This window comes from Bubalus bubalis, chromosome 5 (genome assembly GCF_019923935.1).
Source record: "Bubalus bubalis isolate 160015118507 breed Murrah chromosome 5, NDDB_SH_1, whole genome shotgun sequence".
Taxonomy (NCBI): Eukaryota; Metazoa; Chordata; class Mammalia; order Artiodactyla; family Bovidae; genus Bubalus; species Bubalus bubalis.
This window is the reverse complement of record NC_059161.1, coordinates 42,965,958-43,038,046: the sequence shown is the minus strand read 5'-3', so window position 1 is coordinate 43,038,046 and position 72,089 is coordinate 42,965,958. Positions and strand designations below refer to the sequence as shown.

The 72,089-nt window shown below is 38.4% G+C and overlaps 1 protein-coding gene across 1 annotated transcript; it reads left to right on the top strand.

Annotated features, from left to right (window-relative positions):
- Window positions 1-40,089: 40,089 nt before the first annotated feature.
- Window positions 40,090-63,587, top strand: GORAB (golgin, RAB6 interacting). Its single transcript, XM_006060372.3, has 5 exons — window positions 40,090-40,432; window positions 48,260-48,608; window positions 50,800-50,901; window positions 53,452-53,592; window positions 61,220-63,587. Exons 1-5 carry the CDS (start codon window positions 40,297-40,299, stop codon window positions 61,677-61,679), a joined length of 1,188 nt encoding a protein of 395 aa, XP_006060434.1. The 5' UTR covers window positions 40,090-40,296; the 3' UTR covers window positions 61,680-63,587.
- The last annotated feature ends 8,502 nt before the right edge of the window (window positions 63,588-72,089 follow it).

Sequence of the window (72,089 nt, the reverse complement as noted above, 5' to 3'; positions counted from 1 at the left end):
TATCCTCACAAAAACACACATTTAAGTGTGCTCAGGGGGTAAATTTCTACAATTAAACATGTGAAAACAAAGGCTATATACCCTTATAATTTTGATAGCTATCATTATATTTGACCTCCAGAGAGATTTAGCAATGCACATGTTTACTAATTATGTATGAATGCCTGTTTCACTCATCCTCACCAACACACTATGATGTCAAACTTTATGATTTTTGCCAATATGATAGGTGAAAAGATGTAGCTTAATACTATGGTTTGTAGGTTTCTTGAATGCATCAGGTTAAGCATCTTCTATCAGTTTAAAAGAGATCTGATTTTTTTTTTTTCATTTCAACTCTTCCAAGACACCTATTTTAGGCATAATTTTTATATAAAACATAGAGTTTATATTTTATTATGATCAAAAATGACTTTTTAATAAAAGAGTTACCCACATATATTTATGGAGGCCAGTCTTCTTTGGTCTAAATTCTGTCATTTTTGTCATGCTTTTTGTTTTTATTATTTCTATTGTAAAATATCATAAAATATTATTTCTAGTATAGAAAATTTTACACTACATGATCTATTTTCTTTCCTTTGTTCTCTATTTACATTTTCTTAATTTTTAAAATTCTTAATAACTTGGAATGATAATCATAGTTTATAATGCAAAGACATTACATCTCAATCATCATCTGATTTAATAGGGTATTTCTGCCACATCTTTAAAAAATTGATCCTTTCAATGATATTTAAATTGTTCCAGAGAAAACTTTCTACTGAAGTCATGGGTGAACCATAAATGTTTACTACCACTACCTTCATTGAACATTGTCCTGGAAGTACTGTGTGTGTGTGGGTGTGTGTGTGCACTCAGTTATGTCCAACTCTTTGCAACCCCATGGACTGTAACCTGCCAGTCTCCTCTGTCATGGAATTTTCCGGGCAAGAATACTGAAGTGGGTTGCCATTTCCTAATTCAGGGGTCTTCCGGACTCAGGAATGGAACCCTCATTCTTTCATCTCCTGCATTGGCACGCAGATCCTTTTTATCATTGCCCACCACCTAGGAAGCCCTCCTGGAGGTAACAGCCAACACAATTTAGAAAGAAAAATAAATCAATTTTAAGAAGTGTTATATCAATAAGAGAACTTTATAAGGGAGTTGGGTAAAATGTTAATGTATAATGTCAGTCCAATATCTAGCTAGATGATCTACAGTAGAAGATTTACAAAAGCACTAACAACAACAGATCTAGGAATACAGATGAGTAGACAGACAAGCCTATGAAAGAGACAAGAACATCCAGAAATAGATCCAAATACATATGTATATGCATGCTAAGTCATTTCAGTCATATCTGACTCTTTGCGACCCTATGGACTATAGCCCTCCAGGCTCTTCTGTCCATGGGATTCTCCAGGCAAAAGAATACTAGAGTGGGTTGCCATTCCCTCCTCCAGCTGATCTTCCTGACCTGGGGATTGAACCTGTATTTTTGTGTCTCCTGCATTGGTAGGTGTATTTTTTACCACTAGTGCCACCTGGGAAGCCCTCCAAATACATATAGTTAAATAGCAAAGTGGGTTTCCCTGGTGACTTAGCAGTAAGGAATCTGCCTGCAATTCAGGAGACAGCCTTCAATGTAGGCAATGAAGTTTCAATCCCTGGATTGGAAAGATCCCCTTGAGGAGGAAACAGCAACCCACTCCAGTATTCTTGCCTGGAAAAATCCCATGGACAGAGGAGTCAGGTGGGCTGCAGTCCGTGGGGTCACAAGAGTTAGACATGACTTAGCAACTAAACCACCACCATAAAGTAAAGCACAGGAAAAATTTCAAAATGGGATTGGAAATATGAATTATATAATAATTTGTGCTGAGAAAGCTAGGTAGCCACCTGGGAAGAAATAAATTTGGGTTTATATCTCTTTCCAAAATAAATTTGAAACTGATCAAAGATTTAAGTGTAGAAAATGAAATCATAAATGTAACTGATGAACCCATGAAAAAATTATTCTCTCAAGTAAGAAAAGTTTTTCTAAGTATAAACAAAATCCAGAAGCCATAAAAAATGGATAAACTTCATCATATAAAAATGTTTTAAACACTGCAAGGTAAGAATAAAAATAATCAAAATCAAGCAAAAAATTGAGAGAAAATGTTTGCATAAGAAACAAAAAGCTGATTTCTCTAATATATTGACATAAGGAATTTCTACTAATCAATAAGGAAAATCCCAATAATCCAGCAACCTACTGAGTGGAGACTGTGAACAGATAGATCACGAAAAGTAGATACAGACAACTCTTAAAAGAAGAAGAAATGCTACTTTGAAGTACATTAAAATAGCATTTGTTTAACCTAGAAGACTGGCCAAATTTCAAAAGTATGATATCTCTGTATCAACTAGAGCTCAGGGAAACAGTCTCAAACACAGACTATATACATTGAAATCAATAAAATCTGTTTCCAGGGTATCTGATCATAGTTAACAGAGTTAAAAATACAGCAGATCCGCATTTAGGACTCTATCCTACAGATCTGCTTACACATGTGGTAAAGTGATGTATATAGAAGATAATTCACTGCAACCTTGTTTAGAAAAGCAAAATATGATAACCACCTAAATATGCATCACTAGAGTACTGTTTATATCAATTCTGGTATATACATATAATGGTACATTATAAATAGTAAATAAAGAAAAAGAAGGAGTTTTATGTATACATAGGATGATCTCCAAAGAATGCTTTTAAAAGAAAAAAAAGAGACTATTGTGTGCAACATACGAACATGTGAGTAAAAATGGATTAATAGGTCAAGAGATAGAAACATAAAATAGATATCTTAATCCTGGCCCCTAGAGTCTATATTTCAATAGCATCAGAGACTTCTTCTCCACAGACACCTTTCAGTTAGAGCCAAGATACTTTTGATTACATTCTTCACTGGGTAGGATGTACCTTATTTTTGCTTGTCAAAATTCAACTCATCTTTAGATCCTCCTGTAAATTAGTCTTTATCTTCTTTTTCCTTCAACATTACCATCTGAACCTGGGTTTTTTCTTTTTTAATAAATGGTAGTAAAATCTGTTAAGTCTACATAATGCTGGAAGAAGGGAAAGAAGGGAAAAGAAACAGCTACTAAATATGAGTCTTCCAGGCACTCTCATGCCCTGTGTCACTTAATTGTATAACAACCGTATAACTCAGATACTATTCCAGTTACAAATGTTGAAACTAGATTGAGGAGATTAGAGAATGTTCCCAGTGTCACACATCTAACAATTGAACATACAGGGGTTTGGACTTGGGTATGCAAGATCCCCCAACTTCCCTTTTTCCACCATACAGCCTTATACCTATGGAATTTCTGCCACTTTTCTTTAGAACCCAAACAAATGTGAGATCATCTAGTTCAACACTCTTGATTTACAAATGAGGACCCAAAAAAAAAAAAAAGCTGCAGAGGTTAAGTGCTTTGTAAACTAGTTTGTTAGTGTTGTTGGAGAGGGATAGAGGGTCCATAAAAACACATGTATGTAATTAGGACAAGGGATGTAAGGTCAACCTGGTACTTTACACTTTTATAGTAGAATTTAGAATTAGCAGGATAATTGATAGTCTTTAAAATTAAAATGTGGTCACATACCATGATCTGGGGAGGTTCAGGAATGAAAAGCATAAACATCTGAGAATGAATATCCTTCTGTGGAAATTAATGTCCAGCCATGACATTTATAAGAATGCTTTAGTGTAATTAATTCTTTGCCAAGCATCTTTCTGGGCTAAAGACAAAATGAGTTCTTGACATTCTGATACAAAGTCCATGTGCCTGATGATAAAATCCCGAGCTCTCCAGTGCTTACAAGCCTCCTCCCTCCAATATCTGGCTCCCATCCACAGCCTCTACCACTCTGGCTCAGGAAGTAGGCAATTTCCTGCCCTGACTGAGCCGGATATTAAGACCTCTTTGTTCCTTATCTCTGAGAAATAACACCTCTCTGTAATACTTCAAATGGCTGACTGACTTGTGGTCATACCTATCTAAAGGACTCTCTGCTGTTCTTTAACATTAGTGTTGACTGAGGCAGAGCGATTTGCTCACATTCTAATTGCAAAATGTGGTGGGGTGAAATGGAGCACGTTGGATCACTCTACAATTTGTAGACTGTCTATTAGGATAAAGAAGGTTTTTAAAAGAACTATAAAGATAGAGAATCTTTCTGTGCCTCCCCTGCCCCTCAACTCATCTACAAACAAACCAACCCACTATTTTATGTCAATTTGCATTTATGGACTACAGCCCACCAGTCTCTTCTGTCCATGCGATTTTCCAGGCAAGAATACTGGAGTGGGTTGCCGTTTCCTTCTCCAGGCACTTATGGAAGCATCCTTTCTCCGATGAGACATTTTAAATGAATTCATTCATATCGGTGCAGACAAAACTAGAACTTCTAGGCTGTGTAACATGGCAGTTTGACTCTTCTCCTTGGAGGCAATACATACATAGATAACAACTGCTGACAACTTCTTGGTACATCCCAATGTATAAAGACACAGGACATATCGATCCATATACATCGGCTGTGTTCTCTACTTGACTGATGGTTAGTAATAACCATCTGCACATCCACAGCTTGTCCAGTTTCCAGGCTTCTTCCATTTGGTGGAATGTTCTTACTACAATATTCCTATTCAACACTTCAAAGCCCTTTCAAAACATTTCACTTTTCATGTAACGCATGCCCTACATTCCTGCTTCTCCTGTTTGGAGCTCTGATACCAGGAATAGCTAAAAACAGTTCATCATGGTAACCAAGCACAGAAAAGAAAATTTAGAAGTAAAAATGTAGAAAGCACATTCTGCCCTCCTCCTTCATTAGCAGGGTTAAAGGAATCAAAATGTTTTTAGGGCTCATTTAGTCTCACCAGCTTATCTTATAATACTGGACACTGGGCAGGATAATTAACAGTATTTTTAGTAGTGAGATGGAAAAGTTTCCAGGTAAAGGAAACTCCATGTCCACAGACACAGGGGTGCTCACTGGGCTACCAGGAGAAGACCCTGACTAAATGACTAAATGGGTCGATCAGGAAGAAACAGAACACAAGATTAAATAAGTAGGATTGCACAAATTTACAAAGGACCTTGAAACTTCCATGTGCAATTTGTGGATCAACTTTCTACTTTTCTGGAAATTTTAACACTGAATCATGTAGCTTACATTTGGAAAGAAACTCAGTATCTCAGCTTTTATTTCTGCCTTCATTACACTTACTTTATTTAGTTATACATTTTTATTTATTTAATTCAAAAATTTTTGTCATCCACTAGATTGCCATCTTTATAGTATCTGGCCCAGATGGCAGGCACACAGTAAGTACTGAAAACCTATCTGCTGAATGAGGTAATCCGAACCAACCTTCTACTCAGAGGTAATAAGGCTTCCCTGGTAGCTCAGATGATAAAGAATCCACGAGAAATGTAGGAAACACAGGAGACGCGAGTTCAGTCCTTGGGTCAGGAAGATTCCCTGGAGAAGGGAATGGCTACCCACTCCAATATTCTTGCCTGGAGAATTCCATGAACTACAGTCCATGGGGTTGCAAAGAGTCAGACATGACTGAGCGACTAACAGTTTTTCATAGAGGTAGTATCTTTTCTATAAATAGTTTCCCTGAATACTTGACTCCTTAGCCACAGTCTCTATGAACATCCTTAATGAAGTCTGGCCATCACCATGCTCTTGTCAGGCTGCCATTATTGAGAAAGAGCAAACTTCTTTGGAAGAAGAGGGATGTACTTTAGTTTACCAGGATATTCTAGGTCAAACAACGTGAGAATATTGAATGATGCTTATGTTGCTGGTAGGCACTAGGCTTTAGGTAAGATACAAGGAAAGGAAATATGCTTTTTTAAAAGCCTTATGGAATTAGACATCACCATATCTATTTTCCATATAAAGTAACTGAGGTTAAGCTATGGGTACTTAATTCAAGACAGCAAACAACATAATACTGAAAGTATTTTGAAATCAAATCTGGCTTAGAAATTTAGATTCTTCCTCACTTTCTACACTGCCTGTATTAAAAAATATAAAACAAAACTGCTACCCTCAAATAAGTCACAATATAGTTGAACAGACAGATTTGTAAATGCCCACTATCATGTTTATTGCAAGTGTGTAAAGTGCACTAAACACAGAGAAACCAATTAGTTTGGCCTGAAGTTTGGAAATGTCAGGGAATGTTTCATCAATGCATTGGCTTCTGACCTGGGTCATGAAGATGACTATCAAGTGGAATCAACATGACTCATCAGAATGAGTCTCCCAAAAGGAGACTAAGAGCTCAGTGCAGCCATTCTCATGGGGGCACATAGTATGTTCTGGCCAGGCTGGGAACACATCCAAGTCAATATGTGTTATCTTCGGTGGGATCCTTACAAGATTTTGTTTGCTTGATACATAGTTGTTATTGTTTAGTTACTCAGTCCTGGTGTCCTAACTTTTTGCAACCCTATGAACTGCAGCCCACCAGTCTCCCTTTGCCCATGGAATTTCCCAAGCAAGAATACAGGAATGGGTTGCCATTTCCTTCTCTAGAGAATCTTTCCTACCCAGGGATTGAACTCACATCTCCTGCAAGTCTCTTGCATTGCAGCTGGATTCTTTACCACTGAGCCAGTGGGGAAGCCCACTTGATACATAAGTACCCCTTTAAATCTCTCCACCTATGTGTGTATGTGGGCATGTGTGAATATGCACACACACACACATACATATACACACAAACACACACCACCTGCTACCATCATCATCATAAACACTGCATTGTCATATCTGAACAAGATGTTTTAGTGCCCTTTCTACTATTCTCACTGCCTCTGAGCATTAATAAACAAGGCACTCAGTTTATGTGATTATAAGAGTACAACCAAAGGAATTTTAAATGCTGGGCATGGTTAATTTAACTGACTTGAATTCTATGAACACTTGTATAACACCAAAATTTAGCATCAAGAATAAATACAGACTGGGCAGCAGTTGAGACGTTTCCTGAACCCCTCAGTTTCATAACAGAAATTGGTGAATGCCCTTTACAACTTGCTTTTAATGTGGATGGAACCAGTCTCTCATGGAAACAGAAAGCTTCCTCTATGTTTATTGCACATTAAAAAAAAAAAAAAGACTGGCTTTAAGGCAACCACACAGACCACCTCACTTTTTTCCTTAGAGGAGACTGAATAAAGAATTTAAAATTCAAACTCCAGCTTGCTCATCACAAAGAAAACTACCCAATACTAATGGGCTAAAAGCAAATTAAATTTGCTGGTATTCTGTTATTCAAACAAAACAACAGGGGTTATTTGAGATATTCAGTAAGTGGTTGATTTGTGATTATTGCTTAGCTGTTAGTAGGTATTCTGAGAACAATGACCTTTCAAAGAAAACACTGCTGTTTCTGAACAATGCCCCTGGTCACTCAATAAACTTTGAGCCTTTGGCAGTAAATCTTAAGTTTCTTCTACTCAATATATATTTGTGTAGCATTCAATGAAGCAAGAAATAATTGTGTATCCAAGATGGACTGAAGGTAACCCCATTTCATAGTTCATCCATGATACTGAGGCTGGCGGGTAGGACATGTATCTGGGATTTGGGCACAATTCTACCAACAGGTTAAGAAAAATATTAAAAAATGATGGTGGGCAGTGATATGAACAGTGTGTGGAAAGAAGTCTAATTTGAGAGTAGACCTGATTTCCTTAGTCTTGAATTTGATATGCCTCAGATTCCCAACCCTGCATGGTTTGTCCCACTGGATAGTCTTAAAGAGGTCATGGAAGATGATGTGCAAGTGATATTAACTCCTTACAATGAGTCCTTAGAGAGCAAGTGCTGCTGCTGCTGAGAATTCAGAGTTTTCTAGTGCAAAAAGCTTTAATATGTTAAAAAGAGACTTCTGAAAAAGAGGTCCTAGAAATGGGAACCACAGCAGTGAGCTGTTAAAGAAGATGCTGAAAGCACTCACCTACAGTGAAGTGAATAAGTAAGAAAGGAGAAAAGAGACATTTTAGAAAAACTCAGTTCTATCTGGATTCACAGAAAGAAGCAAAGGACTATCAACCTAGGCAGAGGAAGTTGAGGAAACTATGCCTCTAACAGCATGGTCTTTCTTCCACGTTGTCACATTATCTTTTTGGGGGAAAATAATCTTGGAACTTTAGAACTAGAAGGACCACTAGAGGTCACCTACTCCAACTCCATTATTATACAGCTGGCAAGACTGAGGGCCCAGAGGTGGTAACTGACCCCAGGCTGCACAGCCAGTAATTGGCCAACCAGGACTACAGTTTGTCTTTCAGACTTCTGATGTTCCCTGATTTCAGGACCAGAAGACTCAAGGTCTAGCATTTGTTCTTCTACCAACTAACTATTTAAGAGATTCTGCAAGCTCCCTGTGCTCAGCTTTTTCATCTACCCTGTTCCACGCAATTATTAGATGAAAATGAAAATCTGGCATATTGCTTTCATTGTAAAAATCAAATGTGTGTGTGTGTGTTGTTTCCGTCATGTCTGACTCTTTGAGACCCTATGGACCTGTGGCCCACCAGCCTCTTCTGCCCATGTGAGTCTCCAGGCAAGAATACTGGAGTGGGTTTCCATGTGCTCCTGCAGAGGAGCTTCCCAACCCAGGGACTGAACCCACTTCTCTTATGTCTCATGCATTGGCAGGCGGGTTCTTTACCACTAGTACCACCTGAGAAGCCCAAAATGAAAATAATATTATTCAAAAGTAAAGGACCCCTACCAGATGGTATCTCGTTGAAAGTAAGGGATGAAAATTAACTTTGTATCTTTCTTAGGGTTTAGCACAGACATTACATGAATAACAATGAAATGAACTTTCATTTTATGTTATTATTTATTTTTTATTTGAGTATAATTGCTTCACAATGCTGTGTTAATTTCTGCTGTTCAACACGCACCTTCTCCACAGGACATTCACAGAGCACATAAAAGTGACAGCCTTTCTCTCATTTTGGAAGTGGTTGAATTTCAGTGGGTTTATTTTGTAAAATTAAACTAGCTTCTTGTTGGCACTGTCAGGGAAAGAATGGTCCAAATTGCCATACTTGATTTTATATCTCAGCTCTAGAGAATAGCAATGTTAGTTATCGTCACCATCAGAAAGTTCTAGGACCAAATTTTACCAGGTGAAACAGTGTTGCTGCTAAGGAAATAAGATATCTAAGAGAAATAAAGTTGATCCTCAAAGTTGGTTTCCCCCACCAAGAGATTTCCAGAGGGTGTATTTTAACTTACAGAGCCTTTGTTGCCATCAAGACCCTCTTGGGTTCTTAACTTTTTGTCAACGAACATCTAAAGTGCTCCCAGAGACAAGGGCATCATCCTCATATCTTGTGATAGCAAAGCCATGGAAAATCCCTACACATTTTGGTGTTTCAAAATGTACTCTTGGGTGTACTTTGCTAACTCACAATATATTTTAATGTCCATTCACAACTTCCTGAATCGTTAAGTTTAGGAAAAACTTATCCCTATTTCACTTACAGGAGAAGTTCTACAAGGGAAAAAAAATTACTCTATAGGATAAGATAAGATATACATATAATTTGAAGCAAACTAAAATAACTTGGACTTAATTAGAAGCGGTCTCTGGATCAGAGTGATGAGGAAACCAGAAAAAAAAGGGGAGCATCAACCTATGAACTCTATATTGTGCAAGGTGGTATACGGTGGTATTGTCCAAGGTATGAACTTTTTTTTATGAAAAGTCCAGACAAGACAGCTCAAGTAAAATAACTTCAGAAGGAGTTTGGTGAAGATCCACAGAATGCTGTCAGGGACAACTATTACTTGTGAAGGCTATATGGGGTCACACTGCAGACCATAGGCTTCAGCGTTAGGCAGATTTGAGTTTGAATTTTAGTTTCACCACTTACTAGCTGATTGACTTTCAAAAACCACTTGATCTCTTCAAACCTCAATCTCTTCATCTGGAAAGTGGAGATAAAGCTGACTGCTTCCATGGGCTGCTATGAAGTTAGGTGGGACCTGAGTGTGAAGCTTTACACAGTACCTGGCATATACCAAGAAACTTTTAAAAAATGGCTACTCCAGGGGATCGGAGATGTTACCCAAAGGTTATGAGGACTAAGCAGAGAGGAGCAGTGGCTTATCATTGCAAGTGAGAAAGCATGACAAGTCCAGAAATCCCATTTAAATCTTCTGATTTTCTAAGTGAAATGGTTGATTATTAGCTGGCTTAAAGCTCAACATTCAAAAAACTAAGATCATGGCATCTGGTCCCATCAGTTCAGTTCAGTCCAGTCAATCCGTCATGTCCGACTCTTTGTGACCCAGCACACCAGGCCTCCCTGTCCATCACCAACTCCCAGAGTTTACCCAAACTCATGTCCATTTAGTCAGTGATGCCATCCATCCATCTCATCCTCTGTTGTCCCCTTCTCCTCCTTCCCTCAATCTTTCCCAGCATCAGTCTTTTCAAATAAATCAGTTCTTCACATCAGGTGGCCAAAGTATTGGCATTTCAGCTTCAACATCAGTCCTTCCAATGAACACTCAGGACTGATCTCCTTTCGGATGGACTGGTTAGATCTCCTTGCAGTCCAGGGGAATCTCAAAAGTCTTCTCCAACACCATAGTTAAAAAGCATCAATTCTTCAGCGCTCAGCTTTCTTTATAGTCCAACTCTCACATGCATGCATGACTACTGGAAAAACCATAGCCTTGACTAGATGGACCTGTGTTGACAAGGTAATGTCTCTGCTTTTTAATATGCTGTCTAGATTGGTCATAACTTTCCTTCCAAGGAGTAAGCGTCTTTTAATTTCATCACTTCATGGCAAATAGATGGGGAAATGATAGAAACAGTGACAGAATTTATTTTCTTGGGCTCCAAAATCACTGCAGATGGTGATTGCAGCTATGAAATTAAAAGACACTTGCTCCTTGGAAGAAAAGCTATGACCAACCTAGACAGCCTATTAAAAAGCAAGAGACATTACTTTGCCGACAAAGGTCCATCTAGTCAAAGCTATGGTTCCAGTAGTCGCATATAGATGTGAGAGTTGGACCATAAAGAAAGCTGAGCTGTCTTTTCACCATGCTTACAGTTTCCTTCATTGCGCAAAAGCTTTTAAGTTTAATTGGGTCCCATTTGTTTATTTTTTATTTTATTTCCATTACTCTGGGAGGGGGGTCATAGAGAATCTTGCTTGATTTATGTCAGAGAGTGTTCTGCCTATGTTTTCTTCTAAGAGTTTTATAGTTTCTGGTCTTACATTTATATCTTTAATCCATTTTAAGTTTATTTTTGTGTGTGGTGTTAGAAAGTGTTCTAGTTTCATTCTTTCACAGGTGGTTGACCAGTTTTCCCAGCACCAATTGTTAAAGAAACTGTCTTTTCTCAATTGTATATTTTTGCCTTCTTTGTCAAAGATAAGGTGTTCATATGTGCATAAATTTATCTCTGGGCTTTCTATTTTGTTCCATTGATCTATATTTCTGTCTTTGTGCCAGTACCGTACTGTCTTGATGACTGTAGCTTTGTAGTATAGGCTGAAGTCAGGAAGGTTGATTCCTCCAGTTCCATTCTTCTTTCTCAAGATTACTTTGGCTATTCAAGGTTTTATTGTGTTTACACACAAATTGTGAAATTATTTGTTCCAGTTCTGTGGTGAAAAATACCACTGGTAGCTTGATAGGGATTGCATTGAACCCATAGATGGGTTTTGGGAGGATGTTCATTTTCACTTAAAAGCTTTTGCACAAGGAAGGAAACTATAAGCAAGGTGAAAAGGCAGCCTTCAGAATGTGAGAAAATTATAGCAAATGAAATGACTGACAAAGAATTAATCTATAAAATATACAAGCAGCTCATGCAGCTCAGAAAAATAAATGACCCAATACAAAAATGAGCCAAAGAATTAAACAGACATTTCTCCAAAGATATACAGGTGGCTAATAAACATGTGCAAAGATGCTCAACATTACTTATTACCAGAGAAATGCAAATCAAAACCACAATGAGGTACCATCTCATGCTGGTCAGAATGGCTATCATCAAAAAGTCTACAAACAATAATTGCAGGAGAGGGTATGGAGAAAAGGGAACCTTCCTACACTGTTGATGGGAATGCAGTCTAGGTCACTATGGAGAACAGTGTGGAGAATCCTTAAAAAACTGGAAATAGAACTGCCATAAAACCTAGTAATCCCACTGCTGGGCATACACACTGAGGAAACCAGAGTTGAAAGAGACACGTGTACCCCAATGTTCATTGCAGCCCTGTTTAACAATAGCTAGGACATGGAAACAACCTAGATGTCCATCAGCAGACAAATGGATAAGGAAGCTGTGGTACATATACATGATGGAATATTACTCAGCTATAAAAAAGGACACATTTGAGTCAGTTCTAATGAGGTGGATGAAACTGGAACCTGTTACATACAGTGAAGTAAGTCAGAAAGAGAAACACCAATACAGTATATTAGTGCATATATATGGAATTTAGACAGACAGTGATGATGACCCTATATGCAAGACAGCAAAAGAGATACAGATGTGAGGAACAGACTTTTGGACTATGTGGGAGAAGGCAAGGGTGGGATGATATGAGAGAATAGCACTGAAACATATATATTACCATATGTAAAATAGATGACCATTGCAAATTTGATGTATGAGGCAGGACACTCAAAGCTGGTACTCTGAGACAACCCAGAGGGATGGGGTGGGGAGGGAGGTGGGTGAGAGTTTCAGGATGGGGGGGACACCTGTACACCCTCAGCTTATTCATGTTGATATATGGCAAAAACCACGACAATATTGTAATTAGCCTCCAATTAAAATAAATTAATTAATTAAAAAAAAAAAAAAAGCTGAGCACCAAAGAATCGATGCTCTTGAATGTGGTGTTGGAGAAGATGCTTAAGAGTCCCTTGGACTGCAAGATCAAACCAGTCAATCTTAAAGGAAATCAACCCTGAATATTCATTGGAAGGACTGATGCTGAAGCTAAAACTCCAATACTTTGGCCACCTGATGCAAAGAGCCGACTCATTGGAAAAGACCCTTATGCTGGAAAAGATTGAAGGCAAGAGGAGAAGGGGATAACAGAGGATGAGACGGTTGGATGGCATCATTAACTCAATGGACATGAGTTTGAGCAAGCTCTGGGAGATAGTGAAAGACAGGGAAGCCTGGCATGCTACAGTCCATGGGGTCACAAAGAGTCGAACATGACTTACCGACTGAACTGAACTGATGTAAAACACATACACAACTAGAATGAAAAGATTTCACTAATAATTAGAGATAATTTGAAGGACTATAAAGGTTCAACAGTACCTGAACCTTGAACTTACAGATGTTCAAGCTAGTTTTAGGAAAGGCAAAGAAACCAGAGATCAAATTGCCAACATCTGCTGGATCACTGAAAAAGCAAAAGAGTTCCGGAAAAACATCTATTTCTGCTTTATTGACTACACCAAAGAGTTTGACTGTGGATCACCACAAACTGTGAAAAATTCTTCAAGAGATAGGAATACCAGGCCACCTGACCTGCCGCTTGAGAAATCTCTATGCAGGTCAGGAAGCAACAGTTAGAACTGGACATGGAACAACAGACTGGTTCCAAATAGGGAAAGAAGTACATCAAGGCTGTATATTGTCACTCTGCTTATTTAACTTATACGCAGAGTACATCATGAGAAATGCTGGGCTGGATGAAGCACAAGCTGGAATCAAGATTGCTGGGAGAAATGTCAATAATTTCAGATATGCAGATGACACCACACTTAAGGCAGAAAGTGAAGAAGAATTAAAGAGCCTCTCGATGAAAGTGAAAGATGAGAGTAAAAAAGTTGGCTTAAAACTCAACATTCAGAAAACTAAGATGATGGCATCTGGTCCCATCACTTCATGGCAAAGAGATGGGGAAAGAGTAGAAACAGTAACAGACTTTATTTTTGGGGGCTCCAAAATCGCTGCAGATGGTGACTGCAGCCATGAAGTTAAAAGACACTTACTCCTTGGAAGAAAAGTTATGACCAACCTAGATAGCATATTAAAAAGCAGAGACATTACTTTGCCAGCAAAGGTCTGTCTAGTCAAGGCTATGGTTTTTCCAGTAGTCATGTATGGATGTGAGAGTTGGACTAGAAAGAAAGTTGAGCACAGAAGAATTGATGCTTTTAAACTGCGGTGTTGAAGAAGACTCTTGAGAGTCCGTCCCTTGGACAGCAAAGAGATCCAACCAGTCCATCCCAAAGGAAATCAGCCCTGAACATTCATTGGAAGGACTTATGTTGAAGCTGAAACTCCAATACTTTGGCCACCTGATGCAAAGAGGTGACTCCTTTGAAAAGACCCTGATGCTGGGAAAGATTGAAGGCAAGAGGAGAAGGGGATGATAGAGGATGAGATGGTTGGATGGCATCACCGACTTAATGGATATGAATTTGGGTAAACTTCGGGAATTGGTGATGGACAGGGAAGCCTGTTGTGCTGCAGTCCATGGGGTTGCAAAGAGTTGGACACAACTGAGCAACTGAACTGATAAGAGTAAAGGATATTCTAGATATAGTATCATCAGAAAATAGAAAAGGATATTCTAGATATAGTATCATCAGACAATAGAAAAGTACACCAACTAAAGAAAACAAATAGAGCTGAAAGCACAATGGTCATCAGAATATTACTTGCTGGTGATCACTCATAGTTTCGAGATACCCCCTAGGAATTCCTTCATTTGGCTGGATAAGTGGAAAATGATACAGTAGAGTTTTCATTTACTCTAAATGAAATAGGCATTGTTGCCCATCTTGACTTCAAATCATTTGTTTCACTGTTTAAAAGCTAGTTTTAATTTTGGGGTATACATAAGCCAAATTCATATTTTTTATCCCTAAAGAGGTTAAAAACATATCTTTTGCTCTGAAATTTAGCTTATTTTTAACATTTGAGAAACAGTGTTGTTTCCATTTGTCAGAACAAGTTGCTCTTGTCTTCCGTATCAAGAAGGGGGTAAAAGAACCAAATGGTGGAAGGTACATAGCTTGAATCAAACATGTTCAATATAATATTTTTAATATAAAAACAAGTAAACAATAAAAGATTTTTCAAAAACCACAGGAAAAAAAAACCTTGATATAATCTTCTTGGCTCATGAAGCAACTCAAAAAAAAAACAAAACAAAACAGAAAATAAATGGAGCAATTGTCCCTCCTCTTCTCCTCACTCAACTTGGTCTTCCCCCTTTTGCAGGTGGGGGGTAACATAATTTGCAGAGAAACATGAGATTTTTCTTTATCAAAGAGGGGCAGAGGTTATATAAAGGTTGAGAAACACCTTCAGAAACCCACCAGCTGGAGAACTATTTAAACATCACTAGGGACAACATATTTCCCCCATGAGGCATGCTGCAGGAAAGAGAGGAACTGAAGCCTTTAATCTCTTCTGTGGTAAATGGAGTTTCCCCAAATCAGATTATAAACATTGGAATACTAGCTGGAGTGATCCCACCAAAGATTTTATTGCAGTGACTGTGTCAGACCTTTGCTGTTATCAGCTCTCTTAGGAATAGCCAAAGGAACAAGATCCCTGAGTAAGGATTCCCTTCTTTACACAATGCTAATCCTATACTCATCTTAAAAGAAAAATGAAAAAATAAATATTAATCTTATAAATGCCAGCATTTAATGCAAATTACTCTTTTAAAAATGACCTTTCACTTAAATGAGGTTTGCACTGATACAGACAAGTTTTCTATAAGAACTATGAATTTTTTGCTTCTCCTGAGAGTCTGCCTTCTGCTGTGAAGTGTTGATATATGACTTCAGTACCTTCCATTAGATTTTTATTTCTTTGCCTCATTAAGATTTCTGCTCAAAGTGTTTTCAACCCCCCCCCCTTTTTTAAATGTGTTTTCTCACAAAGATTAGATTTTTGAGTTGAAATAATATTTCACACACACACAAAATTGGTCTCTTTGGGCAATAATGACCAATTTAAGATGATCTGTACAACGCTTAAGATCTATGGATATAACAAGTTCTGACTTTTCACCTGCTGCTGAATTTCTGAATGTTTCGGAAAAGTTTGTGTTATTGATAGCAGTTCATGGTTTTAAGCACAGATTTATATGCCAGAATCACCAGCTGACACTTAAGCTTACATTGATAGAATCACTGCAATGTTTACCTTATAAAGGGAATAGACATGCTAGAAACAATTGAATTGCATCAGTACTAGGCTGTACACGATGGTTAAGTGGGTTGTGACAACCTCAAGTCTTGCTCAAGGCTTGGTTGATAATGCAGTTAGAAAACGAATGGGCTCAAGCCCAAAAGGATGTTAAGAGCTCAGAATAGCAAACAATAGTAGAGGTTGTTTCTAGAGTTGTTTCTAGAGCTGCCTACACTGCTCAGAGAACATGTTATATCTCCTTCCATGAAGGATACTTTAAAACACTGTTTGGGGATTCCCTGGTGGTTCAGTGGCAAAGAATCTGCCTGCCAATGCAGGAGACACAAGTTCTATCCCTGATCCTGGAAGGTCCCACATGCCTCAGAGCAACTAGGCCCATGTGCCACAACTACTGAGCCCATGTGCTCTAGAGCCCAGGAGCTGCTACTACTGAGGCCACATGCTCTAGAGCCTGCACACTGCAACTGGAGAGTAGCCCCAGCTTGCCACAACTAGAGAAAAGCCTGAGCAGCAACAAAGATCCAGCACAGCCAAAAATAAATAAAATGAATAAAATTATATATATATATGCATATATATAAACCACTGCTTACTTCCATTGATAAAGCCTCATTGTATATGTGGCAAGGCTGGGACTGGCTAAAACTGCAGAGCAGAACTGCTATGCAAAGTACTGGACAAGAGAGTTGAGCTAGCCAAGAGATGAACTCAAGTAGGCAATAAAATCAGTCATTGGAAACAGAGAGCTTTGGGATCCCATGTTACAGCTGAGTCAATCTTCCCTTCATGTCCAGATAGATAACTCCAAAATTTTTTGCTCTATGCAGATGGTTTATTCTAGTGGACACCTTGGGCGTGTTTGCTCAGTTGCGTTTGAGTCTTTTGTTACTCCATGGACTGTAACCCACCAGGCTCCTCTGTCCATGGAATTTTTCAGGTAAAAATACAGGAGTGGGTTACCATTACCTCTTTCAGGGTATCTTCCCAACCCAGGGATCCAACTTGTGTCTCCTGCATGGGCAAGCAGGTTTTAACCACTGAGCCAACTAGGAAGCCGGAATATCTTGACTAGGTAACAATTGCAGGAGGTGGATACTCCTGAGATGCTTCAGTGGCAGAGGGCCCCGACATCAAATTCAGAAGACGTCTTTGAAAACTGTCTGTGGATAGTTTCTATCAGTCATTGCATTTGCAAGACTGGCTGCTGGATATTTTCGTGATTTCATTGCCTTGCAAACTAAGGTAGGTTCACATGAGACAATTTTTTAGTTGATAAAGAAAACAGACATCAAATATAAGATGGCATTGGTGACTGGATACAGATTAAGGAAAAAATTATGACGTAAACTACCACTAGGATTACTTGTAAATGGAGGATTAATTTCAAAGGACTCACTGTATATAGCTTGGTGAAGAAAGTAAGAGTAGAATCTCCTAAGGCTTTGTGTGCTAAAAGTTGCTTCAGTCGTGTTTGACTCATTGTGACCCTATGGACTGTAGTCTGCCAGGCTCCTCTGTCCGTGGGATTCTCCAGGCAAGAATACTGGAGTGGGTTGCCATGCCCTCCTCCAGGGATCTTCCCAACCCAGGGATGGAAACTACGTCTTTTACATCTCCTGCATTGGCTGGCAGGTTCTTTACCACTAGCACCACATGCGAGGCCCAGACTTATTCACTCAGGAGAGTGAATTCAGAGAATTACTCTCACACTTAGTGATAAGTTCTAGATTTTCTTTGAAACTTAATGAATCACTTCTGGCATTTGAACCTCCACATAACCTGACAGGGACCGACCCAACAATTTGGAGATGACACAAACATTCTACACATTGATTAGCTCTCAATCAGTATGGGCTGGATAAACAAGGGTATTTTCACAACTTTGATGTCAACTTCTAAATCACAGATATAACTAGGACTAAAATTCCATTTTCTCAATCCTTATGATGCTTTAATTTTGAGACTCTAAGTTCTACTTCATATTTGAGTATCTACTATACCCAAAGCACTGATACTCAGATAAATCTGAAATGTTTTCTGTCTAAGAGGCCGGAATTGTATAAAAATGTAAATTAACCTCAAAAGGAAATGAAGTTGGGGTACAGTTTCTTACTAACATATACACAGCTGTGAAAGGATGGAGTCAAAATTTGTTGTTAATATACATTTTTTTTTCTGTAAAAGGGAACCATAGTTTTCATCAGACTAAAAATTGATCAAGATTGTTGTTTTGTAGTTTGAATTGTTTTGTTTCCACATAGCACCAGTCTGTTATTTCCAAGATAAGGGTGCTGACAGTTCATTATAATTATACTTTAGAAAGAGAGAACACCAGATAAGATCTGAAGTAATCTCTAGTGATTTTAGTTTTAAAAACTGTTTTTCCTGGTGTAACTGGCCATGAATCTGCATTCAGATGGACCTGGCTTATTGTTTTGGAAAGGGAGAGGAAGAAAAGGTAAAAGCCTTAGAAACAAAAGTAAAAAAGAAAAAAAAAAGTCTTAAGATATTAAAAAAAAATCAATTAGAAATGTGAGAACATGAGCAGCAAAATATAATCCTTAACAAGCAGCTGAAGTAAACTCAGTTTAAACAAATTTAGGAATAACAGTTGTTTTAAAGTTACTTTTTGCCAAAGCCAAACTTCTTCTGAAACTAACTGGCCTATTTTTAGGCTAAGGATAGATATAGATAGATGGATAATAGAGATAGACAGATAGATGCAAATAGATCAATCATGGATACCAGATCACCTAAAATTCAAAGCCATGATATAGCCTTATTTTATTAGCAGTTTTTGAACAGCAGAACAGGTCATCTTAGTAATATTAAATATTGTGAATGATCTGAAATAGCTAGAGCCAATATAGAATAAAAGTTATCAAAACAAAAAAGGGAATTAAATGAAGTAAAGTTTGCCTATCTATTTCCAAGCGAACTAGAATCCATTATTTGAAATATTATCAGTGGGACTTCTCAGTTTGTGAATAAAGGGACTATCTTGTTGAACAGTGTAACCCGAGAGCCTGTTACACAACAGACATTTGATAAATATCTGTTAAATGAGTGGGATCTGAGGTTTCAGAAACTCCCTTACCATCACAAAATCTGTAGCACTTTCAAGTGCTAATGTCTGTGCTCTGAAATGAATCCACCAGCAAGAGAGCACTGAGTAAGATTAAAAATATGGGGCTAGTTTTTCAGAGCTGAGTCAGAGGGTGTCAGTGACCTGGGGAGCAAAGGAAAGAGGAGAGCAAAGACTTTGTAAATAAAGTATATGCATCACATTTATTGTAATACCTAGACCAGCTTATAACTATGACAATTATCTGATTGGTAAAGGTGGGTAGTAGTGTATTCTTTCTTTTAAAGAACCGTAGTGGTTCCTATTATAGATCAGCAAGTCATGCTCGCTGACTTAATAAATGCCTAAATGCGGGGTTTTCTTGCATATACGTGCATACTGGTTAAGGTGCAGCATACATAAATCAGAATACAAAATTCTACTCATATATGACAGATTTTCACATCTGAACTTAACCTTCAGTTAATATAAAGCGCTTTTGTGTTTGAAATATACCCATTCACAACATATACCTCATTTTATCTTGTTTCCTTATGGATGGGACTGGCAATAGGGGAAACAATGACAAATCTGTCTCAACTGAAAGTGTTCCACCAGTCTTCCCTCCTCTCCAATCCATCTCCAGTTCCTTGTCCACCATGACCCACCCCTCAAAAAAAAGTAGCTCCAAGAGAGGAGGAGGATCCTTATGTTACCGGCAGTGATTGCTGTTGACTGCATCTTCAAACTGAGGGACGTGCCTGTCTAGCAGTGGAAACAAAGGTCTCTGCAGCTCCACTAGCCGGTGCCCTGCTGCTTGTATCTTCAGCACTTATTACTGAGGAAACATGAAGGCAAAACATTCTGCTCCTGTCCTCAATCCCCTCCCCCAGCCGAGCATGGGATAGGCATTAAGTAAAGCCTCCTTCTTGGAGAGCCTTTTCCCCACTTGCGCGTTCTCTCACAAGCCCCCTTTGTTCCCTGCCCTCCGCCCCATCTATATGCTGCAACAGCAGTCGCCCAGATGTTCTCTATCAAAGCCTGAGCCATGGCAGCAAACTTTGGCACGCATGAAAGTGCACTGAGTACTGGCCCTCCAGAAATACCTTCCCCCTCCCCCTCTGATTTCTGCAAATATTTTTAAATGTTAATGGGTTCCACTCACCCACAACCTAGGGGGAGGTTACAGAACAGGGCTCTGTGTGTCCAGCAAATTAGCAGCCGGAGGATACTGCTTGGCGCCTGGGTTCTGTCCCACCCTCGGGCGTTGGCTGGGGTTCTCCAACCTTGAATTGTTGAGGCCAGTTTGCCAGCGCATAGCTTTCTAGTGACAGAGGTTAGATGGATGGTTGACAGGAAAGTTGCTCCAAGCTACAAAACAGAAAGGGCCCTATCTTGCTCTGAACTTTCCGAGAGCAAGAGAACTCCTTTGAGCATCACAGAAATAAGATTCTGAAATGTTTATTTTGCCTCTTTCCCATCCTGTCTCTTTTCTTTCTTTTTTGTTAATTTTTCTTTTTTTCCTCCTAGTTCAATACACAGGCATAGAACACTGTGATGTGAGCTCTGGGACTCTGGGTATCATGTCCAATTTGAAGCACTTTAAACATAGAAAATGGCATATTAACAGAAGCTGTGATGCAAATTTTAACAAAATGGAAACTTTATATGGATCATTCATATGTAGGCAGGAAAGTGACATGTATTTGGAGGGAGAAGGGTGGATGCACAGGAGAGACTTATTCATCTTTCTTGCACTAAGACAGTATGACAGCTGTTTGAAGGCCCAGCTAGAGGCCTCTAAAAAGCCCAGTTTCAAAAGCTAACTGAAAGCCACCTTTGAAGATTCTTTGTTTCTAATCCTGTCCTGAGAATCTCACCAGTCACTCTGGAAAAAAAAAAAAATGCTTCATGTCATCACCTCTAGGCCCTTGTTTTCTGTGGCTAAGGCTCCCTTGATGCTCTTAAAGTCACAATGTTTGAGGCAGGTGGCCCATATGCTGTGCTTCTGCCCACGCTAGGGAGTAGAGGACATGGCTCTCAGATCTTAGGCTTCCTACATTCATGCTTCAAATAATCACACCATGATCCAAAGACTTCAGAACATGCCAGTTACACCATCAGTATTCTGGCTTCCAGGTGAAATTTTATTCTCCTAATGCCGAAGAATTGATGCCTTTGAGCTGTGGTGCTGGAGAAGACTCTTGAGAGTACATTGGACTGCAAGATTAAACCAGTCAATCCTAAAGGAAATCAACCCTGAATATTCACTGGAAGGACTGATGCTGAAGCTGAAGCTCCAATACTTTGGCCAAGTGAAGTGAAGAACTAACTCATTAGAAAAGACCCTGATGCTGGGAAAGATTGAAGGCAGAAGGAGAAGGGGACGACAGAGGACAAGATGGTTGGATGGCATCACTGACTCAATGGACATGAGTTTGAACAAGCTCTGGGAGATGGTAAAGGACAGGGAAGCCTGGCATGCTGCAGTCCATGGGGTCGCAAAGAGTTGGACACAACTGAGTGACTGAACAACAACTTTTTAGTGAGAAGTAGTTGAAGAATTAGGAAAACTTCAGTGAGATTTGACTGCAAATCTCAAATAAAAGGGTATCCAATCTGGATTCAGGAGAATCTTGAGAAGAAAAACCATCTACCCACACTCTCAGCCTTGGGCACAGAAAAAGAAAATCATACTTGACAGCTTAGATTCATGTGAATTTGCTATTCCCCTGTCTTCATTAGCATTTAAAATATCTACCTATCTATCTGGGCTTCCCTGGTGGCTCAGACAGTAAAGAATCCGTCTGCAATGTGAAAGACTTGGGTTCGATCCCTGGGTTGGGAAGATCCCCTGGAGAAGGGCATGGCAACCCACTCCAGTGTTCTCGCCTGGAGAATCCCCATGGACAGAGAAGCCTGGCAGGCTACAGTCCTTGGGGTGGCAAAGAGTCAAACATGACTGAGCGACTAAGCACAAGCACCTATCTATTATTAACACTTCCGGGCTGTTCTACCCAAGCAAATGCTTCAATTGTTCACTACAGAAATTTCCCCAAAAACTCAACAACTCTTCAACAGAAAACATCAATAAATAAATGCCCAGATTCTTTGTAATCCATTGCATCAAGACCTTTCCCTTGCACTTTCTACCAATCCTGAAATTCTTACCCAATCCTAATCTAGTCTCCCCATTAAGAGAGCAGATTTAAACCAATCCTCAATAAATTCTGACCTTCCATTTCCCCCCTCCGCCTACCATACACTGCCAAAGCTTTGTGAGGTGGTACTTACTACCTTACCACAGTAAGCAATAAATTCAGCTCTGTCTTACTCACAGATTGTGTTGATATTTAGGGAGCCAACTGTTGATACCCTTTTGTTTATAATCTGAGATGGGATTACATTTTTTAGATTTGAATTTTATGCTTAAAATTGGGGAGGGGGCAGGTTTTTTTGTTTGTTTGTTTTTTTAATTCTCTATCTTCTTTCTCTCAAAATTCTTCTCTATCATTTAAAAAGCTCTGAGATGATTAAAAGATTGGAATTAAGAAGAATTTCCAATGAGTTAATTCGAAAATGAAATTTAAATAATGTTAAGAAGAAAAACCTTAATAAGCTAAAAATATAAGCAGGGGCCATGTCTTTAATCTCCAATTTTAGGTGATCACAAATTAATTAATTTGGTGCAAACCAAAATATCTCTAAATATTTACGTCAATGTCAAATCACTGGGACTTTTTAGATGTGGGAAAACTGAAGTACAGAATACTACGGTTAGTAGTCTCTGCAAGTGTGACTCAGCCAGGGTTCATATTGATAAGGTTCCAACATAGGCACTATCTTGATATCAGGCAAAAGAGTGTAACCAGACAGATAAAGCACACAAGGAATTTCACTAATTTTTTACTTTAATCAGCAACCAAACAAAGCACAATAATAAATGTCAGACACAAGATAGGTGTCTCACCAAAGAATATGATGATAATTAATAGACCACTAAAAACTCTGGAGAGGTGTGCTGAATCCAAGGAAAGAACTGTAAGATAATCACTGCTCTGTTTACAAAGGCCTTAGTTTAAAAAACAGCAGAAGTAGCAACAGAAGAAGAGAAGAAGAAGTCCAATAAAGGTTTTACACATAACAGTATTTCTCAAGTTAGTACACTTTAGTAACCTGCAAAAATTTTGGCTTTTCTTTAAAAGAGATCTGCAAGTTTGAGGACCACTGTTTTAACATTCTAAATCCTTACTTAAACCAATATAAAGGAGCTAAGACTTCTGGTTTAAGCTAAACATAATTGCTCATCTGTTTCACCTCCTAAAAATCAGAGAAAGCATAAATAAATAAAATTTTTAAAAGGTGTTAACTAAAAATATTGCACCCACCAGAACAGGATGCCATGAAAAAGCAGCAGAGTTTTCAGAGATCATCATGATTAATAAAATATGGGCTGAATTGTAGACTGAGTGAGCCTCAAGATCAGTGAAAGGGTAAACTGAAAGATTTCATCAGAATTCAGTTGAAAAAGACAAGGAGATTAAATAGATGAGAGAAAATGTGAAACCTGTAGAATATATCTAAAAGTTCTCCCATGCATTTAGTAGGTGTTGAAGAAAGAGAAGTTAAAAAAATAGAAGAAACAATAATCTAACAAATAAACAAAACACCAGAGAACAACAAGGAGATTTCCCTTGGATGAAGAAAGTTTTTCATAGTGAAAGAATCCATTGGTAACAGGGAAAGAGAAACACTTAGGCACATTTTATTAAACTATATGTACTCCAACAATAAGTAATGAAAGAAACCAAGAGTATAACTAAATAGAAAGGAAAATTGAAACAGCACCAGCCCTCTTATCTGCAGCAAAGTAAGCTAGAAGATCACAGTACAATACTTTAAATAAGGGACAATTAGAATTTACATATGAAGTATAGTATCATTTAAAATCCAAGGCACATAATATGAAAAATCTAAGAGCTGACTACCAATAATCTTCCTGAAAAAATACAAATATGTAATATAACCAAAAATAGAATTTAAGGAAGAAACTAATACAAGGAAAAACAGAGCAACTAAAAGATAAAGCTTGTAGTTAAGTTCTTGTAGCAATTGACAACTGACTCTAATGTTAATTCAACTGCCAAGAAATTATTCATCAGCAATCAGAAACACAGTGATGGAAAAGGATGCAAATACACCCAAATCAATCGAAAGGATTCCAAAAAATCTTCAAATGTTAATTGATGATGACTGCAGCCTGTTCTTATGCTAAAGGATTTGTCTGCTCTAGGAGATAGAGGAGACTCAAAGTCTGATTAATTCTAGATGCTGATAAAAGTCAACATCAGTATGCTATTATTAAATGCATAAATAAAAGTATTTATTTTCAAATTAGCATAACATGGACACTGCATATTATTTCTCCCCTCTGCTTTGGCCCTAAAAATGTTCAGAGCCACAACTGTGATGTAGCTCAAGAAAGTATATGAGATCTTGAAACATGGCTTTTGTAAACTACTCTCATTCCTGACTCTATTTTACTTTTTCTGCCCTTTTTCCTTAATTTGGATTTCCAAATAAAGAAAATCAGAAAAAATACGTTGGCGAATGTGTGTATTTATGCACCTATTCACTATATACATGTGTTTGTATGTGTGTGCATATCACCTTAAATTCTTTCTGGCCTAGGTAGGGATACAAAAAGCACAAATTTATCATTTATTGATATATGATTTCCATTGACTAAAGGCAAGGGTACAGTTTAGCCACATGACTATTTAAATTCCATCTTATTAATATAATCCAAAGATTATCTGGCCCAGAAATGTCTTAACTTTAAAATGGTTTACAAACTCTATTCTTCTGAATATCAATAGCAGTTTCATAATCGCTCTCATCCACATATATTGACTCTTATGTAAATTCAAGTATCTAAAAGAAAAACTTTTAATATTCAAATATATTGGCTAACTGTAGGAATCTTTTAAGAAAACAAAAAATCAAACAAAAACAATACTTGAAGCAAAAGAATGCATTAATAGCATAAACTCTTGAGTCAGACTGCCTGGGTTAACCTCAATTACTAGATGTGGCAACTTGGAAGTTATTTAAATTCTTTGTTCCTCAGTTTCCTTATCTGCAAAATGGGGTGGGGGGTGCTGATAAGAATGCTGTTGTAAGGATTCAATAAGATAATCATGAGAAACTCTTAGAGAATGCCAAAATAAATGTTAGCTACAATTATTTTAATAAAATATCTTCATGGAAAACATCTTTCCCAGAAACATTTTATCATTATATCACACAAATGATGATAAGTTTTGAGGGATCCAGAACAAAGTTCATTCAGAACAGAATGAAGATTCTTTAGGAATAACAAGTATCATAAACAAAAAATGACCACTTCAACTTTTTCTATTGCCATTCATTTTCTAAGCCGCTTATTCAATAGCTACCTAAAGGTTATAAATAAGCATTTGGTCAAAATTCTCCATCTGATAAGGTGACTAAATTTTGTCAAAATTTTCCCAAGCATTATATGCTTAACGGAGAAGGCAATGGCACCCCACTCGAGTACTCTTGCCTGGAAAATCCCATGGACAGAGGAGCCTGGTAGGCTACAGTCCATGGGGTCGCTAAGAGTTGGATACGACTGAGCAACTTCACTTTCACTTTTCACTTTCGTACATTGGAGAAGGCAATGGCACCTCACTCCAGTATTCTTGCCTGGAGAGTCCCAGGGACGGGGGAGCCTGATGGGTTGCAGTCTATGGGGTCGCACAGAGTCGGACACAACTAAAGCAACTTAGCAGCAGTAGCAGCATATGCTTAAAGAAACAGTACTAGTACATCTTATCCAGTTAAATCAAATTTTCCCTTTAAACTTAGGCTTTTACAACTGATGGCTTCCAAGCTGTATGTTTTGTTGCTGTCGTTCAGTTGCTTAGTCGTGTCTGCAGCCCTGTGGATTACAACACACCAGGCTTCTCTGTTCTCCACTATCTAATTCCTCTTCAGTGGTTTGCTGAAGCAGTCTCATATCAACTGGTAAGAGGTGACTGTATGCAACTCTTCTTAATTCCACATCTCATATTTACCCTATGGGAATCAAGAAAGCATGGTGGTGGTGTTTTTTTTTTTTTTTTTTTTCTTTTTTTTCGTGGAGAGACTTGTTAAACCTTACCAGCAAATCATAACTTCTAGTTTCAAAGAACCAGTCTTTGTGAAATCCCAGTTAACAGTGTCCACATGATCTTTTGCAATGCAACTTATTTTAAAAGTAGGTATCAGAAGACACCCTGATTTGAATATACAAAAGAAATACAGTGCAAAAAAGAAAGTGTGTATCTATCTGTAATATTCCTACTTATAAACCTAGCTTTCTATTCTGGTTTAAAATTTTGAGCTTAAATCTGTTCAGATGAAACGGTAACTTCTGCAGTTACGTGGTTTGATGATTCCACATACTCAGTTAACTTGGAAATATTGATACATGATGTAAATCCTCTTAGAAGTTCAGTCTGTTTTATTCAAAAAAGTTTAAATGCAGAATATTTTATTCTGCTCTGGAAATTTTATAAAGGTGTTTTGCCAAAAGCATTAAATACTTGATTTTACTTGTTAAGATTTGCAGGAACTGCTTTAAATTTATTATAAAAAATAACAGCAACAGCAACAGATTTTCCCCTTTCATTAAGGTAGTGAAAAAAAGAACTTTAAGAGCTTTTCCATAAAAATGCTCTAAAATATTCCATTAAAATTAAAAGGCAACTGCCATTTCACACGTGGTCAGATTTAACTATTCAAAGTTATTTTCGGTATATCAGTCCCCAAAGACCAAACTACCTGAGAGTCCAGCTGTGTTCAAAGATCTCTAGAACCTAGCCTCCAGAGTTGGATATGGCTGATATAAAGGGTTATTAGACCAGAGAAGGGAAGAAGAATTTCAGGTGCAATATTAGTAACTTATTCCCTCCAATGTCTCACTTCATTATAGGTTTCTTAATGAAATAATCATCCTGCAATGATCAGGGAGAAATCCACAACAGAGCAAGGAGCTTGGAACAAAAGCCCAATTCCAATATTGATAGCATGTGACCACATGTCGGCAGCGGTGAATTTAGAATCTTAACAGCAAACAATACTTCAAAGGGGTGGAAAATAGTAACATTTCAGTTGAAATTTTATGCTTTCATGATTATCTAAAGTATTTTGTAAATGCTACAATAACATGCATACTCGTCATTAAATATTATACTCTTTCTGGTATGGTTCTCCTTGCCTAGTTTTGTTTTATAGCAATACTTCTGCATTTTAAATATGGTTCAAAACATTAGTTGCCACAGAGATACATAGTTTCCTGCATGAATAACTCATTAATGTAGTTCGTAGGGTGGCCCATTATATGTATACTTAATTAGCCCTAGAATCGGATCGTTAAATACTTGTTTCAATGTCCTAAATATCAAGAAATGAATACCATATATTTTTCAGGAATTTATTATTGACTTTTGTATTTAAATCTTAACAGTCCTTGTTAGGGTCTCCCAGAACCCCAACAAACTTTGAAATAACTTACTTTTACTTTAGTACCAGATGCTGATATCTTTAGATTTTCATTTTTGGTAAAAAAAGAGAGCTATATTTTTAAAAAGCTGGGGCAAGTGTGGAGGTGGGAACTAATGACATATGATTAAAAAACATGGACACAAAAGATACAGTAACTAAATTAAGAAGCCAAAAGATTTGCCAATAACTCTTGATTTCCAGTGTTAGAAAGAAGATATCCAGATGAGAGTTTTTTTTTTGTTTAGTTTGCTTGTTTAGATTGAAGTGAAAAGTTCAGGGCTGAACACATATATATTTGGGGTATCATTCTGACTTTTCCATTTACTCATTTGCCTGACCCTGAGAAAATCACTCAACTTCAAGTTATTTCTAGATTTCATTAGACTTCCTTTAAGGTCCATCAAAAAATGAGAAAACAAAAATAATGAATGATATTTTAATGATTTTATTTATAAAAAAATGGTGCAAATTCTGAAAAACAATAGACCAATGAAAACTTTCAGGTTAGGCCATTGCCTTTCCTCAAAATATTTCGATAAGGAGCTTTTCACCCTCTGTGTTAGAATAATTTCTTAAGGTAAAGTATGCCTATAACACTATTTCAAATGTAGGACTCCTTAGATTTCACACACACCTTGCTGGTAGGCCACTGAATTTTCTTCCACAAGAATCAATGAAAGGGCAATTTCTACCCTACTTTCCTACACATTTACTATGAGCTCAACTCCATTTGTTGGAAAGCTGCCATACATTTATGAGAGCCCAAGGGATATTGTCATCTTTCCCTTGCTCACTCCCACAACACTAAATGCCCTGGCAAGGTTGCTGCACCTGGACTCTGTATTCCCTACAGAGCACTTTGTTACCAAAATTATGGAAAACTTGGACTAAGTTCAGAGAAGAGCTACTAAAATTATTAAGTGACCGAAGGGACCAATTTATAAGAAACTCAGAAATGTTTGGTTAAGTGGTAATTACCCTAAAAAAAGGTGTGGTGGATCTGGCATTAAGTTTGAATTCCAAACCATACTTGGCAAAAAGACCTCCTTTCAGGCTTCTACATTCGGAAATGCTCTGAAGAGGGGGCAGAGTCTCCCTCTTGTTTGGCCTTCTGACCACTGCTTGGGTGGTATTCCCATTCAAGGGTAATGAACTCTACAAACACAGAAGGAAACACTACCAAAGCAGACAGCCCACTTAAAAAGGCTGAAGGATGCTTAAAGGAAAGTCTTCTTGGGAATCATGAAGAACAAGCCTGGGCCGTGAAGGGCCAGTTCTTCCATCCCTGTTAAGCACCTATGCACACCCCACAGCCAATCTCTGCTTGATGGGTGGTACTATTTAATAAGAGCTGCTGACTGACTCCAAGTGTGCAAGTCCGCCTAAAATACACTGCTGGGTACATTGACTCCTTTAGGGATGACAGTTTCCACTTAGCCAAAGAAAAAAAAATCTAAGAACACCTGTAACAGTTAAGGAGGGTGAAAGAGATAATTCCTCATAGCAGCATTTCCCAAAATGTCTTCCAGGTGATGTTACTGTGGGTTACATATATTAATAATAAAAAAGAAAAGAGCTTAAAACTGGGATAAACAAAGTTAAACCTTGTATCTATGTACTTGATATGTTTGTTAATAGTAACACCTCTCAAAGTCATTAATATGTCAGAGTGCATTGTGTCTCACTAAGAGGGGCAGTGTTTCTACTAGCTCCCAAATTCAAACTGAGCATGCAATGTTTCACTCCTTAAGTACAGATTCTCTGTATTCACAGCCACTTCCATAATGCCATGTAAAATGTAGTACCCAGTTGGCTTAGTAGTAAGGAATCCGCCTGCCAGTGCAAGAAACACAGGAGACATGGGTTCAATCCTTGGGTTGGGAAGGAGGAGAAAATGGCAACCCACTTCAGTACTCTTGCCTGGAAAATTCCATGGACAGAGGAGCCTGGTTGGCTACAGTCCATGGGGTCACAAAGAGTCGGACACGACTGAGCACACACACTCACTCAGTAAATAAACAATTAAATGAATCAGCCTAGGCTAGAACACAAATCTTAAATCCCAACCCACTCCTCTTTCCACTACACTGATATTCTAGCTACACTTGGCTTACATGAATCTTTTTATCCTATATCGACAAGATGAAATTTGATTACTAGAAGTAGATTGACCACCTGAGGCCATTAAAGCTCAAGCTTGAGGGCCTTCCACTTGCTTGAGGCTTCCATGTCCTTGAAAGTAAGTGTGTACTTACAGTATTGTATTCTTTTTACTTAAGGAGGTCCCACAAAACTAAATAAGCTTCATGTCTTGCAAAACCTGCTGTTCCATGTAAGATGAAAATGGTTCAATAGGTTTTCACTAAATAAATTGTGATTGAGATAGCTGAACTTGAATTACTAATGATATGACAGACGAACATTCACTTTAGCTTACTCTCAGGTCACCTTTAAGAGAGAAGTATTTATCCTTCTGTGTGGGTAAAATGTAGACTCAAATAAGAACTAAATGTAGATTCATTACCTCTAACTGCTTTGCAAGTACATTAGCTCAAACCATCTTGCTTTTTAGAATTCCTCTTAGGACATTCATCAAATCTCTACTATTCTATTTTTTTTTTTTAAGCACCTTACCCAATAGTCTTACTTCTGCTCTCCCCACCTCTCAATATTTTAAGACATGCATAGCCACTTTGAAATCATCACATTGTAAATATCACCATGGTTGGAATTCCTTCTGAAGACCATCTGAAGTTTCTGCATCATTTTTTTTCCATGAGTAGGGACTGACATCTTTAAACTTGAATCTGCGGTACTGCAATTTGGCGTTCCACTTCAATTCTTGAAAAGCTTCATTTATATTGATCTTGTCTTTTGGAATTTCCTGCAGGCTGCCTCAGATAAAATAATTTCCAGCCCAATCTTCCTCTTGCGTGTTCTCTAGTTTGACATTATGCCTTCAAAATCAAATCTTATTATTTAATACAAAACAAAAACACCTTATTACAGAATATTAAATCAGTAATGCTAACAAACTGACTTTGGTGATTCACTTTTACCATGATTGATAAGCCAGTGTTTGAGCTTTGACTATTGATAGTCAAAGCTTTGAAAATTTCTTCCAGACTATTCATAATTTAGCAAGATACTCTAACAACCACATGCACACAAATCATTCTCCAACCACTTGTGTCTTAGACCAAGTCCCTGCTTTACTCTCTCATTTTTTAAGATACAGCCAAAATTACAAAACTAAGCCTGAGCACAAAGGCCAAACATTTTACCTTCCTGTTTTCTTCCCATTATCTTCCTGAGCTGGTGACTATGAAAATATCTAAGCCCGAAATAACTGTTGGGTGCCGCCAGCTCAGTCTCAGTCATTTCCAAGCCAAATGGGACTTGACAGACCTTTATACGTTGTAGTGTTTGTAAATATCCAAGGAAATTACTTCATTCAGTCAATTATTTCTAGGGAAAGCTGGCGGAATAATGTAGTAATTAAACTGAAGACTAAACAGGAGAGCTATTTTGCTCAGAAGTTCTAGTTAATGTTTTCAATGCATTTTCATTTTGCAAAAATGCTTGCAGTGGTAGTGTAATGAAAAAGAATAGCTTTTTCATTGAGAAACATATTTAAAATATTCCAGTGAAGAGAACATATGGAAAAGGAAAGAGAAATTCAGTTTTCCAGTATCTTATTAGATTCAATATTGATTTCTTATTTTAAGGTAAGGAATTTGGAAATCAAAAAACAGCTGTATTCAAATGCAACTAGAAAAGACATTCCAAAGTCAGAACATCATGTGGTCAAGACTCAACTGCCTTTGTGCTAGGTATTCACTTCATAGTGAATATGTTGCCTGCAACATATTTTTTGCCCTCTGGCCCTTCTTTGGCTCCTCCAATTGGCCACCTGCATGCTTTGATTTGGGGCTTCCCTGGTGGGTCGGTGGTAAAGAATCTGCTTGTAATACAGGAGACGCGGGTTCGATCCCTAGTCCAGGAAGATCTCCTGGAGAAGGAAATGGCTACCTACTCCAGTATTCTTGCCTGAGGAATCCCATGGACAGAAGAGCCAGGCGGGCTACCAGTCGCAAAGAGTTGGACTTAGCAACTGAACAACAACAACAGTGTAGCCATAAACAGCACACTTTCCCACATTAGCTCTCCTAGCTGCCTAAGGGTTATACACTTGGAGAGAGACAACAGTTCTAACAAAAGTAATAATAAGAACCCAAAACCAATGGAAAGAACTCTGAATGCTTCCTAAAGGAAAATGCAAGCCATTAAATTACTTATAGCACTTCATTTTTAAGTCTTTTGCATACAGATAACTACCATCTTTCCTAGTACCTGATGCCATGAATACAAAGGTTTAAAAAAAAAAGAGAAGCTGTTACGTCATCTGTAACAACTGAAAGAATGAAGTGGGAGAAGCTGGCAAAAATCAAGACTGGCTAAGGGAAAGGAAGCCAGAAAATTCCAAGATTGAGTGAAATTGGGAGAGTTAATGACTAAAAAGTGCTTGTTGCACTTCACAAACATTTCTCATTTCTCTTTGTCAGTATACACGATATTTCCTTTACTAAAGACTCCTCTGGATGAATAAGCATACTCTTGAAAATGCAAATAACATGGGATTAAGAAGTCTCAGTCATTCACATTCTGCTCATATAAGCTACATAACAATTTAATGAGATGTATGCCACAGTTCTTTATAAACTGAGGAATACTATAAAATCAGAATGACAAGGTAGGTAAGAAAATAGATTCTAGAGACATATTGTCTGAGTTTAAGTCTTAACTCTATCATCAACAAACTATGCAGGGCTTCCCAGGTGGCCCTAGTGGTTTAGAACCTGCCCATCAATGCAGGAGACCTAAGAGATGCTGGTTCCATCCCTGAGTCAGAAAGATCCCTTGGGGGATGGTATGGCAACCCACGCCAGTATTCTCGCCAGGAGGATCCCATGGACAAGAGAAGCCTGGTGAGCGATGGTCCATAGGGTCACAAAGAGTTGAACACGACTGAAGCAACTTAGCACATACACACAAGAAGCTATGCAAGTTTGGGTAACTCACAATCTCTTGGTGCCTCAGTGTTCTCGTCTACAAAACAGGAATAACAGTTGAATGCACTCTACAATGTTGAAAGGTTTAAATTAGTTAATATACATAAAGCATTTAAAACACTGCTGAGACTTGCACTGTTGACCAAAATGGAGTAAGAAGGATTGAATTTATGTTCTCTCCTAAGACAACCACAAACAAACAGAATGTATGAAACGATGATTTTCCAGACATAGGTAATGAAGGATAGTTATCCCTGAGACATGGGAAACAAATGAAGCAAGCCCTATGACTGCCCCAATTTAATTCCTTAAGAGAGTCCCCAGGCTACCACATGGGGTAGGGGAGAGAGGAGAATCCAAGCAAAGCCAGCTGGACTCCCTGGGTCGAGAAGATGAAGTTCAGGATACCAGAAGGGAAAGAGCTGAACAGGAAAGGAATGATGGAGATCAGCAGAGGATCCCCTGAAAAATGCAGCAAAGCAGTGATCAGCACATGCATGTGAGGACACTACATGAGGCCAGGGAAAGAACTATCCAAAAGCATCAGGGAACACAGTATACAGTACCCCCAAAGGACAAGGAATAGGGACTATTGCCCCCAGTCAGACTGGAAAACATTTGTAATTCACAGAGGACTTGGTATTCAAAAGAGTCTTGCCTCACTAGTAGGAAATTAGTCTTTAGTAAACATTTCTCTGGTCATGTCTAACAAATTTTAAAAGTTACAAGTCTCAAAAAAAATAAAACTATCTCCAAGTAACTTAACTTCATCTCAGAACAAAGTTCAAAAATATTTACAGGAAAACAAAAACAGGTAACATCCAACATAAAATTCACATCTTGAATCAGGTTGAAGATCACCAGGCATACAAAGAAGCCAGAAAATATGAATCATATTTAAGAAAAGAATTAATCAATTGCGACTGATCCAAAATACAGATATTAAAATCAGCAGACAATGACATTAACATTTATCACGGCTGCTAAGTCGCGTCAGTCGTGTCCGACTCTGTGCGACCCCATACACAGCAGCCCACAAGGCTCCGCCGTCCCTGGAATTCTCCAGGCAAGAACACTGGAGTGGGTTGCCATTTCCTTCTCCAATGCATTAAAGTGAAAAGTGAAAGTGAAGTTGTTCAGTCTTGTCCGACTCTTCGCAACCCCATGGACTGCAGCCCACCAGGCTCCTTTGTCCATGGGATTTTCCAGGCAAGAGTACTGGAGTGGGGTGCCATTGCTGTATTTCATATGTCCAAAAAGTTAAGGAGATACACCAAAGATATAAAAAACTCCACAAAGAACATCCATAGAAGAAAACTACAACGTCTGTATTGGAAAAAATATTCTTGATGGGATTAGTAGAAGGCTAGACATTGGAGAAGCAAATATTAGTGAATTTGAAGCACAACAATAAAAACTATACAAAACAAAGCAAAAATGGGGAGAAACCCATGTTAAAAAATAAAGAGAGTATCAGGTGAACTGTAGGAAGACTTCAACTGGCTAACAAATGTGTAATAGAAGCCCCAAAAGAACAGAGCTGGGAGGACAGAAAATATATTTGAAGACATAATAGTAGTCTATTCTTTTTTATTACCAACTAGTATTCCACCACATAGATATAAAACAGCTTGTTTACCCAGTCATCAAGCAACAGACATTGGGATTGTTCCCAGTATTTGGCCTAATGTGAATGGAAATTTTTTGTATATTCAAGTACAAAAAAAAGGCAAAATACTTATTTATATATGCAAAAGCTGAAAGAATTCATCAAGAGTAGTCGTATACTGTTATAATAGGCAGAAGGAAAACTATGCTTGATGCAATTATGGATCTGCACACAGGAATGAAGAGTACAGAAAGTTGTATCTATATGAATAAACATAAGACTTTCTTATTTAAATCTTCTAAACAAATAATTTTTAAACAAAAATAACAATAATACATTGTGAGGTTTATAACATGTATTAGTTAAATGCTTGAAAATAACAGCAAAGGCCAGAAGAGAAGGAGAATAAATATTTGGAAGTTTCTTTTATGTAAAGTGGTATAATACTACATGAATGTCAACTGTCATGAGTTAAAGATATATACTCTGATTTTAAAGCAATCACTGAAAAAATAAAGCAGAATTATAGCTAGTAACTCTCACATCCATACATGACCACTGGAAAAACCATAGCCTTGACTAGACGGACCTTTGTTGGCAAAGTAATATCTCAGATATGCATATGACACCACCCTTATGGCAGAAAGTGAAGAGGAACTAAAAAGCCTCTTGATGAAACTGAAAGGGGAGAGTGAAAAAGTTGGCTTAAAGCTCAACATTCAGAAAATGAAGATCATGGCATCTGGTTCCATCACTTCATGGGAAATAGATGGGGAAACAGTGGAAAGAGTGTCAGACTTCATTTTTGGGGGCTCCAAATTCACTGCAGATGGTGATTGCAGCCATGAAATTAAAAGACGCTTACTCCTTGGAAGGAAAGTTATGACCAACCTAGATAGCATATTCAAAAGCAGAGACATTACTTTGCCAACAAAGGTTCGTCTAGTCAAGGCTATGGTTTTTCCAGTGGTCATGTATGGATGTGAGAGTTGGACTGTGAAGAAAGCTGAGCGCCGAAGAATTGATGCTTTTGAACTGTGGTGTTGGAGAAGACTCTTGAGAGTCCCTTAGACTGCAAGGAGATCCATTCTGAAGGAGATCAGTCCTGGGTGTTCACTGGAAGGACTGATGCTAAAGCTGAAACTCCAATACTTTGGCCACCTCATGCGAAGAGTTGACTCATTGGAAAAGACTCTGATGCTGGGAGGGATTGGGGGAAGGAGGAGAAGGGGACGGCAGAGGATGAGATGGCTGGATGGCATCACTGACTCAATGGACATGAGTTTGAGTGAACTTCGGGAGTTGGTGATGGACAGGGAGGCCTGGCGTGCTGCGATTCATGGGGTCACAAAGAGTCAGACACGACTGAGCAACTGAACTGAACTGAAGTAGAATTTATAACAGGATGCAAGATTGGTATAACATTGGTTAACTGCTCAAGGCAATACACCATATTAAAAATCTAATAAAGAAAATTCATATTATCATGTCAATAGGCCCAGAAAATGCATGCAAGAAAATCCATTATCCATTTCTGATAAAATCTCCTGGAAAACTAGGAACATAAAGGAATCTCATCAACCTGCTAACGGGCACCTACGAAAAAACCTAAAGTTAGCATCATTCTAAACGATGAGAGACTTTACACTTTTTCCCTAAGATCAGAAACAACCCAATCTCATTCTTTCATTCAACATTATATTGTTGGGTCTAGCCACTGCAATAAGGCAAGAAAAGAAAAAAAGGCATGCAGACTAGAAAGAAGTTAAATTTCAGACAACATGATCATCCAGGCAGAAAATCCAATGGAATCTATTTTTTAAAATCTGCTATAACTATTGTCAGCATATAAAATTAATAGTTATAGCAACATTTTTTTAAAGTAGAATCCATTGGATTTTCTACCTGGATGATCATGTTGTCTAAAAGTTTTACTTCTTTCTAGTCTGTATGCCTAGAGAGAAGAGGGTGTCAGAGGATGAGATGGCTGAATGACATCACCAACACAAAGGACATGAACTTGGGCAAACTCTGGGATACGATGAGGCACAGGGAGGCCTAGCGTGCTGAAATCCATGGGGACACAAAGAGTCGGACATGACTGGACAACTGAACAACTACTATTAAGTGTGTTAATCATGGCTGATCAACAAACATTTCTATGTAGTAGACACACACAAAAAAGAAAAAAGAATGCTATTTATTAATACAATAGCATCATGTTATTAATCACTTAAAGATAAATCTAACAGATGTGTAAGACATATACTGAAAATTATGGAGTATTGCTGAAATGCTATTTTAAGGCCTTATAAAAAACAAAATGACATCTTGATTCTTTTCAGCTTATTTTTAATGTCTTTTATTTACTAACCCACAAGTCCATGGCTGCAACTAGCAATAAGAAACAAACGAGGTTCACAGAAATTCATACTAGAAAGGAATCTCAGAATATATAAGATGTGGAAATGTTTCAACTCAATACTTAACTTTGAAAGGTATCTTCTTTCAATATTTATGTGAGTACTCAGTAGGCCTCAAACACTGTTATACACTGACTGAGTAAATAAAAGATGAATCCCCTGAAATTGTGGAGATACTATTGAGTAAAGAGAAAGAGAAAATAAACAAATGCCGATAATTTAGGAGTTATAACGGTGCTATGAAAATAATAAAGAACACAAAAAAGTAGGAGGAAATCTGGGGTGCTATTTGTATAGGATAGGGTGGTCACCTAAGGGGACATTCAGGTCAAAACCTGAAGCAGAAAGAGCAGTCAGACAAGGCAAAGATCGTTATAGCCACATGGAACAGCATTTGGGAAAGCCTTGGGTAGCGCGGTACGGGAATGGGAGGAGAGACTGGGATTTTCTAAAACTCCAAAAAAAGCCAATCTGGCTGGAGTGTAGGGAATGTGGAATAAAAGGAAAGATAGCTTAATGGTCAGGTAAGAGGTAAGCAGGGTTCAGATCCATGTAGGCTCATGTAGAAACAGCGATTTTATTCAAAGTGCAACAGGAAGCTGTTTTACAGTTTTAACCAGACTACAGACATTAGATTTTCTTTTTTAGAAGATTATTCTAGTTGCTATGGCAGAGAATCAACTGAAGCCAATGTAACAGTCTAAGTTGTCACAGATGGTCTCCTTTAGTCATAAACACAAAAATGCTGTATATGATACAACATGTTTTTATTTAACACAGAACTTAAAAGAAAGCAAAATGAGATGTAGAAAGCAAATCCAAAAGGCACTCTACCTGTATATGTGCTGGTGACTCGGATTTCTAAACACTTTTGAAAGCAAAATCAACGAAATAAAGTTCAGAGCGTGGAAAGGATGGTCCACATGGTAACAGAGGATTAAGAAAAATACAAAACTCAGCCTACTGCTTTGTAAAAGCAGCAAGGAATGTGGTTGTATATTTTTTAAGGGCACCTAAAGATATCTGCAGCCCCTGTTGGCTCAGACAGTAAAGAGTCTGCCTGCAATGTGGGAGACCTGGGTTTGATTCCTGTGTCAGGAAAATTCCCTGGAGAAGGAAATGGCAACCCACTCCAGTAGTCTTGCCTGGAGAATCCCATGGACGGAGGAGCCTAGCAGGCTACAGTCCAAGAGGTCGCAAAGAGCTGGACATGACTGAGCGACTTCACTTTCAAAGATATCTGAGGCCTGTATCATACCTGGGGTAAAAGCTTAATTTATGTTACAAGCTGAAAAAATTACTTCAAATCTGGTTTTAAAATTATCTTAAAATCTACTATAAAATGAAACTTCTAGGAACCAGTAAAACCAATTTGTAGTCTCTCAATCCAAGATATAAAGGGCTCTCAACAGAAAGAACTTCGAAGATAAACTCCGAGGAAAATATTCATTATTTTACATTATATGAAGAAACGAGGCATCAAGAAAAGTGAAAATCTCTCAGTTGTGTCTGGCTCTTTGAGACCCCAAGGACTGTAGCCCAACTCTGTCCATGGAATTCTCCAGGCAAGAAAACCAGAGTGGATAGCTATTCCCTTCTCCAGGGGATCTTCCCCTCCCAGAGATGGAACACAAGTCTCTTGCATCCCAGGCAGATTCTTTACCATTTGAGCCACCAGGGAAGTAACATGAGGGAGAGCCAAAAGAAACAACAAACAGTACATTTTGAAGTTTGCTAATTGGAAATTATAACTTTATACAGAATGTCTTTTACCATAATCTCACTCAAGCTTTGGTTCTCATTCAGGGTTAATGCAAAACTTTCTAAATACCTTACTTTCCATCTCTATTAAGATTACTGATAATTCTCGAAATTATCATACAAGGTGGTTCATTTTTATTAGATGGCACTAGATGGCTGATGCTGTAAACAGCAAACTGAACTATCAGAATGTACTGATCCCCAACTACTATTTTGGAGCTACATAATCTTTAACTGCATTTTAACATATTTAGTCTATCTTCAAAAACTGTATCAATCTGACTCCTCCAATCCTTTTGGATGGCCTTTTAATTTCCAAATGTTAGAAATTCTGTCCATATTTAAGAAGAAGCGTTTGTACACACCTAAATTTAAGAAATCGTTTTTAAAGTTTAAAAGCTTAGAGGTTACAAGAATTCCAAACACCCTTCACCTTCTAATCACCTACTTAAGCTTGAAATACTCATTCCAACTCTTTTCCTGGGGGAGTATTTTTAGTCTACTCCTTAATCTCAATTTGTTTAAAAATAGTGACACATTAAACCCAAAAGCCATACATGTAATTTTTAAATGTAAGCTAAAATAACTGGTTTTAAAAAGGCAAAACAATGAAAAGAGAAATAGGAAAAATTAAATGTGGTATCATTTAAATCATTCTGATCTACATGTACTTAGACAACGTTTGCATCTTTTAATCTCTTAAATCTTGCTTAAAACGAGAAACGGTGGCCCAGAGTGGTTAACTGTTTAAGGTAGTACCAGGACATTGAGATCGGGACTCCAGGTAGGAGACGCCTAGGAAACATTTTCCCATCCCCCCTCGTCCACGTTTTACATTGCCTTCACTGAACATAAACAGAGAGGAAAGACCGTTTTCAAGAGGCGGGACTTAGACATCTCTTAGGAGAAAGGTGACAGATTAGCGAGAATCATTCACACATCAAAAAACCGACCGGCAATCAAGAGAAATCTGGGAGTCGCAACGGCCTCTGGGAGACCTAACCATGTTGTTACACGTGTCCGTTCCTTTCCCACTATTATACCCCAGTCTTCTGAAATGATTCTTTATAATTAAAAGCTTAAACCTGGACATTCTTGAGTCAACCTGCAGGATAAAGTCAATGCCGTTTTAAAGGAACCCTCTACAAATCATGCAGTGACACCTCGCATGACCGCCACGCAGAGGGCTCCGCTCCAGTAAATTTACAAAAGGCCCCTAGAGGCAGGGTCTGTCCTCCCTTCTGCGCCACCGACTCGTAGCCACTTTCTCATTGCCTGTTTATCTCCAGCCTACTCGCATCGGTATTTCCTCTTTTTCCTCTTGAAGCGATAATCCAACAAGCACAGGAGACAGGGAGAAAGAGAAAAGCCAGGTCAAGGGGAACGAATGTCTGCGAAACCAAGATTTCCGTATGCACTTTATCAGGCACTGCCGGAGACAACCTGAAAGAGATCCGGGTCCTGCTACAAGGGAGAAGGGGGCCTTGCGTCCAGAGTTCGATGCGCTGATTGGTTGGTCCGCCGCGGCAGGGGAAGAACCCGGATGTGCCTGGGTAGTCGTGTTGGCAGTCGGGGCTCCGAGGTTTGGGGTACTAGGCGTGCTGGCAAGCCAAGGCGGATGGCGCAGGGTTGGGCCGGCTTCTCTGAGGAGGAGCTGAGGCGACTAAAGCAGACTAAAGGTAAAGGGACGGGTCTACAGAGCTTTAATTCTTCGATCTGTTAAGGGAAGGGGCGGGGCTGCAGTTTTTGAGCGAAAGGAGGCGGGGAAAAGGGTTACCTGTGTTAGGGACAGGGAGCTGTAAGTAGGAGGACAGGATTGAGGGGGGCTCGGGAGCTGGATGCACTTGGAGCCACGGCTGAGGTGGCGGTGGGGGTATGTGGCAGACCCATGAGACTGAGATCTACTTTTTAAAAAGAGAGTTAAGGCATCTGTTTCAGGGATTTGACTTTTTCCTGGGAAAGAAATGGGACTTGGGAGAGGAAGTGACCTGTAGGAGGCTTGCTGCACAGATCAGTGGTTGGAGGGTTGGGGTCAGAGTAAAGGAAGGAGGGGCACACATCGTATTAGAGTTAAATTGTGGTGTATTTATAGAAGCAGACTGTGATTGGGAAAAGGAAGCACAGGGATCTGAATAAATGCAGAAAGTTTCAGTTTGTTATGATACATCTGGAGTCTTGCATTCACTTCTGGCTGCCAGATGATTTTTGCAGTTCCTTCCAACTCTTGAGAGTCAGCAAACCAAAAGGGTCTTTGAGAGATTAGGTGTGAAATGTATAGCTATCTATCTACCTATCAATCTATAGACATGCATATCTACTGACTTCAGTGTAAGCTAAATTTTTGTGCTTGCTTCTCCATCTTTATAGTGTAATCACTAAATGGACTTTTACTGTTTTGTTATTTTTTAATGAGGGAATTAAGTTTGATATTTGGTGAGAAACTCGTAATATAAACTGTGCTTTGTGATTGAAATTTCATAAAGTTGTGTATAGTGATCTTGCTAGTACACGCTACTTCTGTGAGTTATACCACTCTTGGTACCATAACTTACACATTCTGGGGGGAAATTAATAATCCCTTCTATTCGTTTTATTAGAGTGTGTGAGAAAAAGTTGGATGTTGCTCAGGTCAGCTTGTTTGTTTTTAGTATGGTGGTGAAGATAATCTAGGCCTGAGGAGTGGAAAAGGAAGTAAATTTGTAATGTGATAGCAGTGTAGATTATACGGATCGGGAAAATTTTGACTGATCCAGAGACCTTTAAAAGCTGAATCATAAAAGTTACACTAAAGTTTGTAATTAACTGACATTCCTGGTACTAGTACCCTGCCTCCAATCTGACCCAAAGTTAAGGGGGGCAGATTCTGCATTAGGGATGCTGATATAATCAGAGTTTCATCCCTGCCTTCAAAGAGCTTATAGTCTGCTGAGGAGACAAACTATAATATAATGTAATAGTAGATGTTGTACCAGAGCTTGCTACAGAATTAACAGAAATGTTATTTTGCTGGTGGTTGGATGGAGCTTGGCAGTATTTCAGAGAGATTGTGTGTTAGTAGAGGTGAGTTTGCCCAGGGAAGGAAGACTTAATGCTAAATTGAACACTGCTAAAATAAATAAATAAATAAATAAAAATAAATTGAACACTGCTGCTGCTAAGTCACTTCAGTTGTGTCCGACTCCGTGCTACCCCATAGATGGCAGCCCACCAGGCTCCCCCATCCCTGGGATTCTCCAGGCAAGAGTACTGGAGTGGGTTGCCATTGCCTTCTCCGAATTGACATTGGATTTATTATTTGAAAGTACATTTCTAAATATCTCCATAATTTGGGATAGAGAGGGGATGAAGGACCTTAACTTTACGACCTATCATTTCACTGAGATTTTAGAACATAGACAACAACTAGTCTTTGACTATCTTAAGAAAACATTTCAACATTTTGTATACTCAGCCAGCCACAGTGATTGAAAATAGTAGATCTCACAGCTCTGCCTCTAAATCTTTTTGTCTTGGATTTCTCATTTATAAAACTAAAAGAGCTGAATCTTTTATTTTAATGCTCCTTCCAGCTGTTCTCCAGCCTTAAAAATATATTTAAATAATCTATGAAGATGGAGTTGGTTGCCAGCAAAAATAAAGACAGCAAGGTCTAGAGAAGCCCATATGGGCATCTGGGAAAGTCAAAAATGTTCCTCATACTCTTGTATATATTGTTTATAATATTAAAAAGCTAGAAGCAACCTAGTGTTCATTAACAAGGGAACGGATAAATAAATTGTGGTATAATCATCCACTGGGCTACTATACAGCTAGTGGGAATTGAACTACAAGCTGGGTGTATTAGCATATATAAATTTCATCGACTTAATATGTGAAAAGAGCAAATTGCAGAAGAATATATACAGTCTGCTACCATTAGTAGAAGCTCAAAATCATACAAAGCAGGTATATTCATTTAGGAATATAGGGAATATATTAAAAAATTAAAAGAATAAAAGACAAAATTTAGGATGGTGGGAAGGCAAGGGAATATGATCAAGAAGGGGCAAATGCAGTTTCAAAACTATTGATAATAGTGAAGTCAGGGTAAGCCAGGTTAGGCTGCAGTAACATATAGCCCTGAAATATCAGTTGTTTGAAATAGTAGAGGTTATTTTTCACTCTAGTTTCATGTCTAACATGCGCTAAGAGGTGACTGTTCCATATAGCCGCTACACACCATGATTTGGTGCTGTCATAGTTCACTATCACTGTAGCGGGAGAAGATTGTGAAGTGAGCATGGGCAATAAATGCTTCCATCAGTAGAAGATCAATAGACTCTTAGAGCATATTCTCAATAGAGTATTATACAGCATTAAAATTAAATGGCTACAGCGACATGAACAACTTGGATGAATAATGGCAATATCATATTAAGTTAAAGAAGATTATATCCTGCATGACACCCTTTATGTAAAGTTAAAATAACTAAATAATATAACATTTAAAAGAAGTATTTGTAGACACAGTATGACATAAAAAGGAAAGGAAGGGAATGATCAACATATGATTCAAATGATGATTATCTTGGGTGGGGAAAGCAGGGCTTGATTAAAGGATGTATAGCAAAGATCACAAACTCAGCCTACTGGCTTGATTTAAGCCAAAAATGTTCATTTTTTTCATCACCTCCCCCCTTTTTGGATTATCTAATCTTAAAACTTCTTTTAAATTAATACTGGGGAAATTATTTCTGGTTCACTTCTCTTCCCAGTATATTCCTGTTGCCCTTGTTTTTGTATCAGACCTAGTGCTAGTTCAGCATTGAATTGTAAGCATAAGTGTTATGTCACTCCTGGGTCAGAGCAATTAATTGCTAAACCAAGTCCTCCCTAAGCTCTTTTCTCACCTGCCCTGGGGGCTAGCAAACTCTGACTGGGTAGTCAGCCTGGAGCCCCGAGAGGCTGATCAGCAGGAAGCCCCTGCTGGCCTTCAGTTGGCACGTGGCGTTAATAAGAAATAAACCTTTGTTGTTTAAAACCATAAAGTTTCCAGGGTTCTTTGCCCCTATAGCATAACCTAGATTTTCTTGATTGATACAGTTCTCTATATTTTACATAAAAATCTGAATTTTTCTAGTGAAAAATCAAAATGTCTGGTAACATGGACCTAAATTTTTTAGTGACAGCTGCCATCTTTAAGGGCTTCCTTGGTGGCTCAGCTCGTAATTAATCTGCCTGCAATGCGGGAGACCTGGGTTTGATCCCTGGGTTGGGAAGAGCTGGAGAAGGGAAAGGCTACCCACTCCAGTATTCTGGCTTGGAGAATTCTATGGACTGTACAGTCCATGATGTCGGTTAGAGGTGGCTAATGGATTGTCCCCTTTAAACTATACATGTGCTCCCAGTTGACCACAGCCTCCTTGGTACTTGCAGCCCCCCAAAAAAGTATGCAAAAGAGCATGTTCCTATTTTTTTTCCCCCTAATTCTTCCTAAAGACTGAATTTTTTAAGAGCAGTTTTAGGTTGATGGCAAAATTGACAGGTAGATACAGAGGTTTCCCAGATAGTCCCTGCCCCAACAGGTACATAGCCATCCCCAGTATCAACGTCTTCCCCCAGAGTGACATATTTGTTATAACTTTCATTGACCCATCATAAGTCACCCGAGTCTGTAGTTTACATTAGGGTTCAGCCTTGGTGTTATACATTCCACAAGTTTGGACAAATGCATGATGTCATGTATCTGTCATTATAGTATACAGAGTATTTTCACTGCCCTAAACATCGTCTTTTCTCTGCCTGTTCATTCTCTTTTCTCCTGAAACCTTAGCAGTTACTGATCCTTTTACTGTCTGCATAGTTTTACCTTTTCCAAAATGTCATATAGTTGGAATCATACAGTATATAGCCTTTTCAGATTGTTTTCTCTCTCTTAGTAGTATGCAGTTAAGGTTTCCCCATGTTCTGTGTGGCTTGATAGCTGATATCTTTTATTTTTAGCTTTGAATAATATTCCATTGGTCTGTATGTACCACAGTTTATCCATTCACCTATTGAAGGACATCTTGGTTGATTCCAGGTTTTGGCAGTTAGGAATTAAGCTTCTATAAACGTCCATGTTCAGGTTTTTGTGTGGATGAGTTTTTATCTCATTAAAAATACCAAAGAACACAATTGCTAAATCATATGTTAAGAAATGTTTAGTTCTATGAGAAACCACCAAACTGTCTTACAAAGTGACTACCATTTTGCATTCCCACCAACAATGAAAGAGTTCAGGTTGCTCCACATCCTCACCCACATTTAATGTTCTCTGTGTTACAGATTTTTGGCCATTCTAATGGTTGTGTAGTGGTTCAGTTCAGTTAAGTCTCTCAGTCGTGTCCGATTCTTTGTGACCCCATGAACTGCAGCATGCCAGGCTTCCCTGTCCATCACCAACTCCCAGAGTTTACTCAAATGCATGTCCATTGAGTCAGTGATGCCATCCAACCATCTCACCCTCTGTCATCCCCTTCCCCCGCCTTTAATCTTTCCCAGCATCAGCGTCTTTTCAAATGAGTCAGTTCTTCACACCAGGTGGCCAAAGTATTGGAGTATCAGTTTCAGCATCAGTCCTTCCAATGAATATTCAAGACTGATCTCCTTTAGAATGGACTGGTTGGATCTCTTTGCAGTCCAAGGGACTCTCAAGAGTCTTCTCCAACACCACAGTTCAAAAGCATCGATTATTCGGCGCTCAGCTTTCTTTATAGTCCAACTCTCACATCCGTACATGACCACTGGAAAAACCATAGCTTTGACTAGATGGAGCTTTGTTGGCAAAGTAATGTCTCTGCTTTTAATATGCTGTCTAGGTTGGTCATAACTTTTCTTCCAAAGAGCAAGCATCTTTTAATTTCATGGCTGCAGTCACCATGTGCAGTGATTTTGAGCTCAAGAAAATGAAGTCTCATTGTTTCCATTGGATCCCCATCTATTTGTCATTTGCTATTTTTGTAGTGGTATCTCATTTTAATCTGCATTTCCCTGTGGTATATGGTTTAGATTCTTTTCATATGCATAGTTGTTATGTGTATATCTTCTTTGGTGACAAGGTATCTGTTAAGGTTTCTGACCCATTTTTTAATGAGGTTGTTTTCTTATTGTTGAGTTTTAAGAATTCTGTGTATATTTTAGATAGCAGTCTTTTATTAGATGTGTCAGTTGCAAATGTTTTCTTCCAGTTTGTGGCTTGTCTTCTCTTCCATTGACATTGTCTTCCACAGAGCAGAAGTTTTTGATTTTCATCAAGTATAGTTTATCAGTTATTTCTTTTGGTATTGTATCTGAAATTCACTGCTGTACCTGACATCTTCTAGATTTTCTCCTGTGTTGTCTTTTAGGAGTTTTATAGTTGAGTTTTGCATTAGGTCTATGATCCATTTTGAGTGAAAGGTATAAGGTCTGTGTCTAGATGTATTTTTGTGCCATTTGTTGAATATTTTTGTTCTATTGTATTGCCTTTGCACCCTTGTCAAAGATCAGTTGACTGTATTAAAATAGGCCTATTGCTGGCCTCTCTATTCTGTTCCATTGATCTTTATTCTATTCTTCTGCTAATTCCCACTGTCATGATTACTATAATTTTATAGTAAGTGTTGAAGTCAAGTAGTGCCAGTCCAACTTTGTTCTTCAATATTTTATTGGTTATTCTGGATCTTTTGCCTCTCTGTATACACTTGAGAATCAGTTTGTTAGTATCCACAAAATAACTTGCTGGGATTTTAATTGGTATTGCTCTGAATCTATAGATGAGTTTAGGATGAACTGATTGACATCTTGACAATGTTGAATCTTCTTATTCATGAATGTGGAATATCTCTCCATTTGTTTAGTTCCCTGATTTCATTTGAATTTTGTAGTTTTCCTCTTAGATCTTGTACATATTTTGTTAGATTTATATCTAAGTAATTCTTTTTTTGAATGCTAACATAAATGTAACTGTGGTTTTTAATATCAAATTGCACTTGTTCATTGCTGCTAGGAAAGTGATTGGTTTTTGTATATTAATCTTATATTCTGCAACCTTGCTATAATGATTTACTAGTTACAAAAGGTTTTTTTTGTCATTTGTTTAATTCTTAAGTGACCTGATTTGTTGTTTGGGAGTTTAAAAATTAGCATTTTTAATCTCATAGGTAGGTTCTGTGAAAATGCAAAATAAAATGGAAGCTGCATTACTGACTTTCAGAGAGATGTTAATAATTCAGCTAACAAGTGTAACTGAAAGGTCAGCAGGCTCAATGACATTTTCTGATGGTGTGAATAAAGATCAGTATAGGTTTCTGTTGCAAGATATAGTACATTACTTGTGTTTCTGGCTAAAGTCAATAGCAATAACATTTTACTTTTGGTTATATGTCTTTTGAAAATATTTTCTTCCCATATTTCATTTAATTCTTACATCAACTCCTTGAGTTAAGTAAAGGAAGTAAATTTTCAACCAGTTTGACAGATGAAGAAACTGAGGTGTAGAATATTAATAATCAGTTGACTTGCCTAAGGTTACTGAGGTGGAGAAAAGCAACAATAGAAATTTGACTCTCAAGCTTTAACTCTCCTTTGGGAAATTTAAATAATAAGCTTATGTTGTTTCAGAGGTCATTATTAGGTTTTACAAACCCCATTTAGTTCATGTACAAAAACTTATCAGTTTCATTTCTTGGGCACTTATTGATCTTAAGTATAGTGTGAATGTGAGTCAGAGTCTCCAGTTGTCTGACCTACAAGGTTAATATTGGTATGGACAGTCCAAAAAGTACATTTAATTACTTTCTTATCATTTAATTCATAATACTTTTTTAAAAAGACTTCTCCTGATTATTTTGTCTTCCTCTATTGCTTTGCTCAGGCTGCTATTAAAATTAGCTTGCATACATTGATTAAAGGCTAACTGCACTTTGGGGAACGTAGGCCCAGGCTGTTTGAAAGATGAAAGGAAACAATTTAGGGTTAACTAGCATCCCTAAAATTAAAAGACTTCATTCGGTAATACTTTGTGTATTGTGTCTACCTATGTATCAAATTACCCTAAGATCTGTTAAAATTTAAGAAAGGTGAAGCCCATTTGAAAAAAGCCACCATTTTATTTCAGAAGAACAGACAGGGCCATCAGTCAAACTTAAGACATATCAGTCAATTCATTTGTCTACCAACTTCGGTCATACTAGATTCTTCTGACAGCAAATCAGGATGAAACCTTGCTTTGTATTCTAAGGCCTAACTCACAAAGAAATGGACTTCCTTAAAGATAAATTGAAAAGTAGGATAGTTTTTGTTAAATATTAGCAGTATGATCAGAGAACTGTCAAATTCTGCAGGAAGATGGCAGGTTTTTCCCCTGGGATTTTAAGGAAGACAAGGGAAGAAAAACCCTGCAGAATTACTAGAGTTTAAGGTTAATGCTTTATTTTCTTAGAGAAGTTATAATTATTTGCTGCTCACACAAAGGAATTTTTCTCCATTCTTTTTTTTATGTATAGATCCATTTGAACCACAGCGGCGTCTCCCTGGGAAGAAAAGTCGACAACAACTTCGGCGAGAAAGAGCCCTTCAAGAGCAAAGTCAAAAATTTGGACTTCAAGATGGGTCAACCTCATTACCTCCAGAGCAGCTGCTTTCTGTACCAAAACAAAGATTTAATACTCAGAGACCATATTCTTCTCCTCCTACTCCCCTTACAGTCACCTCTCCTGTTGGTGATGGAAAACCACAGGGTACTGAAAGTCAACAAAAGGAACTGGGACTTAAGAATTCCCATGAAGTTCACAAAAATGCTGAGGTTCTGCCTCCAAAACCAGATTGTCAATTGGAAAAAAAGAAAGTGGAATTGTTAGTAAGTCTATATATCCATGAGACTTTCTTTCCATTTTACTTTTTTTTTTCCCCCATTGAACTTTGAAGAAATACAGTTTTAATATTTTGTTTGTTTGATAGTCTAACCTAGAAATGTGATGAATAAACTGTTGAAAAATAGCTACGACCTAAATATAAGTAGCAGTGTTAAGCATTTTATATGTTTTGTGTTATTTAGTCTTCACAACAGTCTTAGGATGCATGTTCGTTGTTTTCACTTTATGGATGCGATATCTTAGAAAAGATACTGTATTCCCAAAGTGAATACCCTGCTAATAAGTAATAGAGTTGGGGTTCACATGCAAGTCTCTGGATCCAAAGTCTGTGCCCTTTACACTCACCACAACCAGTTCTTATATGTATGATACTCCTCCCCAGATTGAACCCATTCTTTCAACTTTCAGATAGCATCTTCATTGACCTAGAAAAGGGTGCTTGTTGAAGAGACATGAAGATCAAAGGAAAGAGTATAGGGAATTGAGAGGACAAATTAAATAATTAGTCATTAGATTTCTTTATTTGTTGTATTGGTATTAGAAACCACTTCCTGAATTTAGTTTAGCCCTATTCTTGTGGCGATTGCCATTCTGTGACTTGTGAATTCTTATAATCAGTTTTTTTCTATTATATAACTTATGTATGAATAGCCCTTCTTTGTTTCTCCTGATTTATCACTCACAGGGAAGAAAGAATAGTCTCTGTTTCTGTTTTCCATTTCCTGAGTCACTCTTTTTCAAAGTGTCGTATGTTTTATCTAATCTCAGCTCTTTTTCTAATCTCTGCTGATCCAGATTCTCTACTAAGTTTAAAGTGTTTCCTGCCCACCAGGGTGTACAGCCAAGAAATCATTTTGACAAGAGATATAAAGCCATATGAATTATGGAACCAAAATTAAATGTGCCTACATTTAATGTTTTAAATATAGTATACTCTCATAGTTCTGAAACAAGTTGGGGTGGGGGGTTTAAATTGGAAAATTGAGATTGAATGTCATTAGGAAAATTATTATTATCATTTTAGGTACTTGAGAAAATTTTCATAGAAGAAATGTCATCTCAGGAATGGTTGTTGAAAAGGAGAAATTCTGAGGCTAGAAGAGAGGAAAAGGAAAGCTATATATTAGAGAATGTTCAGAGATGACATCTCACTTTTCTGAAAGAGGCACACGATAGCCCAGAAAATTGTAGAGAATTAAAGAAGTATGAAGAAGGGCTTGGAAGCTGAAGATGCCTATCTAGTGAGTTCCTTGACCCCAAAGGGGAGATGATGCTCTGATAAAACTAACCGAGAACATCCAGGTGTCAGTGCTGCGGATCATTTGACAGAGGGTACTGGTTTGAGCTGCAACTAAGATCTGGGGAGGAGAAGCCTGCAAACAGTAAAAATGAGCAAGGACCAATGGCAGCACTAAGGTGGAGATTGTAGGAATAAAGAGAAAAGGATAATTTTGCAAGCAGTTACTACGTCTCAGAAGGGAGATTTTTGATACAATGGCTATGAGAAATGACAGTAATAGGGACAAACGGCTTTGTCATTACCTTGTTTAATTTGCATTGACATTAAGTATGTGAATTTACAGAAAATTTTAATATATTTCAGAATTGGATAGATTGGAAGACAATTCATGTTTGTAGATCTTTGGAGTTTTTTTTGACCCCAGCATTCAAGTCTTATTTCATAGTGTTTCATTCTTTAAAAACGAGAGCTAGAAAGAAGTGAACAAATTGAAAGAAAAATGCATGAAATAAACATTGGTTATTGTTTGTTATAGAAAACTCTTAAAAGATTTGACATTAGCTATAGGACAATTTATTTTGCTATCTATTTTGCATATAATACATGATTAACTTAAACAAGTTTCTTTGTACTCCTAAAAAATGCCATAGTACTCTGGCTTCAAGTTTGTGGGTTTCTAGCTTATATGCGTATAGTGGATTTCAAAGGGCCAATTTATCTAAGCCTTTACATCAAATTATAGTCTTTGTTCCTATTAGAACAAAATAATGAACTGCAGATGGGTTCCTTTTAAGAGAACTTTTTTTGGGGGGGGAAAAAAAAATATATATATATATATAAAATCTGGTTGATTGAATTTTATACTTAGGAACTCATACTGGCAAGGTGTGGAAAAGTACAAAAAGCTCATTTTTATACATTTGCTCCCAAGGCAAGAAAAATCTCGTTGGGAAGTCCTCCAGCAAGAACAGCGGCTAATGGAAGAGAAAAATAAACGTAAGAAAGCTCTTTTGGCTAAAGCTATTGCAGAAAGGTGAGGCACCTGAACCAGGAGAGGTTGTTTGTAACCTGTAATCAGTTTTGTCATGTTCTGTATTTATTTTCCTATGTCTGTTCTAATAAATGACATTTTCTCTACAGTCATTACTTTTAAGACCTATTAAACAAATTATGCCTTACAAGTGATACAGAGATTCCAGTCTTAATTTATTAAGGCTTTTAGAGCATAGATTATAATGTATTTATGAATATAGATGCAGTTAAAACTTAAGATCATCATCAGTGTTTTTTAGTTTTAACCAACTACATACCCATAAGGGAGCAGTAAATAGCTGTTGATGTAAGTAAATTGGGCTTCCCTGGTGGCTCAGATGGTGAAGAATCTGCTTGCAGTATAGGAGACCCGGGTTTGATTCCTGGGTTGGGAAGATTCCCCTGGAGAAGGGAATGACAACCCACTCCAGTATTCTTGTCTGGAGAATTCACATGGACAGAGGAGTCTGGTGGGCAACAGTCCATTGGGTCGCAAAGAGTCGGACACGACTGAGCAACTAACACTTTCGCTTTCTTTCTTCATAAGTAAGTTAGCAACAAATGCAGGTTTTAATTTTGACCTAAGCCTTAATCATCTGACATGTAGAGGAATAAGATTATTCTGAGTAAGTGACTTATACTCCCACAGATCTTAATTGTATTTTTTTATGGCCATTTTTCTTAAAATTTTATCCTGCCCCCACTGATAAAAAGATACATGATATAACTTAACTTTATCCATGACTCTAGGTCACCCTTAAGAGCACTGTTTTCTATTGCATGTGATTCTGCTTTTCTCTCACCTTCAGAACCAGTTTGTCAGCAGTCCCTTTTCCCTTGCTGCCTTGCACAGGCCTGGAACAGCAGCAGTCCCGTTTGAGCCGCTTTCCCATCCCTTACCCACTCTTCCCTTTTAGTTTGTAGTTTCTGTTATGCTGTGGCCTTAGGAAACCAAGCCCAGTCAATAAAGTAGTGTTTGAGAATAGTGAGAACTAAATGCCAACAAGTATTCAGTGGCATTTTTTTTTTTTTAGATCTCCAGAAAAGTCTAGGAGAACTATTTCTCATTAAAGCTAGGGTATGTGTCAGGGGGAGAGGAAGGCATAGGGCTGGATAGAAAGCTAAGTAGGTATCAGAGTAATTCAGGATTTTATCTGCCAAAGGGATATATGTATTTAAAACTAATGATTTTTTTTTTCTCTTACTGTACATCTTGATCTTTCATGAAGCATAGAAAATTTCAACTTGACTTACATTTCAAGAAGAAAACAGTGTGATTATTGAAATGCATTTTAGTAGTCTTCAATTTGGAAGGGGTTAGGGAGGCTATTTACTGGAGATTTTACAAAAAGATTTACAGGCTCAGTACTTGTTTTTCTTTATATGATTTTGATTTAAGACAGCACTGCTATAGACAGACATGTAAGGAAATGCAACCTGGTTAGATTATTAACAAATGGACAGTGGGTTATTAAAGCACGTGTGCTCAGTTGTATCCCACTCCGTGACCCCATGGACTGTAGCCCACCAGGCTCCTATGTTCCTGAGATTTCCCAGGCATGAATGCTGGAGTGGATTGCCATTTCCTTCTCCAGGGGATCTTCCCAACCCAGGGATCAAACCTGTGTCTGTTGCCTCTCCTGTTTGGCAGACAGGTTCTTTACCACTGAGCCACCTGGGAAGCCTGAATCATTAAGATTTGAAATAAAAAAATCACTTGGTTAACTTTTGTAGATAGTAAACAAGAGTAAATGCATAATGGAGTAGAAATCAAGTCACAGTATGGTGGTTTTGTTGAGAGTTTTATTTTCCTTTGAGAATGTGTATGACATTTTGAAACAAGTAAAATTGTGATTAAAGGTTGGCTTTGTATTTGTTTATTGTTTCTGAGGTAGATGATGTACTTGGGAGTGATGAGAGGGCTGAGGTTGCCCTTAAACAAGGAGGCAAATAGAGTGTTTGGTTTTGAGCCCTGGAAAAAATTTTGAGGACCTGTAGTTTTGCCTACAGAAGAGGAGTCAAAACAATAAAAGTTTGAAGAAATGGGTCTTCAAAATTAAAACCACATAGACATTCTCAGACATACAAAGAAATGATGTTTAATGCTGGCATCTGTTCTTGGTGTCCATTGAAATGAAAATGGGCTTTTCAAGAAGAGTTTAAGGAATTTGAAAAGCTGTGTTCAATACTCTAATGTATCCAGTTCTCTATACAGGTACATCCTTTTAGTGCTTAGGGAATTGAGTATAGACCTATGAGTGAATGATTTATTGTTATTTTTTTAATATTACTTTTTCTCGCGTCTAAAAACAATATATACTAGTAATAAAATTTGGAATCATAAGAGGAAAAAGTGCAAATGCTGTTTTGGAGATATACTAAAATATTGCTAGCATTAGTTTTATTTCAGTTTTTCTGGTTTTTTTTTCTAGTTTTTAAAATTATATACTATAATCATATTGTATATACAGTAGATTGGTTTTTTCAGTTGTATGTGGACATGTGATTTTAAAATGTTGTAATTTTTCCACTCATGTTCCTCATTTTATAGATCTAAAAGAACCCAGGCAGAAACCATGAAACTGAAGAGGATCCAGAAGGAGTTACAGGCTTTAGATGACATGGTGTCAGCTGACATTGGAATCCTCAGGAACCGGATTGATCAGGCCAGCCTCGACTATTCATATGCTCGGTGAGTTGCTGCTGCTAAGTTGCTTCAGTTGTGTCCGACTCTGCGTGACCCCATAGATGGCAGCCCACCAGGCTCCTCCGTCCCTGGGATTCTCCAGGCAAGAACACTGGAGTGGGTTGCCATTTTCTTCTCCAATACATGAAAGTGAAAAGTGAAAGTGAAGTTGCTCAGTTGTGTCCGACTCTTAGCGACCCCATGGACTGCAGCCTACCAGGCTTCTCTGTCCATGGGACTTTCCGGGCAAGAGTACTGGAGTGGGGTGCCATTGCCTTCTCCTTCAGTGAGTTAGGAGTCTGATTTAGTTAATGTATATTGTTAGCTGGGCCAGAGGCATTTATGTATATCATCGTTAAGCCTCATAACGATAGTATTAGGTGCTGTACCTACTCCGGTTTTTAGTCAGTTCAGTCACTCAGTTGTGTTCAACTCCTGGAGCTTGCTCAAACTCATGTCCATCAAGCTGGTGATACCATCCAACCATTTCATCCTCTGTCATCCCCTTCTCCTGCCTTCAGTCCCAGCATCAGGGTCTTTTCCATTGAGTCAACTCTTTGTATCAGGTGGCCAAAGTATGGGAGCATCAGCTTCAGCATCAGTCCTCCTAATGAATATTCAGGACTAACTTCCTTTACGACTGACTGGTTTTTTCTCCTTGCAGTCCAAGGGACTCTCAAGAGTCTTCTCCAACACCACAGTTCAAAAGCATCAATTCTTCAGTGCTCAGCTTTCTTTTTGGTCCAACTCTCACATCCATACATGACCACTGGAAAACCATAGCTTTGACTATATGGACCTTTGTTGGCAAAGTAATGTCTCACTTTTTAATATGCTGTCTAATCAAATTATCTCCTTCTTGAAGTCTTCATTAACTCTTAAATCTGCCCTATTCATTAACCTTTTATATCCCTGTTAGAGGATTTCTTGCTTTGTTTATTAACATTTTAGTCTTTCCTGCTAAGCCATCAGCTGTTTAATATTTGAGACTCTTTAAAAGTCTGAATGAGTTCCTCCAGAACTCTATATTATTCTAACACCAAGTCTGTGCTCTTTCTTTAAGAAATTTTGATTATCTGAGATGGTCTAAGGATTAGCCTAGTTCTCATTTCAGTTTTCATCAAAGAAAGATCTAGTTTATTTTTTAAAAGCCTTTGAGTATTTTAAGGAAAATACCACTCTGTATTGAAAGCTTGAAGTTTTTTTCTTTTCTCTTTTTCAATTATGCTCTGTGTAAAATGGTTTGCTATCACATGTTTCCTTGGTTTCAATGACTGGCATTTTTTTTAAGAGAAAAAATCATCATTGCATGTTCTCAAAACAAACACATGTAAAGAATTACATGAACTTTAAACAGATAAAAGAGCAAAAAAATTAAGTCCAATTTCAGGGTTTTCAGTCTTTTCAACATTGCTTTAATCATCCTGGTTTGTCTTTTTTCACAAGGGAATGCTGTGTTAATGACTCAGTTTTGCATCTTTCTCTGTAACAGTAGAAATCAATCAGAATGCCTCATTAGTCCAGAGTAAACCACAGCATCAGAATGTTTATATAACAATTTAATAAAGCGGAAATGCTTGATTGTGGTTTTTAATTCACTGTTTATTGTTTAAGAAAGAGGTTTGTGGTGTCCTTGTGATTTTTGTAATTGTTGTTTGACCATATGCTATTAGACGTAATGGGTTGCTTTTATTAATTAACTGTATAAATTAATGCCATCAGTAGCTGATAACTGGTGGTTCCATTTCTATTAATAAGGTCATTAAGGAGGTAACCAAGATTTTATTAAGATTAGACTAAGCCCAGATTTTTAGCACATTTTTCCTCTGTAACAAGTTTGCCAGAGGAATGTTTTTATGCCTTTTTAGCTCTTTAAATGAATAATTCTGATTATTCTGGATGTCTCAACAGAAAAATCATTTGATCATGTTTTAATTCTGTCCTAGGGGAGGGCTGGAGAAGGATGCCTTTGTACATTGAACATTATACAAGAAATGCCATTGTTTTAGCCTTCAGAGAACCACAAAGAAGGTGGGCTTGCTGGTTAAAGGAGACAATATCCCACAATATATGAGTATTTTTTCATGACATTTTGGTACCCTTGATATAGTAAAAAGATTTTACATGATAAATTGTTGCATCTCTTAACAAGCTAAAGATGACAGTTTGTCATGGTACTAACACTGATAGATGTTTGTGAATATCCTTATTGTATGTGTGACATTTTTAAAAAAATAAGCTCTTGAATTAAGTCAAAGAGAGCCATAGACAATTTAGCCTAGAACCAGGGTTGTATTTAGCCTAGAACTAGCGTCATGCAGATTAAGACAACATTTTCTAAATTTACAGCTGTGGTTGTTAGGCAATTATAGATTGGTGATAATAGCATTATGGTCTAGACTTCTACTGAAGGTAATCCCCAGGGTAGTCTGTTTCATTGGTTCTGTGGGAGATTTCCTTGACTTTGTTTAAATAAAAATATTGTTGTTCTGCCCACAAAAGGTTCTTCTATACAGATAGGCCAGAATTCACCTTAAAACTGGTTCCTGCAGAGCAGTGTCAGGGTAGACACCTCTGAGAAGACGACACTTGGAGTGAGCCAGCTGGAGAGGGCTGTCACGGCTGCTGCTGCACAGCTGGGATTACAGTGCTGCCCTGTGCTGCGCAGACCAGCTTGTAAAACTGAGAGTGGCTCCCTGTAGAACTTTTCTTTAACCCTCAGTGTACTGGGAAAGATTGAAGGCAGGAGGAGAAGGTGACCTCAGAAGATGAAATGGTTGGATGGCATCACCAATTCAATGAACTTGAATTTGAGCAAATTCCGGGAGATGGTGAAAGACAGGGAAGCCTAGTGTGCTGCAGTCCATGGGGTCTCAAAGAGTTGGACACAACTGAGCAACTGAACAACAAAATACCAGGAAAAACAATGTTTGCTATTTGCCTTCCATGTTTAATAGGCACTGCCATGTGTATGTCCACATATGCACACACACACACACACACATAAATGTTCTCAGTTGCTCAGTAGTGTCTGACTCTTCGGCAACCCCAAGGACTGTAGCCCACCAGGCTCCTCTGTCCATGGAATTCCCCAGGCAAAAATACTGGAGTGGGTTGCCATTCCCTTCTCCAGGGGATCTTCCTGACCCAGGGATCAAACCCAGGTCTCCCACATTGCAGGTGAATTCTTTACCGTTGAGCTACCAGGGAAGCCATATTGATTTGATAGGACTGCCATAACAAATTATGGAAAAGTCAGTGGCTTAAAACAATGGAAATTTATTCTCTTGTGCTTCTAGAAACCAGAAGTCTGAAATCAGATGTTAGCAGGGTTGCCATTCTGTCAGAGACTCTAGGGAAGAATATATTCCTTGTCTCTTCTGGTGTCTGGTGGCTGAAGACATACCTTGGCTTGTGGCTGAACTACTCAGTTCTGGGCCTCCAAGGTCACATTGTTTCCCCCTGTTTTCTCTCAAAACTTTCTCTGCCTCTTTCTCAAAAGGAAACATGCAGTTGCATTTAGTACCCAGCTGGATAATCCAAAACAAATTCTTCTTAAAATCTTAAACTTTGTCACATCTTTTGCCATTTGAGGTAATGTTCATAGATTCTTGGAATAGGAAGCGAATATCTTTGGGGGGTCATTTTTTAGCCTGCCACAACATGCATCTTTTGATTTGTCTAATAACTGCAAAATGGGCTTCTCTGGTGGCTCAGATGGTAAAGAATCTGCCTGCAGTCCAGGAGACCCAGGTTCAAACCCTGGATCAGGAAGATCCCCTGGAGAAGGGAATGGCTACCCACTCCAGTATTCTTGCCTGGAGAAGTCCATGGACAGAGGAGCCTGGAGGGTTACAGCCCATGGGATTGCAAACAGTGGGACACAACCAAGTGACTAACACTTTCACGTTCAATAACTGCAAATGTCTTCCTCTGTAAATTTTCTTTGCTCTTCTGGGCAGAAAATGAAAAATAATCCTCACTTGTGTTTAGTGAAAGCTAAGAGCAGATTATAAGTATGATGTTTCCAGTCTAATTTTATACTTTATTAAAAGGTGATGTAATACTTTGGCAAAACAGTAAGGAAACTAAGCAGTTCATTATTGTATCATCCTTTTAGGTCATTCCATCATTCTCTGTTTTCTTATTATTTTAATTTTTCAGCATACATGGGAATAATAGATGAGTAATGAGGAAGTAATTCCTAGGGTGAGGAAATGACAAATGTTTCAAAAAACAGGAAAAACTATATTTCAACAATCCCATAATGTAGCTTAGATTTCTAAAAGGGCCCAGTGGACTGATAAAGTAACTAAAATATAGTCTATTTTTCAAAATATTATAAGTAAATTTTCTCTTTGTTCTCTGGAAAACTTCTAAGAAAGAATAAAAATTATGATATATTGATACTTACAAATAGTTAGAACTGTTCAGAAGATAAACTAAAGAACTAAAAGGTCTAAGAAAACTTTTAGTTTCAGTGGGACCTAATGCATGCCAAGAGTTAATGGTGTTTTAAAAAATTTTCAGGGATACTGAAACCAAGAGATAGTTTCTAGAATCCTTTAAATAACATTCATTAAATCATTCAAGATTCCTTTAAAATAACAAAATGATTCTATAATTACATTTCCAGTTCAATTTGTCTTACTGTATTATGTATAATGCTCTTATTATTCTGTTCCAAAGTATGTCTTCGTAGTCTGATTTGGTATTATCCACCTGACCCCCAGACTTGTAGTGCAGTTTGTGAAACTAATCAATATTTTTTGAACATAAATCACTGTTAAAAAAAAAAAATATATATATATATATATATATATATATATATATATATATATGCATGTTTCTGGCCAGAGGACTTTAAATAAATAAACAAAATGCAGAATCTTCAATGATTTATTCAGAGTGAAAGATCAATGGAAACCTAGGGACCGATTTGCAAATTTTATTTCAATTCGGCATTCATGAGCCTAGTCGGTAAATCTTTACTAACTGACTTTGGCTGACTGAGGCTGACCACAGACTTGCAGAGAAGAGGGGCTTCAGTCAAGGGGAGGGACAAGATACATATACCTCTAGAGAATGTTGTCAGAGCTCTCAAGCTTGATGAAAGAACATTCATAGGTAGGATATTATAAAATATGGGAATAAGGGATCCATATACCCAGCATACCCTCCTTTGTAACAATTCTTTTAACATAGGGATAGTTGAAAAACAGCTTGTTCTTATTCTTATATTTATGAGATGACAGTAAAAAAAATTAGATGTGAGAAATGAACATTATGTAAAAGTTTTCAAATATAAACCCTAAGTTCTTAAATTGTACATAAGTTTAATTGTAAATATTTGTTTGTATGCTTAGTTGCTCAGTCATGATCCCATGGACTGTAGCCCGCCAGGCTCCTTTGTCCATGGGATTCTCCAAGCAAGAATACTGGAGTGGGTTGCCATGCCCTTCTGTAGGGAATCTTCCCCACCCATGGATCAAACCCAGGTTTCCTGCATTGTAGGCAAATTCTTTACCATCTGAGCCACCAGGGAAGCCCAGATACATGTTTAGTGATATACTAACAGTACTTTTTAATTCTGGTGCTCTGAAGAGGAAGTTCTATTTCTTGAATGCCTACCAGGCACTGGGCTAGACACTTGCCCTGTTTTTTGTATTTAATGCTTAGTTAACACTCCTATGAGGTATTACTATCATCACCATTTTATAGACAAACCAAGACTTAGTTCACGAAACTACCCCTGCTCACCATACTGGAATATTTAGTCACTGCATGCCTTTTTTTCAGCCTCTTCCACTGGAACGTGGCTGTGTTTTGTTTTCATGATGTCAGCATGTGCCTGGGGCACACGCAATAACAAAAATGGGAACCCCAGAACATTTAACCCATAAACTGAACTGAGGGGCCTCGCATGACCAGGCACTAAGGGGTCTGTTCAAACTGATATAAGTCAAGCCAAGCCAAGCCAACCCAGCCAGAAGGAATTTTGGAGCATGGAGGCTTTGATTGAAGAGAATTTCATATCACACAGCTGGTGGCCATGTTGGGCTGTGAATATGATAGGAAAGCCTAAAAGAAAGAAACTCTGGTTTCTGACCATTGAAGAGAAGAGCCCTTTATTCTGATGACATGCCTGTGAGATTGCCTCTTATATCCTGCAATAAAACTCCCTCTGTACTTGAGCTAGTATGACTCAATATCTGTTCATCACATCCAGAAAAGGCTTTTGCCAAAACACGTACACACATTGTAAATGGCAAAGGTAGGTTTTGAACCCTGGATTCTCTAAAAGCAAGGCCTTTTATTTATTTATTTTTCACTGTATTTCCTTCTGAGACAGAGACTCTTGCATAAGGAGATCATACCTATTTCTTTTTTGCCATAATTCTCGTACTGGAAATTACTGTTACATTGAGTAAGGTAAGGCAGGGCTTCCCTGGTGGCTCAGCAGTAAAGAATCCGCCTGTAATGCAGGGGACTCAGGTTCGATCCCTGAGTCTGAAGGATCCCCTGGAAGAGGGCATGGCAACCCACTCCAGTACTCTTGCCTGGAGAATCTCATGGACTGAGGAGCCTGGCAGGCTACAGGCCATAGGACCGCCAAGAGTTGGACACAACTGAAGCGACTGAGCATGCACACACTCAGGGTAAGGCAGTCATAACAGGTAAAGCAGCATAGCCTTCACAACTGTTAGTAGTAACTAAACAGAATAATTAGTTGGTAGGAGGAATCAGCCTCTTCTAGACAAAAAGAAAAGCAACACATTATATGGAAAGGCAAATAAAAAAAAACAAAAGAGAGATCGTAAATTGACCTCCTCAGTAGAATTACCCTGCATCAAGTAAGACTGGCATATCTACCAATGGAGTTTCTATATATGTAAAAATAATTGACTTTTCTTAGTAAAAGTCTTACAGTAGTCTGTTGCAGAGTGGACAGGGTGAAAACAACCTGGGGCTTCTCAACTGGGGGCAATTTTGCCCCTTAGGAGACATTTGGTAATATCTGGAGACATTTTTGGTTCTCAGAAGCAATAGGTTCTACTGTCCATGTCTTTCTCCACCAAAAGGTTTCTCCCTTTTCTAATCCATTTAGGCAAGAGATACAGATTTTTCTGCTTTCTCCATCCACTGTTTTACCTCTTATAAATTTAACTGGCTATATGCTAGAGCTGGCTTGCCCTGGTTCATGAGAGAGTTTGTGTATCTCTTCCCAGTTCTGCATTCAGGGATATCACATCAATAGCTTGAAATTGGCTGTGGTAATCATAGTTTTACTACAGAAACTGACAAACACTGCATATTAGGGCTTTCCCCCACTGGAGCTAGCACGCCACTGAATTAACTTTTCAGCCTGGTTTCATTCACGCACAGCCTTGGAAAGAGAAAATGGGTACAGGAAAATGTGTTTAGGTTAGGAGAGTCCAGATGTGCATGTTGTAGAAGTTTCAGCAGCAGTACCCTACTTGGTCTAACATGTAGACAGGTGTTTGTAAAGTATTAATAGCCATATTTTCTTCATACATCATTTTTTCTGGTGTTGGAGTTACTATGTCTAGCCCTCTTGACTGTCTCCTTCAATAGCTGACTAATAGACCAGTGTTTCTATCTGCTCCTGCAGGAAGCGGTTTGACAGGGCTGAAGCAGAGTATGTGACAGCAAAGCTAGAGCTGCAGCGCAAGACTGAGCTTAAAGAGCAGCTCACTGAACACCTTTGTACGATCATCCAGCAGAACGAGCTCCGCAAGGCCAAGAAGTTGGAGGAGTTGATGCAACAATTGGATGTGCACGCTGACGAGGAGACTTTGGAGCTCGAGGTGGAGGTGGAGAGACTGCTGTGTGAACAAGAAGCAGAAGCAAGGAAACAAGTGGTTCATTTAGAGAGGTCATTTCAGCCTTCTGGGGAGAGCGTGACCTTAGAGTTGGCTAAAGAGAACAAAAAGCCTCAAGACCGGGCTGCTTCCCCAAAGGTAGACGAACAGGGGAAAAACTCCAATAGCATTGCCCTTCTCGATCCAGAACGGCCAAATCAAGAGGTTGAAACTGCCGTAAAAGACATTTCAGCTTCTCTCATCACGTGAAGTGTCTGTGTTTTTTGTTCTTTACAATTAAATAGGGTATTCAGTAGACTTTCTGTTGTAGATTACGCCATGACCTCTGATAAATGCCCCTTCAAGACAATATTAATTTTTAAGTCCATTACTTTTAGTATAACATGTTTGGAGGTTCTAGAAAAATCTCAGATTATGATAGTTTTTTATATGTGGGCATAGTTCACCTTGATTTTAATCCAGGTCTTCCATTGTATCCTTATTACTGGGTGAAAACAAGTGATTTTAAAGGATGGAAGAAAAACTACATGGTTAATTGTTTTTTCAGACCAGGTGAATACCAAAATGTAAAAGTGAAAAATGATAATCAGTACCTACTGGAACTTATTTAACTTCTCCTGGGAGAAATATTGGAAATGAGAGTTCTATTTCATGTAATCAATAAAGAGACACAAAAGCTAACATGTGGAAAAGAGAATGAGAGACAAAACTAACAAAAGTACTAGGTTGAATTATCTATTCAGATCTTACTCGTGTAAAATACAACTTGGAAGTTATAGTTTACAAAAAGAACCAGACACCTTAAGTTGCTGTTGATATACATGTACACACATACAAACATAGATATGTATAAATATACCACGGTATATATAATTGTACTATTAATATATTGTCTCTTTTCTAATCAGCACATTGCTTAAATTTAGGCAGTGAAAACCCTTCTATAGGCTGAAAATAATATAGAAAATCTTGTTGCTACTTTTGATTATTTAAAGGTGATATATTTTTTTCCTTAAAGTTACCTGTATGTGTTTTATATGTTGGATATAAATTATCCTGTTGTGGAACATTAAAATTGTTAAAATGATGGTTTTTTAATTACTTCAATAATTTGTTAATTACCATCACTAATACTTGACCACTACATTGTACTATATGAGAATGTATAACTATCATGTGAAATTATGATCTATTAGAAATTCTGAAAGTACAAATATTACATTTTAAGGCTTAAAGAACTATTATAAAAGAAGATAAGGACAAATGTAATATTGTATCCATTATAAGTTCTGAAAAAGTTGGGGATATTCTATTTTAAAATGAGTTTGTTTAAAGATAACTACCTTCTAGGAATGCAGGTGAGCTTTTTATATTATGTAATTTGAGTTGAATTTATAGCTTTCCATTACTGACTTCTCTGAACAGAAACACTTAGATAGTTGTTTTTTTATTTATGAATTACGTACATAAAAACTGAAAGCTTCATTGTTCAAAACACTTATTTTTCTAATGAATAAATGATTCTGATGCATTTATAAAGTGCATTCTTAAGCACTTTGTGGCAATAATGCATCCTGTTTGTTCATGTGGTAGGGGCTTCCCAGGTAGCTCAGTGGTAAAGAGTCCACCTGCCCACACCAGGGATGCAAGAGATGTGGGTTCAGTCCCTGGGTTGGGAAGATCCCCTGGAGGAGGAGATGACAACCCGCTCCAGTATTCTTGCCTGGAGAATTCCTTGGACAGAGGAGCCTGGCGGCCTATTCCATGGGATTGCAAAGAGTTGGACATGGCTGAGCAACTGGGCACACAGTCTGGTTCTCAGCTTATACTTTTACTTAAAAGTACAAGGAGGAAGGAGAACCGTGAAGTAAATGAATTGGATGGGACCTCAGAGATGACTCAGTTTAATCGTCTTATTTTACATTTGAGGAATTTGAGAGTCGGAGCTTTTGCTTATGGAATGCTGGCCAACTTGCTCATATTAAAGTGCTGGTAAAGTTGCAGTTTTAAACTCATGATATATCTCTTACTTATGTAAGGCCATGAAGCTCACTGCATTCTTCCACTTGAAAAGTTTGCTCTCTGACATATTCAGGATTTGTGTTTGTACATGTGAAATGCTTTCAAATATGTCTATAAAAGTCCCTGAAACCGTTATTTTACCTTGCTTGACTTTCCCAGGGTCGTATCCAAGTAAGTGCTCAGGTGATGATATAAGTGACAAAGTTATATTGCATCAGTGTTGTACAAGGCAGCTGTCTCCCATGTGTTAGAGGAACAGAGCAAATGAATGAGAATGGGGGCTTATTGGTATGAGGACCACATCACTGGCTTTTCCAGGATAGCCCTGGTATCTTTTAAAATCATAAAATACATTTGAAAGGCTTTTGATATATGAATTCAGAAATCCACAATAATTGTTATTTTCTATGAATGAAACTATTGGCTCAAAATTCCTGCCATGAGTTTACTGGGGTGCTTCGTAGAACTGTTCCTCTGGTGGTGAACTCCTTTTCCTTCTACTGCTCCAGCTGTTATCAAGGCTCTTAATAATGTGATATGTAATTTCAGAGTTAATTGCTTTGTTATCTCACTTGTTCTATTTAAAAGATAGTGTTTAGACAACTGTAGTGATTTTCACTCATTATCTTTAAAAAGCATACTTTGAAGAGTAGTAAACTTGAATTCCTGAATTTAAAGGTTCTTGCAACTTGAGGCCCTACTTTATATACGAGCCATTTTTATAGGTTTCTGAGAATCCAACTTCCCTAAAGCATGGTTTTTTAAATTGCATTTAAAAATGAAGAGTTTTTTCAAGTGTTTCACGTCTGCATAATTCTCCTGAATTATAGCAATTGCAGGTGGTAAATCTTCGTACTCACTGAGAACACAGCTGGTTTCCAAGTCAGATGTTAAAAATCTCTGATTGGAATTCCTAGAACGTATTTCATTGCTGGATTGCTATTTGAATTACAGAGTGAAAAACTCAGCTGTAAACTTCTCTCATTCTTTGTTTAGATTTGGCAACATCGTACTCTCAAGGAGTTTTAAGTATTCAGCAACTTCCTCTTGTGAGGCACTGGCACAAAACTAACTCAAGTTATTCTGACCCAGGCCATTCCCTGTGACCTTTATAAATGATGTTATGGGGTTTGTATTTCTAAGGAGCTAAGTCAGCATTTCCAAAGGCCTTGATAGATATAACTCAGTCTGCCAGACAAGACCTGGGGCCACTCTGGACCAGGGTAATTATACCCCTTCTCAACATAGATCTATCCCAGGCCAGACTTGAACTACTCTCTGGAGGGATGAAGCAGGACAGTATTTTCCAGTCTGCCTTTACCTTAATGTGAGGCCACTTTTGCGAGCTCCTAATCCCAAACAGTTTTTCTTGAAAATACAACATCATCTCTTCATGCAGCTGATCAAAAAACAAATGTGTAAGATATATGTAGAACTATATAAATGGTATGCATAATGTATAATTTTGAGGAAGCAAAATAAATGACCAGTAATGCATCCTCCAGAAGTCCCCAATTTTTAGAGTACTTCTAATTTTAAATAGTCTATCCAGTTCTGCAATCTCTGAATATATTTAGAACCTACCATATCTTAGTTTGTCTTTAGTACTGAAGAACAACATATATACAACAGAAAAAACAAAAACCCTCTGCTAGACAACATGTCCAGATTTTGAGTTAAAAAATTGTAGTCACTAGAGCAAAAGTGAATTGGAAAAAGGGGAAGTTTTTGCATGACATGATTTAAAACAGGGCCCCACTGAGATTTATCAGTTAAGAAAAAATCAAAATTGGAAAAATGAAATTTAAGCACGTATCTTTCTGACAAAGGGTTGGTAGTATCTTATATGGAGAAGAACATAAATATAATAGCTCATTACAATAATTCAAGGTGTTGCTGAACCAGGGGGCAATAATCATTGCCCAAGCCAGAACAAGATGGAAATGGAATGATCGTGTAAACTCAAGGATAACAGCATGGATGTACATTCAAAGATTACACATAAGAGAAGTCTTTTCAAGCCAAATGACCCTGGGCATCTAAAATAGAGCCATAATTAAGCAATAAGACGTGACAGGGAGCACATTTCTCAGTGATTATAGCATCCCTCGAGGGATAAGTCACTAGGCCAAAGGTTCGTATGAGGAGTGAAATAATAACCTTGCAATGTATAGTATCAAGCTCATAGAGGGAAAAGGAGAAGGAAATGAATAAGGGGCGTTACAGGAGTCATTTCATGAGCTGTGATTTCAGTTGTTGGATAATACTGCCGTGTGTACTTTACATGTAGCCATTAGCCGTTCCCAGCATCCTGAAACTGTATTTACACCAGAGCCCTCATCTAATTTAAAACCCTGCAGAATTGTCCATTTCTCATATTCTTGGCCAAGCAGAAACAAGCAGTTAAGTCACAGACTTGAAAGTTCATAGCCATATGTAGGAAATCCTAGTCTGGTAGAACTTAAAGTTGCTTAGACCCGGCTTTTATAACAAGAATAATTGAAGCAACCACAAGTTATTTTTATTATCTTGGCTCATTTATCTCATGTACATTTCCCTCAGAAACTACCAATAGCCATGGCCCCAGGTGTCACATAGATCCAGAAATATGTCCAGCCTTCTAATCTGAGCTTTCCCTTCCCTATGCTGTGCTGCTAATGGGAGAGAGGGAGAATTCTAGAGCTAGTGACCAACTGAACCCCACAATATGATGGAGGCAGGCCTCTCCCCAGGATGAGAAGTATTCCATCATCAGTAGCCATAAGATGGGGTAAACAATTTCTAAACTTGCATCCCCTGAAAAGCCCAGCAGACAAAGGTAGGTAACTTATTGCCTGATGTCTCTCCATGTTTCTATGATTCTTTATCACTTTAGAAGATAGCTACAAATCTGAACCAAAGTCAGAGGATAAGATTTTTTGTATGTATGAACCTCAGCATCTCCCAATACCAGTAAATTTTGTCTCAGGCTTATACCCTGGACAAAATTCTAGGCAAGCAATCGTTTATCTTAGATATCTTAGGCCCTCTTTCTGGTGACCAGTATTCTCACTCTTTCTCTCAAAATCTATTCTTGAGGAAAAATCTGAATACAGTTCCTCCAAGATTCTTATGTTTAAATCTAACCCCCAGTGTGATGGTATTAGGAGGTAAGGCCTTTGGGAAGTGATTAGGTGATGAGGGTAGAGTCCTCATGAATGGTATTTGAGCCCTTGTAAGAGATGGCAGAGAAAGGGGAGAAGGGGACAACAGAGGGTGAGATGGTTGGAAGGCATCACCAACTCGACAGACATGAGTTTGTGCAAGTTCTGGGAGTTGGTGATAGACAGGGAAGCCTGGTGTGCTGTGGTCCATGTGGTCACAAAGAGTCGGACACGACTGAGCAACTGAACCAAACTAAAGACAGCAGAAATGTCTCTAATTGCTTGCACTGTGTGTGGACACAGGAAATCATCTTCTAACCAGGAAGCGGGTCCTCACTAGACCTCAAATCTGCCAACACCTTGATCTTGGACTTCCCAGCCTCTGGAATTTGAGAAGTAAATTTCTGTTGTTTATAAGTTACCCCATTTATATACTATTCTGTTAGGTTTTCAGACATTTGGTCCTGTCCAAAGCTTCTATGCGCATTATTTGGTCCATGCCAAATGGTTTTGGATGGAACCAAATATCAAGGACCTTTTGGCATGAACCAAATGTCTTATGAACCAAGTATCTTATGGGCATTCTGGATAGGACCAAATGTCCTGTAATTTTCTGTTATAGCAGCCCTAATGGACTAAGACAAAGTTACTTACATCTTGGGAAAACTTTAGGTTGGTAGGTTAGTTTTCCCCAGGGTGTCTGCATTTTAATGAATGGAATATTTTAAAGTAATGTACTTTAATTTGTGTAATGGAAGTCTTAACCCCCAACTAAAGGAATTTCAAGCAGCAGAGAGCAGGTGTGAGAATAGTGCTGTTGCCTGGAGAGGACTTGAAATTCTGAAATCAAACCCTACTGTATGAGCTGAGGAATGAGTCCCCAAAGCCTGTATTGCCCATGCTGGAATAATCCTTAGATGAGGAAAATTACCCCAACCTGTTCTCCCGCAACTTCCTATTGCTAATGCAACATTCTATTCAAGAAGAGAAACTAAGGCTGTCATTCAGGCCACACATATCAGTTATCTACATATATCAGCCAAAACAGTGTATTAAAACAGCAATTGCTTCTCTTTGCTCATGGAATTCTGTGTGTCAGTACTTTGGTTTAGGCTGTGCGGAGAAGTTTACAGCTATTGCTGGGGAACACTCATCTGGTTGCAGCATTTTGATGGCTTTCCTAGGGCTAGATAGTCTAAGAATGCCTCACTTACATTCTGGCTATTGGTGATGCCTAAAACCTGGGCTTTTTTGTCTCCATTTAGCCTCCTATCCTCAAGAGGGATAGCTTGAAATTATATTCATGAAGGTGCCAGGGTTCCACGATAGCAAGAGCGGAAGCTGCAATACTTCTTGAGACCTACACTTAGTAGTCACATTCATCATATCTGCTGCATTCCACTGATCAAAGCAAGTCACTAAATTAGCCCAGATTCAAGTGGTGGTAAAACTGACTCTACATCTTGAAAGGAAGAACAGAAAAGGGATGTTGCACAGGGTCAATCAAATAGGAATGGGAGGAACTGTTGTGACCATCTTTGCAAACTATGTAACACAGTCTGTTCCCCTCACCCCGCATTACTATAATTTTCAATCATTCCACCTGCAAAATGTACTCACCTGCTCCCTCACACATCCTTTCCCATTCTGGTTTCAGGCATGGAGTTCAGGATCTTATCATTTGATCAAATGCAGATATGAATGAATATGGGAAGGCTGATACATTGAATAATATCCTCCAAAGTAAGAAATTTTGAGATCAAGAAATGAAGCAGGTGACTCCACTAAGTGCAAGTATCAAGTTTATTGTGAGTATCTTCCACACAGTCAGTATCAGGAGGATGGCAATCCAGAGGCATTCACAGCTGTCCTCCACACCAGCAAAAAGGATACAGGGGACTTTAAAGGGGTCAAAGCCAAAAATAGAATCTGACTACTAGGGAAAAGTATGTCTGTGTTGGCAGGAACCAGGAGGTTTTCCTCCTCCCTAACCCCTGGGGGTCTCATGACCACTAACCATCTGTGTTAGCAAAATGCATTCTTCCAGTTTTTGTATTAGATGAAGGCAAGAGTAAAAGTTGATAGAGAACTTATCTAACTTGGGTGCATTCCTTTTGAGTTGGCTAAAGCTCAGTCATGCAGAAAGAGGAGAGGGCAGGACTGCAGGTCTAAGATGGAGCTGACAAAATGGAGTCAGTGTGGTTCAGCCACGCAGGTGAGGCTCCTCAGGTGTATCCCCACAGTGTGGCGCCTCACAATCTAAAGACCTATAAACTAAAATGAAAAGTTACCTGTCCTGACTACATATCAACGTACAATGGGGAAACAGGAAGGATAGCTTCAGGAGAAGGCGATGGTGGGATGATTTGAGAGAATAGCATTGAAACATGTATATTATCATATGCGAAACAGATCTCAGGTCCAGGTTAGATGCATGATTTGAGAGAATAGCATTGAAACATGTATATTATCATATGTGAAACAGATCTCAGGTCCAGGTTTGATGCATGAGACAGGGTGCTCAGGGCTGGTGCACTGGGATGACCCAGAGGGATGTGATGGGAAGGGAGGTGGGAGGGGGGTTCAGGATGGGGAACACATGTACACCCATGGCTGATTCATGTCAATGTATGGCAAAACCACTACAGTATTGTAAAGTAATTATCCTCCAATTTAAATAAATAAGAAAAAGAAGAACATGAGGCAAATAGAAGGCATTCTGAAACAGAAGGCAAGCAGAAGCCTAGGATATGTTGTCAGGTCTTCCTCTTCTGGGACCAGGGAATGTAATGAGAGCCTAGTTCTACTGTCTGGGAGTGGCTCCCTAGTTCACATTCTCAGCTCCACACTCTAAGATCTCTTTACCTTTTCCATAAGAAATGACCCATATTTGCAAATGAGTAGCTTTCTCAGCCTGCTTCCTGTTCATAGAAACTTAAGGGTCCAGAGGTCTCTTTTCATTTTAGAAAGTCTTAGTCTCTTTTTGTTCCAACTGGTGGTGATTTTGTCAATTCAATTCTCTTAAACCTTTGTAGGTTTCTTTGAATCTTAGTGGTGATCACTTATAACTCCACAGTCACATTTACAATTATTTTTTTATGAAAACCTCTTTTGAGGTTTATAAAACCTCTTATATATGTTAGGGAGCCAACATAAGCCTCCCAATGCCTCATATGACCCAATGCCTCCACTGAGAACTGAACTGTGTCCTTCTGAAATAAGTTATGTTGAAACTCTAACCTTCAATGTAACTGTATTTGGAGACAGGGCTTATTAGGTGGTTCAGTTCAGTTCAGTTCAGTTGCTCAGTCGTGTCCGACTCTTTGCGACCCCATGAATCGCAGCACACTAGGCCTCCCTGTCCATCACCAACTCCCGGAGTTCACTCAGACTCACGTCCATCGAGTCGGTGATGCCATCCAGCCATCTCATCCTCTGTCGTCCCCTTTTCCTCCTGCCCCTAATCCCTCCCAGCATCAGAGTCTTTTCCAATGAGTCAACTCTTCACATGAGGTGGCCAAAGTACTGGAGTTTCAGCTTCAGCATCATTCCTTCCAAAGAACACCCAGGGCTGGATCTCCTCTAGAATGGACTGGTTGGATCTCCTTGCAATCCAAGGGACTCTCAAGAGTCTTCTCCAACACCACAGTTCAAAAGCATCAATTCTTCTTCGGCGCTCAGCCTTTTCACAGTCCAACTCTCGCATCCATACATGACTACTGGATTATTAGGTGGTAGCTAAGGTTAAATGAGATCAGAAGCATGGGACCCTGATCTGAGCAGAGACAACAGAAAGCCTGCATATTCTCGCTTTCTCTCTCCCTTATGTCCTCTCCTCCATATGAGGACACAGCAGGAAGATGGCCATCTACAAGCCAGGAAGAGAATGCTCACTAGAAATCATATCAGCTGGTACCTTGGTCTTGGTATTCCAGCCTCCAGGGCTATGAGAAATACATTTTTAATGTTTGAACCATCTAGCCTGTGGTATTTTGTTATGGCAACCCAAGCTGACTAATACACATTTTGACAGCAAGAAGTGGGATGCTGTTATAACAAATTCCATTCCAATAGCTTCAAAACTCTTTAACTCATTCCAGCATCTGAAGTCTAAATCCAGTGTTATCTAAATATCATCTAAATCAGGTATGGCTTTTAAAACTAAGCATTTAAAAAGGATGAATTTCACTCTATATAAACATGACTCAGTAAGCAAGACTTTGAGGAAAAATAGTGACTTAAAACAATTGTGTTATTTGTTTTGACCCCTTTCTGTGGTTCGTCAATTTGGATGAGGATCAGAGGGCTAGTCCTTATGTTCTATACACAGAATCAGAAGAAAATAAAATTATTATTGTTTTAAATGGATTAACTTTTAGGGATGGTTCTTTATGCAACAATAAACAATTTAGGAACTTCTCCAGTGGTCCAGAGGCTAAGATTCTGAGCTCCCAATGCAGGGGGCCTGGGTTTGATCCCTGGTTAGGGAACTAGATCCTACATGCTGCAACTAAGTTTTCATGCAGCAACTAAAAAAAGATCCCACATGCCAGAACGAAGATCAAAGATCCCACGTGCCACAATGAAGACCCAGCACAGCCAAATAAATAAATATTTTTATAAATAAATAAGTAATTGATATGGTGCAATAGTAGATTGAATCAGAAACTCTTGCTTTTATATGGTGACTTGGTCGCTAAGTTGTGTCTGGCTCTTGTGAACCCAAGGACTGTAGTCCACCAGGATCTTATGTCCCTGCAATTTCCCAGGCAAGAATACTGGAGTGAGTTGCCATTTCCTTCTCCAGGGGATCTTCCCAACCCAGATATTACCTTTACCAACCCAGATCTCCTGCATTGCAAGCAGCTTCTTTATCACTGAGCCACCAGGGAAGCCTTGCTTTTATATGAGGCAGCAAAATAGAAGTTGGCCATGAGGAAGGTCAGCATCCCTTAGGGTGGTTAGTATGCCATATCTAAATGATGCCTAAACCACTTGATCATTTCCTTCATTTGGGAAAGCATGCAGTGCAGAGTGCAAAGAAAGAATTGTGGGTCAAGTTCAGATTGTTATCTGAAGGGAAGCTGAGCTACTTTTCCAGAGTTGACTTTACATGTTTCAGGGTCTGGTTGTTACATGTCCAGGTTGGCATCCTCTAAATTGTATATGGTGCCACTTTTCCTTCAAACTCAATCCATGTAGATTACATCTTCAATATCCCTTGGCCCAGACTGTGGAATTCTTCCCTGTCTGGCTCCATCTTGACTACTTCTATACCTTTCTCAGGATCTAAGAAAATATTAGGCTCACAGTGTCTTTGCCACTCTAGGGCCATGGAAAATTCTCTGAGGCAACCCATACTCTTTTGCTCTAGATGTTCCAGGTAGTGTATCTGGTACAATGCTGTGTAGAGGGGATCTTGGAAGTTTGCCATCAGTTGGCTTGCAACATGGAAATAAGGCATAAGCCTCTTTGTTCTCAGAACCTCATGCTC

Coding starts and splice junctions, on each gene's coding strand:
- GORAB (XM_006060372.3), top strand. CDS start 40,297: ATGTGCCTGGGTAGTCGTGTTGGCAGTCGGGGCTCCGAGGTTTGGGGT. Junction 50,902..53,451: donor GCTAAAGCTATTGCAGAAAG/GTGAGGCACCTG, acceptor CTCATTTTATAG/ATCTAAAAGAACCCAGGCAG. Junction 53,593..61,219: donor CTCGACTATTCATATGCTCG/GTGAGTTGCTGC, acceptor CTGCTCCTGCAG/GAAGCGGTTTGACAGGGCTG.